The sequence below is a fragment of the Gallinula chloropus genome (genome assembly GCF_964237585.1).
Source record: "Gallinula chloropus genome assembly, chromosome: 19".
NCBI classification, from domain to species: Eukaryota; Metazoa; Chordata; class Aves; order Gruiformes; family Rallidae; genus Gallinula; species Gallinula chloropus.
In genome coordinates, this window is record NC_140104.1 from 6458909 (window position 1) to 6519856 (window position 60948).

The 60948-nt window shown below is 61.3% G+C and overlaps 6 protein-coding genes across 7 annotated transcripts; 3 read left to right on the top strand and 3 right to left on the bottom strand.

The window, feature by feature from the left end:
- Positions 1 to 32866: 32866 nt before the first annotated feature.
- Positions 32867 to 35470, top strand: METTL27 (methyltransferase like 27). The gene is made up of 5 exons (XM_084272955.1): positions 32867 to 33022; positions 33100 to 33228; positions 33305 to 33440; positions 33533 to 33625; positions 34071 to 35470. The coding sequence occupies exons 1-5, from the start codon at positions 32915 to 32917 to the stop codon at positions 34307 to 34309; spliced, it is 705 nt and encodes a 234-aa protein (XP_084129081.1). The 5' UTR covers positions 32867 to 32914; the 3' UTR covers positions 34310 to 35470.
- A 551-nt stretch (positions 35471 to 36021) lies between these two features.
- Positions 36022 to 36666, bottom strand: LOC311198908 (claudin-4-like; the record flags this gene model as incomplete). Its single annotated transcript, XM_084272933.1, has 1 exon — positions 36022 to 36666. One exon carries the CDS (start codon positions 36664 to 36666, stop codon positions 36022 to 36024), a length of 645 nt encoding a protein of 214 aa, XP_084129059.1.
- Positions 36667 to 39337: 2671 nt separating this feature from the next.
- LOC311198909 (claudin-4-like) lies at positions 39338 to 39967 on the bottom strand (the record flags this gene model as incomplete). Its single annotated transcript, XM_084272934.1, has 1 exon — positions 39338 to 39967. One exon carries the CDS (start codon positions 39965 to 39967, stop codon positions 39338 to 39340), a length of 630 nt encoding a protein of 209 aa, XP_084129060.1.
- A 6799-nt stretch (positions 39968 to 46766) lies between these two features.
- Positions 46767 to 47852, top strand: LOC311199104 (claudin-3-like). The gene has a single exon (XM_084273146.1). It carries the CDS (start codon positions 46842 to 46844, stop codon positions 47484 to 47486), a length of 645 nt encoding a protein of 214 aa, XP_084129272.1. The 5' UTR covers positions 46767 to 46841; the 3' UTR covers positions 47487 to 47852.
- A 1241-nt stretch (positions 47853 to 49093) lies between these two features.
- Positions 49094 to 51480, top strand: ABHD11 (abhydrolase domain containing 11). 2 transcript variants are annotated; one of them, XM_084273012.1, is made up of 6 exons: positions 49094 to 49176; positions 49281 to 49416; positions 49496 to 49669; positions 50077 to 50247; positions 50506 to 50687; positions 50985 to 51480. In XM_084273012.1, exons 1-6 carry the CDS (start codon positions 49109 to 49111, stop codon positions 51121 to 51123), a joined length of 870 nt encoding a protein of 289 aa, XP_084129138.1. In that variant the 5' UTR covers positions 49094 to 49108; the 3' UTR covers positions 51124 to 51480. The 2 variants fall into 2 exon arrangements, with proteins under 2 accessions (XP_084129138.1, XP_084129139.1); XM_084273013.1 differs by lacking the exon at positions 49281 to 49416 and having other exon boundaries at positions 49108 to 49171.
- A 482-nt stretch (positions 51481 to 51962) lies between these two features.
- On the bottom strand, positions 51963 to 56155 carry LOC311199031 (caspase-1-like; the record flags this gene model as incomplete). Its single annotated transcript, XM_084273076.1, has 9 exons — positions 51963 to 52372; positions 52598 to 52703; positions 53046 to 53155; positions 53792 to 53944; positions 54074 to 54308; positions 54504 to 54680; positions 54917 to 55053; positions 55361 to 55633; positions 56149 to 56155. The coding sequence occupies 8 exons, from the start codon at positions 56153 to 56155 to the stop codon at positions 52611 to 52613; spliced, it is 1185 nt and encodes a 394-aa protein (XP_084129202.1). The 3' UTR covers positions 51963 to 52372; positions 52598 to 52610.
- Between the last annotated feature and the right edge of the window lie 4793 nt (positions 56156 to 60948).

Sequence of the window (60948 nt, forward strand, 5' to 3'; positions counted from 1 at the left end):
AACCCTCACAAGGGAGAGGGGTAGAGGTGATGGGAAATGTTTGGAAGGACGAGCAGGACAAGGCTTCAGAGATAAATGTCTGTGGTATGACATGCAAAAAGCTTTTCACCCAACAGCACTGCAAGGGCAGGAAGGCCACCCCTCCTGGGAGCTCTGGGCAGATCCCAGTGCCCTGCAGGAAGTCCCAGCAAGGGAACTGGCCAAGCACTGGGGGCAGAGGAGGCTCCTGGGCCCTGGGAAGGACTCTGCATCTCTCCTTGGAGCAGAAAGCCCTGCGGGCTGGGGGCCGGGGGGGCACCTAAGCAGTTGTGCTTTGCTTTGCTCCCCCCGGGAGTGAACGGGACCATCTCAGGTCTACCCAGCTCCAGCAGTGACCGCTCCCTGGGAGGTGGCTGGGGGGGGTGGGGGGATTACCAACACATCCCAGGCGTGAGCGGCTGCGGGGTGAGCAGGGTGGGATCAGCAGGGCTCTGCCCTCGGGGAGCATCCTGACTCCGTGGCCGCTGCTCGGGGCGGGGGAGGGGGGGGGGGGAAGTTTGGAGGGGGGGGGAGGTGGAATGCCCCAAGGGGATGCTCAGCTGCCTGGAGGTGGATGGGTTCCCCCTCCTTGGGCGATGCTGGGACCTGCTGGAAGCCAGCTCATGGCACCGGTCCCCGAGGCCCCGCGGCTCCCAGGGGATGCGCGGGCTGCTGGCGGCCAGGGGAAGCAGACATGCGTGTGCAGGGAGGAATGTTTGCTCCGAGCAGGTCCAGCCCCTGCACTATTTCTGATCCCAGGAGGCCCCGAGGGAGGGCTGTTTATCAGGGATAGACTGTACCAGATTGACTTGGCATCTAAAAAAAAAAAAATTGAAAAAAAAGCTCATTTTTGTGGGTTTTTTTTTTAGAAAAGAGGCAATTATGAGGAAGGTTGGAGGAGAAGGAGGGTGACATGGGATCATCTGGGCTATAAAGGAGAGGACAGGCTTTGCTGGAGGGCCAGGTACAGTAACCAGCACATCTGATTTTTAGGTCCAGGTCATCAGCAGCCCTGATAAATGTGGTAAACGTGGTCAGGAGGCTTCAGGAGAGCACCAAACAGGTGACACTGAGAAATGGAGAAAAGAGGAACACTGTGATGCTGCAGGAAGGTTTTTCACCCAGAGCCATCCATGGGAGCTGTGTTCTAAGAGGTGATGTTTTCAGGTGGAAGCTCCTGAGGCAAAGTCAGGCTGCAGATGTCAACCCTGAGCCAGTAGTGTGAGCTGGCAGTGTTGAGGACCAAAGAGTCCTGGGGTCACTGGAGCTGGGATCAAGGAGATGGGATCCTGGGGGATGGGACCTGTTCACCATGTGGCCTTGTCCTCTCTCTGTCCTGGGATGCACAGAACTGTGCTGGAGCTGCACACGGGCCTCCATGCAGTTCCCTGAGGTCCTGAAGGTTGTCCATTGCCTCATGCCAACCTCCTGTCCAGTCACATGCTAGACTGGTTGCTGATGCTGGTGGTGAGGGGATCTGGACCACTCAGATGAGGGGACAGAAGTACTGCACGGTCTCGGCTCGCTGGAGGGACCTGATGGTTGGGGTTTCATCAGAGCTTCCAAGGGAACAAGACCTTGGCCACTGCCAAGGGATGGCTCAGATGGGGAATAGGAACCCTTCAAGGGTCCGTGTTGGACTGGAGGTGTCTCTGGCACATGGGATGGGGTCCTGCAGGATGCGCACTGGGCATCCCAAGCACGTGGTGAGGTCAAGGCAAGCTGAACTACTCCAAGGTGATGCAGAGCAGGAGACACTTGCCTTTATCCCACCCATAGGAAGGTTTGCGAGGACTCATCTTGTTGCTGAGAGCCAAAGAGGGTGCAGGGCATGAGAAGTTGCAGGGCTATGAGCTAAGGAGCATTATCAGATGCAGGATGTCCTGGCTGGCAGGTACCTGAGGCTGCGCCTGGGACAGTCTCCCAGCTGGGGAACGGGGCCAGCGGAGGCAGGAGGCTGGGGACGGGGACGGCAGTGACGGCAGTTCTTGGCCACACGTCTCCCAGGGCAAGGCCTGGGCACAAGGCCGGTTTCCTTTGGGAGGTGATCTTGTGGCAGAGATCATGGCACAAGCTGCCCACACCCCCCCTGGCCCACAGGAGTGAGCGGGGGGCACGTGGGGAGAGCAGCCACCCCCCGCCGGGGCAGCCCATGGCAGGGCAAGACCTGGCACAGGGCGACTCTTTTCAGGAAGGTTCACCCCTGCAGCTCTCCAGGACTCAGCCTCTGGCACCGGGAGCCAACTTCCAGGAACTCCTGGCTGCCTGGGAAAGCCTCGGCCGCCTGCGCGTCTCCAGCCTTTTAAGGACCTTGTCCTCAAGATCCGAACTCCCTCTGCCTTCCCCGAGCATCCCGGACGCACAGCTCAGGCACGTCCAGCTGCGCTCCATCACGCTCTGCACCGCCAAGCAGGCAACTCCTGCCTTGGGGACCAGCTGCCTGCACAGCCAGGAGCAGGCAGGATGAGCTGAGGAACCTGCAGCAGCTGGAAGGAGCCTGGGCAGGGATTTGAGGGCTCCCCGGACCTGAGCATGGGCGTGTTGAGGTGCATCAGCCTGATACCTCCACTGAGCACTGCAGAGTGCAGAGGCAGAGCACAGGGCTGCTAGGCTGGGGCTACACAGAGCATAGCAGGAGAGCATCCCTGGCTGCATGTATGCACAAACACACACACACACAGATGTGCAAACTGCTGCACCTCCCTCTCTGCACACATGCATGTGCATGGACATGGTCTTGCTGGTGTATGTTTGCTTGGGTGCTCTGGTGCCCAGCCCAGGTTTGTGTCTGTGTCCTGAGGCATGTGCACGACTCCTGTCTGTCTGTACAAGCATGGCCCCTGGCTCCTTGTGTCATGCTTGGGGTTGTGTGTGCAGTGGTCAGTGTGTGCCAGCAGGCAGAAGCGTGCAGATGTGGACGTGACGCTCTGTCCTTGCTTCATGCACCCACCCTTCCACCATGTCTGACCACCCCCCCCCCCCAGCAAGTGTGGGGGTCCGGGCAGGGGTCTGCATGTGGGGCAGGAGAAGGCACAGCTCCTGCCATGCTGGTTGAGACCTGCCAGTCCCCATGTGAAGTGTCACCCTCTGCCGACTCTCCCAGCAGCTGTCACTTCCAGAAGAAATCTCAGGGTCTGCTGAGGGACACGGCTTCCTCCAATTGTCCCCCGAGGAGCAGTGGGGCCAGGCTGGGCATGGAGCTGCAGTTAGCCCACGGCCTTGGCACCGGGGACACGAGGGCCAGCACTGTGCTAGGTGGGGCAGCACGATAAGGGACCCAGACGCAGATAACAGCAAAGCCAAGGCACCTTCCAGAGGGACGCCTTGTCCTTAACAGGGAGGTCATGGCCAGGGGACACCCCCCACCATGCCCTGGTGCTGCTGGAGACACAAGCAGGCCTTTCTGCCATGTCCAGAGAGGGCCATGGGCTGCAGACAGGGTCAGCGGGCAGCAGAGAAACAAGGAGAGACCATTGCTCTGCCTCCCACCTGTGGCACAGAGACCCCAGGCCATGGCCACCTCTCTCAGCTCCCTGTGGTAAGAGACCCAGGGTTACTGAGGTTTGAGTGAGTGCTTTGGAGTGGGGCAGGAGTTGTCCTGTGCTGCCTGGGGCTTGCAGAGGTGAGGTGAGGCTCCTGGCAGGAGCTCAGACCCCTCTGAGCACAGCACGGGCTGGCCGGCTCCACGCCATCCCAGCAGAGGATGAGACCTTGGGGGTGAGGCTTGGGCAGGGCAGCCCCCAAGGCCGAGCGGGGTGTGGAGGAGGGACAAGCACTGGGTGGGCTGAGTCCTCTCCAGGGATGGGAGCGAGGAAAATCCAGGTGCAGGGATCCCAGCCAGCACAGAGCACATCTTCCCTAGGGCCGTGCCTGCCTAGGGGCACATCTCATGGTAAAGGTAACCTCAGAGGGTCCAGGTTTAGTTCCTCACCACACCTCTTGAGCCATTTCTGAGGGTACTTTGGGTTGTGATCAGCAGATGGGGAAAATGCTACTGAATGGAAAACTGCTGCTTTCACATGTCTGGGTCCTCAGACTCACTGTGACTCTCTCCATCTGACAGCTGTTTGGTGGAAGTCACACCGAGCTCTCTCTCTCTCTGGTTCTCCTGCTGGGATTTTCCACTCTCAAGGGTGACATTTGGAGATACCCCTAGGGCAGAATCACAGAGTCACAGACTGGTGGAGTTGGCAGGGACCTCTGCAGATCATCTAGTCCAACCCCTGGCCAGAGCAGGGTCCCCTTGAGCAGACTGCACAGGGCAGCACCCAGCATTGTGGGGTTTGCATGTCCCCAGAGATGGAGACTCCCCAACCTCTCTGGGCAGCCTGGCCCAGGGCTCTGCCACCCTCCCAGCAAAGAAGTTCCTCCTCAGGGTTAGGTGGAACTTCCTCTGCTCCAGTTTGTGCCCATCACCTCTTGTCCTGTCCCTGGGCACCACTGGACACAGACTGACCCATCCTCCTGAGCCCACCCCTCAGGGATTTATCAGCATTGATAAGCTCTCCCCTCAGTCTTCTCCGGGCTCAACAGTCTCAACTCCCTCAGCCTCTCTTCATAAGAGACACTCTAGACCCTCTGCCTCTTTGCAGCTCTAAGCTGGGAAGAAAAGAGGTTAGGACTGTGCATGATGTCCCCTGCCCCCAGGAAAGCCCACACTAGGCTGGCTTTGCCCCTACTTGCATCTGCAAGGGGACACAGGCCCTGGCAGTGCTGGCTGGACCCCTGTGCTGAAAGCAGCCTGGCAGCACTGCCACAGCATTGCAGCAAGCCTGGGGAGTGCTCTGCAGCGCTCTCAGGCCCCTGGGAGAAGCTGTTTGAAGGCATTTCCCATGCTGTCCAAGCATGGCTGTGCATTGCCCAGCTGCCTGGCTCTCTCCCATGCCTGGGGCACCCATCCCTGGTGGGCTTGCACTCTGCTGGAGGAGCCGAGGTGGGCAGCAGGTTGCATCCCCACACGGTGAGCAGCCAGGATCTGGTGGTGCCCAAGCAGAGGGGGAAGGTGGGATGCAGGCAGCCTGCCATCTTCTCCATCCCAGTCTGAGCTGGCAGGAGGCCCAGGCGGGCAAGGGGGGAAGGCTGCAGGAACTTGATAAAGGGTGTGGAGGGTGGGGATGCTGGGCTGGCTGCCCAAGGAGAGCTGTGGGCACAGCCCTCAGGGGTACCCTCAGGGGTACTGAGGGGCACAAGGCGTCTGGCCTAGGGGGGGGTCAAAGTACCAGGGGATGAGGGATGGGAAGAGACACAAGCCTGCTGGCAGGGACCATGGTGTCCCCACCAAGCAAGGAAGGGGTCCCTGCAGCCTGGGCTGTCTCAGATGCCCCCGCCTTGCTCAACGATCCTGGGCAGCAGCAGCACCTGGGTCCCCTGAGCAGCCTGTGCATGAGAGCCATGAAGGTACCAGAGCAGAGCAGTCATGTTCTGCTCAGGCACCACCTGCACAGTTGTTCTGTCCTCCCTCCCCACCCACAGGAACCCTGTGTTTTGGAGCTGCAGAGGGGCTGGATCTCAGTGGTCCCCAGGCTGCCTAAGACACTGGAGTCCAAGGCTTCCTCCCAGGCTCCTCTGGACATGCCCCCAGGATCATCCTTACCTTGGTGCCACCTAGTCCACTGATAGCTGGGTGTGCTCAGCCTCTCACCCCACAGGCAAGGGGACAGTCTGGCACCAGAGTGCTGCTGCGTGCCTCAGTTTCCCCCACCATCCTAGACATAGGCAGATGGGCTTGAGTATGGCTTGTGTGGCCCAAGCAGAGCAGTGCTGGGTTAGAGAGGGTGTTGATCTGAGACCTTCAGTGTACTGCAATGAGACTGCAGCCAAGGTTGGAACCTGCTGCTGCTTGCCCCAGGGGCTTCCCAAAGCCACAGGTCAGGGAGCTGAGCGGAGCAGTGCCCTGCTGCTGGGCAGCTGGGCTCCTGCCTCTTTGCTCTCCATCCACTGGCCCAGCCACAGGCTGGTTTGCTCCTCCTGCCCTGTCCAGCACCCTGTGTTTCCTTGTAGCACATCCCAGAGGGATGCCCTCCCCGTGGCACCCTGGGGTCCTGCTCCCTGCTGCCAGACGGGGCTGCTCATGTCTCATCTTTCCTTCTGCAGCCGACACAGCCAGCACACTCGGAGCCTGCCCAGCCCCAGCCCCTTCTGTGACCCAGACAGGCCCTGCTGCAAGGGAACAGGGGGTCAAGGGCCACACAAACATCTGGAGGGAGGTGCAGCCCATCCTGCATGCATGAGGAGGGGCTCCCCGCAGACAGGCAGCACGTGGGGGTCAGGGGAGTCCTCAGGGGCTGTGCCCATAGCCCTCAGCAATGTCATCAGAGGGGGGACATGCTGGCAGCATCCCTGAGACTCAGCTGGTCTGAGGACTTGCAGCAGCAGTGCACAGCTGGCCTGCTCCACCAGCACATCTGGAGCTGCTCAGGCAGCTGCCCACGGACAGCAGCGAGGACACGGCTGGTGCTGCCACTGTGCCTTCCCATGGCAGGACAAGCTGCTTCCCTGTCCCCACAGGACCTCATCCCTCCTCCAGCACTGGAACAGCATGTGAGGACTGGGCCACAGGGACCAGCTGAACAGAGGAGCTGGGGCTCCTTACAGCTGCTGTGCCAGCCACCTTGTCCAGGATGCTCTGCCCATGCTGCCCAGGGTGTCTCCTGCAGGGATGGATGGGGTGGATGGGCAGGAACAAGGGGTATGAACTGCAGAGGGAGGATGGCAGCAAGGCATGGGCAAGTCTGGTTGGGGAGGGGCAGACAGAGCAGCCCAGCTGACCCTTGACTTGTTGTACCTGGGCCTTAGTATCAGCTGGCCCTATGGACCTTGGGGTCCTACTCCTGTGCAGCCTGACTCCTTTGCCTGGGATTCCTACATGCTCCAAAACAAGGAACCAGGGAGATCTCAAGAAGGCTTTTGAGCACCTCCTGGGCATGGTCAGGGAGCACATTGGTCAGTAGGGCCATCAGCACAAGGAAAACTTGTCCTAGACCCACTCCTACCCACCAACTCCACCAGCAACTCAGTGGAGAGCCCCAGCACAGGGGCCCCCTCCTTCCTCATCACCCCCCTTTCAGGAAACCACCTCTCCCTCCCAGCTTGTCAGGGTCCACTCATGCAGCCCCCAAGAGCAGAGGACACCTGGGTGCCCTCCCAGGGGCTGGAGCCTGGGTCTGTCAGCTCTTGTGGTTGGTGCCATGAGCATCACTTCTGTGTGAAATCCAACCTCTCTCCTGGCCTTGCTGCTGGGCAAGTCCAGATCATCCTGCTCTGCTTCCTGACCCATGCCTTGGTGTGTTCTACACATCTTCCTGCCAGACACTCCCAAGTGCTGGCCTGGTGCCACCAGTCCACCAGCACCATGCTGCTCACCACCAGTGCCCAGCTCTGGAGAACACCACCAGGAAGGGATGTTCTCCCCACCTCTCCAAAACACATCTGTCTGCTCTACAGCAACTTTCTCCATGCCAGTTTCGCCCATTTCTACCTGCCCACCTCTCTGCCTGTACACGTGGTGGAGTCTGTACTGCCTGTTGCAGCAGCTGGACCAACTCCAGAGCATCTGCTGAGCACCAGCCAGCGAGGACCCCCCACTGCCCACCACCACCAAGCTGGCAAGGACAGAGGGAGTGGTGTCCCAGCACTGAGCAGAAAACATCCTTAATGAAGGATGTAGAAAGCATCCTTAACGAAGCATCAGTAGCTCATGACAGGAAAGCAAGGCTGTTCTCAATTAGATCAGATCTAGATTAGGCAAGAGAGGTGAGTAACAGCATGGGCTGGACCTGTGTGAAGTTATTGGCTCAAATAGATCAAAAAATAAACTAAAAAAAAAAAAAAGGAGGGGGGGAGGTGGTGGAGAAGAAATACCACATTCAGGTCTGGTTTGTTTATTCAGAAATAGAGAAAATTAAAACATAAGTGCTGGGACAAAATATGCCAGCTCTAAATTCTGCCTGAGCTGATGATTTTATTAGCAAAGAATCTGGAGCTCGAGTTGTGTCTCAAAACAACACAAAACCAGATGCAAAGGTCAGTCCTCTCATGCCTCATAACAATGCTTTCAGTGACATCCTTCAGGAAGAGATGGACTCATCAGTACTGCTAGAGACTGCTCAAAAACACTTGGACAGCAAAGAGGACGGTGAGATTTCTCTCTCATAATCTGCAGTGTAAGTTGAGGCAGAGCACAATGAAAGCTCTGTTCCAAATGCAATCCCATGACATCACCAAGACTCAACAATTAACATCAGCTGCTTCCCAAGTAGGTTGAAAAAAATGGAGATAAAGTCATAACTCATTAGCTAAACTCATCCCATAAGAAAAATCAGTGGTATCCTGAAAAAAGAAGAGGGCTTGAAGGCTCAACCTAAAGCCATTTCCAAAGGGAGTAACAGCAAAACTAGTAGGAACTAAAGAGTGTGTGAAAGTCATAGGGAATCACAGAGCTGTAGGGGTTGGAAGGGACCTCCTGAGCTCAGTGGGTCCAACCCCCCTGCCAAAGCAGGGTCCCTGGGACAGGTCACACAGGGTGGTGTCCAGATGGGGCTGGAATCTCCCCAGAGATGGAGACTCCACACCCCCTGGGCAGCCTGTCCCAGGGCTCCCTCACCCTCACTGGAAAGAAGTTCTTACACATATTGGTGCAGAACTCCCTGTGCTCCAATTTGAGGCCATCACCCCTTAGCCTGTCCCCACAGACACTGAGAAGAGGCTGCCCATGTCCCCCTGTGTCCCACACTTGGGATATTTATAACCATTGGTCAGATCCCCTCTCAGTCTCTTTTCTCAAGGCTGAACAGCCCCATGTCACTCAGCCTCTCCTCATAGGGGAGATGCTCCAGGCTTGAAATGTGCACAGTAGACCTTAGGCAAATGTAAAAAGCAATAAAACCCTCGTGGCAGAACACAGTCCTGTGGGCAAAACATTCCACTGCCAACAGGATCCCTTCAAGGTCAGCAGGAGCAGACCCCAACTTTCCAGGTTTGGAAGAGTCTACCTGGTTTCAGAGAGTGATGTGGGTAGGACAACACTCTTGTCCACATGAAAAGATGACAATCAAGACCCAAACCCTAAAGATTATCAGAGAAATGGTTAAGAGATCCTGCAGCAAAAACGAGCACTGGGGGCACTGGGGGCACTGGGACCAGATGGCACCTGTCCATCTGGCCTAGCTTGAGCTCCCAGACTTCGAGTCTTGTTATATTAATTTCTCTGCTAAATAAAAGAGCTCCTGAGTGCTCACTCCATGTTTTGCTTTTCCAGGGAAACAAGCCTCCTGTAACCCTGCCTGTCCCTCACACCTGCAAATCCAGGAGGATGTGGTAGTTAGTGGCCTTAGGAGGTACCTCTCAGGGATGTTTTAAAGTCAGGCAAACACGTGGGAGAAGACAAGCTCTGATGGTTTCTCTCCCTCCCCATAAAATTCCCCCAGGGAAAGATGTGGGAAGAGCTTTTGTTGGTGGAAATGTCTGTACAGAGTTGGGGACCTGGGAGGGGATTCGTTACTCCGGCCTCCAGTATCCCACTTCAAACTGACCCACCTGGAGGCATCCCCTTGGAAACCCTGTGCCTGGAACAGGACACCCCCCCCCTGCCAGCTGCCCACCCCTCTGCTAACACCCTGGGGTCTCACACCCAGCCCAAACTCTGGCTGCTGGCTCCTGGTCCTTGGGCTGTGGGATCATGGGAGGCGCTCGCACCCCGGGGTGTCTGTCGGTGCCTGGGGATGGGCAGAGGCCTTGGAGACAGTCTGTCTGTCTGTCTGTCTGCCCTGCACTGGGATGCTCCCCTCCAGCTCTCGGCACGCATCGCTGGGCTTTGCAAAGGGGATTTTTCCAGGATAAACAGCTGAGATGAACTCATGGGAATGTGGGGCTTGGTAAACCCTGCTTAGGGCCCGCTGGCAGGAGCCTGGCCACTCCCAGGCCTCACAGGGGGGCTGCCAGGGTCAGGATTTTAGGGGAGAGCTGCCAGGCACGAGTGGGCTGTGCAGGTGAGGGTGGCTGTGGGGCTGTACGTCCCGTTCTCCAGCCTCTCAGCCCAGTTACCACCACCTCAGAGAATGAGGTCATCCCAACGGTCAGACAGTCTGGGAAAACACTTTCACAGCTCCAGGAGGATTTCCTTTTTCCTCTTTTCAATTGTTCCTCTGTGCTGCCTCCCTCCCCCCCCCAGCCTCCCCCCCCTTCCCACCCATGCCCTCAGGCCCCCTTTGCAGGGCAGAGTCTGGCTTCTGGGCACTGGGATCACACTGTTCCTTGGGGGATGCAGGAGGGGCACCCTCAGCCTGCAGAAGGGCTGCATGGGAGCTGCTGGAGACCCCTGTGGGATGGAGGTGGCTGCATAGTGGCTCCTGGCTGCCTCTAGTCAGCCCCAACAAGCACATACCACCCCTAGAAGTGATGAGGAGTGACAGGGCTGGCAGCTCTGTCCTTATCCTCATCTTGGTCACTTAGGATGGTGATGCCTGCCCAGTGTGACAGACAAGGAGGACTTCTCTACTTTGTCAACAAGAAAATGGGAGTCCTCAAAGACAGAAACCTTCAGAGCAAATATTTACCCAAAAACATACTGTTACCAGCATTTGCAGGATTGCAGCCAGGGTCCCTTTGCTTCCTCACTGCAGCTCTCAGATCTAGAGATGCAAAAGTCTGGAGGTGTTCCCCAAGGTCCATCTGTGGGTCCCTCTGAAGCTGTCCCTGTCTCCAGATATCCCGTGACTGCAGCTGCCGTTGCCCTCCAGGACCATGCTCAGGCCCCTCCAGCTCTCCACAGCCACTGATGATCCCCCTCTCCCGATGTCCCTCCCAGCTGCAGCACATGTTTGTACAGCTTTGAGTCCTCTCTGGTTCACCAGAGACTCCTTGCAGGACCCAAGTGTCACTCTGGTGTTTAATAGTGACCACCACATCCCCCATCCACAGGGTGCTGGGGGGGTGTGTGCAGGATGGGGCCCTGGCCTGTGCAAGTGATGGGAGACACAGGCAAGGGAAGTCCTTCCCAACCTGCTAAACTGGGCTGTGGGAAGGAAGGGGGGATGTGGGAAGTGGGGAGGGATGTGGGAAGGGGGGAGGAATGGGATGTGAGAGAGTGACTGAGTTGCACTGGTCAAGCTCTTGTGCAAGACAACAAGGATGCCCCAGGGCTCCCAAGGAAGGCTGGCTCAGCCCCAATAGTCCATGATTGGGCACTTGGAAAGGATCTGCCTGACCCCTGCCCCCCCCCCCAAATGCCATTAGCATGGAAATCTGCTTCCCATGCACAGATGTCAGGTCCCACCCATGGATCATTCAAGGTTGCTCCAAGGGAGGTGCCCCAACCACAGAGGATGCTGTGAGTCATCTCCCAGGCAGGCAGGGCAGGCAGTGCCTGTGCCAAGAGGGACCCTGCTCCCCTCCCCAGACACCCTGCAGCCAACCTCTGTGGTTGGAGCCCGTCCATGCCTGGGGGTGCAGAGCTCAGGAGTCACACTGGGTGCTGGTTTGACTCTATTGCCCACAGCTCTAAAAAGTCTGTGAGTTCACTGTCTTTCCCCTTTAATCACAACCCAGCATGACCCCAGCAGCTGCCTCCACATCACTTTGCTCCTCATTGCCTTGCCTACAAACTCATCCAACATGTAGGGCCATAAGCCCTCTGGAGAAGCAGGCAGAGTTTTGAGGGCACTAACAACAGTTGGGCAGTGCACTGGCTCAGACAGTGCATTTAACCATGCCAGAGCAGGGATCACCAATTCCCAGTGCTCCCCAGTATCCCCATTACCCCTGCCAGCTGCCCAGCTCACCATGCTGCCAACCTACATCCACTCCATTGCTCCTGGACATCCTAAGGTCTTGCATTGAAGGCAGTAGGAGAGGATGGGCAGCAGCTACTGCTGAATCACGTGTCGTTCATTCAGCAGCATCCCCCCCTCCAGCTGCTGATGCTTTGTCTTGTGCACCTTGCTCTGAACCCCTTGGCTTTGCACCCCAGGACCCTGGTCCCTGAGATGTTTGGGTGCTGTGTGGTCACTGTGGTACTTGAGGACTCAAGGAAATGAAGAAGTGGGGCATGACACAGGACCCATACTGCACTGGCTGGTTTGGGGGACACAAAGGATAGTGTGGGGAGAGCTCATATGCCTGTGGGTCTCTGAGGGTGCTTTGGGACCCCTCTTCTTTCAGACATTGAAAGGGAACATCCAATGTGGCCAAGACACCAAGAGGGACCCTCAGGACCAGGGGTCCTGGCATTTACATGTGGGCAGAGATGCTCCTGGGCCAGGCAGGCCTCAGGGCAGGGATGTGCCTGCAGAGCAGACTTTGCCCCACAGCCATCACCTGCCACCCCACCAAGCATCCAGGGAAAGGAGATCTGCCAGCTCACTTTTCCAGAGGAGCTGCCAGACTTGTCTGTGGCTCCACTACAGCCCCAGGGCTGTTGTGTTCACAAGTCACTGTGATGTTTACTCCCAGCAGTGCCAACCATCTCTCCTGGCCTCCAAAAGTGCTCCCATCTGTGGCATCGCTCCCCCTGCGAGCTCGCCACCTGCCCTCTGCTCTGGGAGAACATTCCAGAGGGAGCTTGCCAGGCTGCCACGAGACATGACCTCAGGCCAGTGTGCAACATGCTCCGACGGTGCCTGTTTCCCTCTGGGGAGAATCCCCAGAGCAGCTCAGATACAGGGATACACAAACCCTCTGATATGTTCAAAGAATTCCTGAGCATCTGCGAGGAGAGGGAAAGAAAAACAAACAGGCGGATGAAAGGATTCCTGGGATATGACAAAGAGGAAAGAAAAGGAGACAGGGAGGAATAAGGCCACCCAGAGAGGTCCCAGGCTTTGCTGGGACCCCAGCATCCCCTTGAGGTGAGGCACCTCACCACCTGCTCGGCAGCCAGCCTGTCACCACCTGCCTGTCCCCTCTGAAACACGCTCTCAGACCAGCCATCTGATGCTCCTTCAGCAGCAAAGTGTCCTCTCTGCAAAACAGGGACATTGCAATTCAACTCCTCGACCTCTGCCCTGACCACTTGAGACACTTATGGTGCTGAAGCTATTGAGTGTGCCTTATAGCTCATCCTGTCCCTTTGGAGTGTTCCTTATAGCTCATCCTGCCCCTTTGCATCCTCCCCCAGGAACTCTTCCTTGCTTTCTTCACATGAAACATGCAGCCCAGGACAGACTTTCCTTACTGCCTTTGCTCCACACATCCATCCCTCTTCCAGTCTCCCAGGGCTCAGTCCATTGACATTTAGAAGTCTCCTAGATGTTGTTTCACAGTTTTTTTTCCTGCCCCAGCATCAAGCACGTGGGTTTATCCATGACAAAGATAAAAGAAGTTAGGGCAAGCTCTGCTCCTCTGGAATACCCAGAGAAGCCACAGCACTGGCTGTCCCCAAGGAGACCACTGGAGGAGGATGCTGAGAGCTGTTCACATCTCTCAGGACTCATCTGCAAACTTCACGCTGCGGTGCTGTGAGCTTCACTTAGCAGTGCTGAGGTCCCAGGCAGGGGTGACCCTCCAGCTCCTGTGCTGTGGACACTCCCGTGGGCCCCAGCAAGGCACAGGGATGGGGCAGCAGATCTCTAGGAAAGCCACCTGAAGTCCTCCCTGTGCTGGGGGACCTAACATCTGCCTCTCTGCCTTTCTCCAGAGCCAGCCACTCACCACGGGGACAGAATCAGGTCCACATGCCCACAGCCAGGGCTGGCTTCATGGAGAGCAGCAGGGGATGGGCACAGTGCCCCCACCTGTGATGCACAGACCTCTTCCCCCCTTACAGCACTGTCCTTGCCCTAAGGACTACCTGCACTGAGCTGCACCCTGGAGCTGAACCATCAGGATGCTGGTTGCCATCACCACTGGCTTCACCCTCGGTGTGCAATGGAGTGAGGGGCAGGGGGGTGGGAAGCAGTGGGCGAACAGAGCTCTGCAGATGGGGAGGGAGACTGACTTCATTCATGGCTGTAGCCTTTGGACCACAGACCTTGCTGGCTCGTAAAGCAGATCAGAATGGGCTGAAGAGAGCTTTTGGTGCATGACCAGAGCTACCTGAGAGATCCCATGGGAGACTGGCTGATGGAATCACAGTGTCAGCATGGTGGAGAAGGAAAGCTGGGAAGGGAGAAGCACCAGTGGGACACTCCTCCCAGGAGCACATGGTGGACTCATGGGCAGTTCTCCACTGCCCTATGTGCAGCCCCAGGGATAATGCCAGGTCCAGGTCCTGCTGAATGCATGGCTGGACAGCAGGTGCCACCTAAAAAAAGGGGCACAAGGCAGAGCCTGCCCTCAGGGGCTGGCTAGCACAGAGATAGGAAGAGGCAGGGAACCTGTCCCCATTAATTTGGGCACACATCCTCTTTACAGGAACCTCTCAGGCACTCCCATCCCTACCCCACAGCTCCCAGGCCGACTGTGGGCATGTCCCCCGATGGTCAGCAGCAGCGAGCTGGTCTCCAGGTGATGCTGTGCAGCAGCACAGCCTTTCTGTGGCTGTTTTCATAGAATCACAGAATCATAGAATGTTCTGGGTTAGAAGGGACCCCAAGGGTCACAGAGCTCCAACCCCCCTGACACAGGCAGGGACACCAACCTCCAGGCCTGGAGCTACACAAGGTTGCCCAGGGCCCCAGCCAACCTGGCCTTGAACACCCCCAGGGATGGGGCTTTGTTTTGGTGGGTGCTGCCCTGTCCTGCCCTGGCAGGGATGGGGAGGAACCACGTCTGGCATGGTGTGAATGGCACAGGGCACCCTGAGTGTGCCAACTGGCGGGGACAGCGCCGGGCAGTGCTGGGTACAGCCAGTGAGGGACACAGGCTGAAGCTCAGCAGCTCTTTCTGCTCCACACAGAACTGTTTCCCCAAGGTCCCAGGCTGAGCTGTGGGGTCAGTGAGCGCCAAGCCCATTAATAGTGGGGTGACAGTGTTTAAACTGGAGCTGCCACTGCCTCAGACACAAGAACTCCTCCTGCCACAGGAACTGATTAGCAACAGCCCCCCAGGGGCTGCATTTCCCATCCCCTCCGCAGAGAGAGAGTGAGGGGTGGGGCTGGAGGGGAGGTTAGAGAGGGCACAACGCAGACCTTTGGGGTGCCCCCTGCCCCTGCCAGGCCTTTCCCCATCACTGTGCCCCACAGTCTCCCCCAGAGCCCCTTCTGCAGAGCTCCAGGGCCGCGCTGCGACTGATTGCCGAGTGTTTACTGTCATTGCCGGGGAGACATTAGTTCAGATTATGTCAAAACAAAGTTATTCCAAGCTCAATCCTAGAGAAAAATATTATTGTAAGCAGGGGATTGGCGAGGGGCGGCGTGTCCACCGCCAGCAATCCCAAAGCCCAGGGGGTAATGGAGGGGGGGGGGGGAGATAGTATCTTTGTTTTCAAGCCAGGCTCCCAGCCAAGAGCAGCCAAAGCTGAGGTAGAAGGGAGATTTTGTGAGGCAGCCAGCAATTCAGGTCAAAGCCTTGTCTTCTCCAGTAAAGGAAAAAAAAAAAAAAACCCCAAAACCCTCTTCTAAACTGTAAAGAGAAAGTCCTGTTCCAGCCCCAGCCCTGGCCAGAGGCCATGTGTGCCATATTATCCAGGAATTGAATGTAAGGAATCCAGATATGCCATGTTATCCAAGAACCACATGTAGGAAATCCAGGAGTGACTTGTTATCTAGGAATCACATGCTGGGAAGCCAGACACAGCATGTTAGACGGGGATTGTATGCAAGGAATCCAGATGTGGCACATCAGCTGGGGGGCTGGATGCAAGGAGTCCAGCTGTGCTGCCTTACCCCAGAGCTGCAGGGAAGGATGAGAAACAGGCATACACAGGCTGCACCTAGCCTGACAGTGCAGGTACCCAGCTGGCTCCAGCCTTAGCTCAGGAACAGATGCAGAGGGAAAAGCATCCTCAAGCCCAGGGGCTGGGGGTAGGGCTGGGCCAGGCATGCACTGGTAGCGTGTTGGGGCCAGCTTGCAGCAGGGCAGAGAGGAACTGGCTGTGAGTGGAGGCAGCTCTGTGCCTTCAGAGACCAGCCCTGGAGATGGGGGTCAGCAGGGAGAGGTGACAGATCCTCTCACCGGTGCTGGACAACGGCCCCAAGGCCACCAAAAGAGGTCCAGGAGCAAGAGGAGCCTCAAAGGGCAGCTGGCAGAGGGAAGGAGATGCACCAAGGAGGAGAGGAGACGTACAAGGGTATGAATGAGCCTAAAGAGGTGCAAATAAGGACAGCAAAATGCAGGCAAAGTCTCAGGAGAAATTCCCAGACAGTGAGATCGAGCAGGCAGTGGACACCTCTCCCCAGGGCTGGAAGGGGATGGGTGGGGGCTGTGGAGCTGGCTCCCCTGAGGAGGTCAAGGGGATGGGGCTGAGAACAGCCTGGCTGGGCAGGGTGTCCTGGGGAGCTGCACAGGGGTGTCTCAGCATGGTGGTCATTGAGACCACCCCAGGTCCCATCCCAAACCGAGCTCAGCAAGGGGACATGGACACCGTGGGAAGGCTGAGCCTGCACAGGTGAGCCGGTACGGATGCAACCACCACCCCAGCACCCCAGGGACCCCTTCATGACCCTGGGCAATGCTGGGAGAAAGGAGACCTTCCCCAACACCTCTCCCCTGGGACTGCCTCAAATTCAGCTGGAGAGGGACACCTCTGCAGAGTCACAATCTCCCTCCCAGACCTTCCCATGCTGCCAGAACATCCAGGAGCTGGCCAGAGCTTCAAGGCAGCCAGTACCATCCCCTGGCAGTCAAGGCTCACCTGGCTCCATCTCCAAGGGAGCCTGGCAATGGATCCCATCACCCCACTTCTGGGGTGACTGGGTGCCTGTCAACAACCCAATGCTGTGAGCTTCCCGTAGCAGTGCCCCACGGTGCCCTATACACCCCTCCCCCTGCTTCCAGGGTGTCACTTCCCATCTGCTTCTTCTCTCAGCATCTATTTTTGTCGCTCCTTCCCGCCGTTGAACGAGTGCCACAGGAATAGAGCACTCTGGGGACTGGCCCAAGCACGAGCAGTGCAAATGGCATCGGGCAGGACGCCCGGTATTATTCTGGCACTGGAACAGGCTCTTCAGGGACTGGCCAGAGCCCTCCCCTTCCCCAGAGCTCCTGGAGGAAGGGGCACACACAAGGTGGAGGTAAATGGTACCCCGGTGACAGAGTTGCAGGGACTCAGTAAATTCCTCCCCTGCTTATAAGGTTGGGGTGTAGGATGGAGGGGAAGAGGATGGAGCGGGCAGGGGTGGGGCAGGAAGGATGCCCCCCAGCAGATGGGCAACAGGCAGTGAGCATCCAAGCATATCAGCGGTGTCCTGGGGAAAGAATAGCCCCCAGAGTGTAATCCTGCCCATGCCATCTTCTGGTCTCACCCATGCTGTCTTCTGGGCTGCTCTGCTGGGGGATGATGCTTCTCAGAGGAAGACAGCTCCTTCTGCAGACACGGGGGTGGGCATGAGGGCTGGCTGCACCTCTGCCCCAGCACTGCTGCTGCTTCTCTGTGTTACCATGTTTCACGGGTTGTATCTCCATCCCATGGCACTCTCCATCCCTCCACGCTGGGCACATCTCCTACATAATTTGCAATGCCCACCACCATCCTGGTTTCAGGGTCCTCTGCGGGTGGCCTGTGGCTGGGGCAGCTCTTTGTTGCTGGGTCTAGACGTGGACCCACTCCCCTGCAAACACTCTGACCCTCTGCTTAGCTAGATTCCCCCTTTTTCCCCCATTAAAACCATTCCCCCTGTCCTCACCAGGAAGGAGGGGGACATGAGCAGGCACCTGCTCCTGCTCCGGGATTCTCCTTCACACACGGTCTTTGCTGGTTCTGTTGGATAGCCTGGAGTGGCTCTTGGGAAGGTGGTGGTGCTGGGGCTTGTGGGCAGACACCATGCCTCCCTCTCCTCTGCAGCTGGTGGCCTTGCCACTGAGTCCTGCCCCAGGTTCATTTCCCAACCCATAAGACAAGGTGTCTGTGAGTGGACACCACGTCTGGCTTCACGTCCCCCTCCCTGGGCTCCTGGCAGGTCTCCAAGCCCTAGTAGTAGACTAGGTCAGTGTCAGCCCTTCAGGGACTCTTCCAGCAGCTCACTCTTGACTCGAGGGTGTTTGTTAGCCAGGCCTGTTAGAGGCCTGCAGCCACAGAGCCTCCTCTGTGGCAGATGTCATTCCTGAACCCATTCCAGGGCTGAACGTGGTTCCATGCTTGGACCCCAGCACAGGCTGGAGTTTGAACACTTATGGGTCTGTGTGTCACAATGAGATTGCCTTTGGTTTCTGCAGGCCTGGGACTGGGGTTGGTGGATTGGACTGGCCTAAATGTGTATTTTCAAAGGCTCCTCACTGCCCCTCGTCAGCAACAGCTTGTTGGTTTCTCCGGCTTCCCCTTCAGTCACTGCAGCCCTCCCTGGGGGCTCCACCTCCTCCAGCCCATGGGCTGGACCTCGGGTTTTTGGCACATCCCAGGCTCTTCAGCCAGAAGCCATGTAGGAGGAGGTGTCTCCTGCCTGCTCTGCGCAAGAGCCGGCGGGACAGACAGGAGCATCCCGTGGGCCAGACGAAATCCTAACCACCCCTACAACCTTCTCCCTGTCTGTCCACAGCCAACCTCCCAGAGCCCTTCCCCAGGGGGCCAGGAGGCTGGTTGCTCTGCTGGGTTGGGCAGACCCTTTCTGAAGTGTTCCCCAGCTGCCACCATCCCACAGTCCCAGGAGATGCCACCAATCTCCATTTTCTCATCTGATGGCCACTCTGCTCCACACCACCACCAGCCTCCCCATCACCTGACTCTGCCTGCTTAGCCTGAGTCACTCCTTCAAAACACACGGTTGACACAGCAGGAGGAGGATGAGGAAGAGGGGAAGGCACGCTGCTCTCTCCAAGGCAGTGAAACAAACACTTCAGCCTTCTCTCAACTTCCTTCCCCCTACCCCAGATGCAGCCAGGCTCTCTCCTGCATCCACCTGCTGCATCCCTCAGGCCAGAGTGGTTCTCCCCGCTCCAGCTGCCGGCCACCACGCTTCATGTCCAAACAGTGACAGTTTCTTCTATTCTGGTCTCAGAAATCATGGCTCTTGTGGCACTGCTGGGATGTCCTTGAACGAGCCCCAGCTTTTCCTAACACCTCCCACTCCAAATTTACAGCCCCAGCCAGTCACGCCAGCAGCTGCTTCGCCTTTGAGCGAGTTGACCTTTGCTGTGTCCCAATAAACACTCTCTCCATTGATGGCCAAGGCGAGCGCAGCCACCCCCCTCCCCGGTGCCTACAGACCCCCCCACACACACACCCAAGCCCAGCAATTAGCCTGTCATTAGGAGAGCAGAGCCAGCTTACTTCTTACCCTGACAGTGTCCAGAGCTCCCTGCAGTGACCGGCTTTATCTCTGATGCTTTAGAAACTCCCGAGAAGTTACGTCGCTGGCGGCGTAGCACATCCGCTGAGCCCCTACCCGGAATCTCCAGGGAAAGAGCTCTTTCCCTTCATGAGCCTTTCCTGTAAGCAGCAATCACCTTTCCCCTAAACGACCCCGTCTCTAATTAAAGCAGCTCGGCTGTCTGCAGGGCTGCAGGCAGATGCCAGCGCTGCTGGTGAGGGTGTCAGTCCCTCTCCGCGCCTGGGTTGCGTTAGTGCCTCTCCCAGGGTCACCACGCTCGTTCCAGGGAGAGGAACAGCCCCTCCTGTTCCATTCATTCCTCATCCCAGTTTCCCTCCCTTGTGAGGCAACACCACACTGTTACCTGTTGGGGTTTTTTTTGTCATTATTTGCTGGGCAGCTCCACACCCCCCCCCCCCCCGAATTCCCACCCCTCTTCGGCATTCCCAGGGAACGAGCCCATCCCAGCTGCCATCGCTCCGAAGAGCTGGATGGTTTGCCATGACTCACACTATTTCTGGCCATAGTTTTGCTGGCTGCTGCCATGTTCACATCGTTTGTTGGGCAATAACACGAGGAGTTATCGAGTTTCCAGTGTAGCAATGCCATGGATCCAGCCACGGGCACACACTGACCTCTGGGAGACTCCTCCGCCCTGTCCCACCTTTTGGGGCATGCTCTGACACCTCTGTCCCAAGCCTGTGCCAAAGGGCTCATCAGCACAGGTCACTGATGATGGAGACCACCCAGCAGCAGCCAGCTGGAGGTGCTGTGCCCATCAGCCTCCCCCTTCAGACGTACAGTCCAGATCAAGATCTCATGGGTCTCCTTGATCACCCAGGTGATGGTAACACTTGTAGGAGGGGAGTTGGCAAGGTTTGGATGCCAGGTTTATTAGGTCTTCCTGTGTGGTTGGGCATTGGGCACGCTTTTCTAGGCATTAGAGGTGGTGTGGGTAGTGCTTGCTTGTTGGTCACACCAAGAACTGCTGCTTCAGGAGGTGCCCACCCATCGCTGCCACTGCCTCCCACCCCCATGTAACCCAACGTGTGGGGTTACCAATGTGACTGATCCATCAGTGGTGGTGCCAACGCTGTGTGGACCATCCCCACCCAACGTACCTCCTGTGGTGTCCGGATGCTTCCATGGGGATCAGCCACAGCGGGTTCCCACAGGTAGAAGGACAGAGGCCATAACATCCCTTGGATCTCCTCCTCACCCAGGTAGAGGGGATGGCAAAGGCTACTGACTCCCACACAACAAACACCTGTCTCCTCTGGGACAGCCTCTGCCCCATGGGACAGACCCTTCAACCCTGGGCATCTGCAGCATCTCGTGCAGTCAGATTTGGAAGCCCCATGTCCAGAGGACGAGGTGACAAGGGGTGTCCAGGCTGCTGCTGGGACACCAGTGCCCACCTGAGCTCCCTGAGGGTATGGAGTAGCTCTGCTCCAGGTGTCTAAGGTGCATCCAACACGGAGCAGCCCCCAGGCCGCCGCGCGGGTTTCGGAGGTGCCGTCAGCGTCGGGCGCAGGCGTCGGTGACTCATGGAGTGAGAACAGGCAGTTCTGCAGGACAGGGGGGGAGCCCGGGGAGACAACAACAGTCTGAGATTTATTCCACAAAGCAGCCTGAAAACAAACCCCAGGAATGTTTATTATTTTTCCTCTGTGGCAGGGAAATAAAGGCCGATTGTCTCTCGCCTGGAAACGCTGGCACCCCCCCTCACACACACACACACACACACACACACACACACGGCTCCTCCACTGAGATAGCAGCCGCAGCTGGACACTCCCAGCCTTGAGTCAGGGCTGCCTCTCCGTGGCCTGCACTGCTGAGGAAGGGAGATTTATGGAGTGGCTGAATCCCTGGGATGGAGCCCACTGGGAAAGGTCACCCTGAGCTGCAGGAGCACCTGCCGCAAACGCGGCTGCGTAGGTTTTCTTACCCTCCAGCACAGCCTCTGAGCTGAGAGTGATGGAGATGCAGGCAGGAGGAACACAGTCACCCAGTCCCAGGGAGTTCTTTCTCCCCTGACCACAGGAATGGCCTGGGACCTGCTCTGAGGCTGCTGCATCAGGATGCTCACGTTGAGTCCACACCTTGTACGCTGGCTGCACCCTTCCTCAGCATCCTCCCAGCCCCTCTCTGCTTCCTCTGCCAAGTCCTCCACAGCCCTCATGGCTCCAGGAGAGGCCAAACAAGGTAACACTTGGAACATAATCAGTTAAACAGCACCCACCCCAGCCCAGATCTTCCACAATGACAAGCCAGCAATGCTGGGGTCGCTGGGCAGGATGTTAGAGACTACGAAGCCTACCCAGCACTAGCACCCAGACACCTCTCAGACAGCACAGAGTCACCCCAAAACCCAGCTGGCCTCACCCTCTGCCACATCCCATCCAGATGCTCTCCAGATGCTAACACACCTCTTCCAGGGGATACAAGCCTTTGCATCCTCCCTGGGGTGCCAGTCCCCAATGGTACTAGTGCTGCACCCTCCTGGGGTGCCCTTCCCCAAAGCTGCACCCTCCCTTTCCCAGGATGAGGACTAGCAGCGCTGAGACTGGCAATGAACAGGGGAGGGGGAAAGTGAGGATGGGATGGAACCACAGAGGAGGAACAGACTGGAGCCATAACGGTCCCAGGTGAGGGAACAGAGGACCATCAGCCTACCAACAGCACAGCTGTATAAATGGTTGCCAGAGGTGGGCAAAGATGGAGAGAGGAAAGACAGCTCAGGCTTTCCCCTCGAGAGGCCAGGCTGCCGCCAGCCCGGGGCCTTCTCTGCCATGTGCTCAAGTTTTTCCAGCTTTGACCTCAGTCCCCCTGCAGCCTCAGCAGGCTTGGGAGGGCTGGAGCCAGGCCCGCTCCCTGCCCTGTCTCACAGGACCCTTTACAAATCAGGAATGTTTATTTAAAATAGCTCGAAACAAACAAAAGAAAACCCCACCAAACAAAAAAAAAAAAAACCCCAACGAAAAAAAAACCCTCACATAGAGTTAGGGAAGCCCTGAGACAACAAACCAACATGAGTGTGATACTGAGCTTCAAAAGGGCAGGCAGAACCAGCCTGTGCCTCATAAAATAATGAGGGAGTATTAGGAAAAGATCCTTAAATACCACGGATATAAAAAGCAAAAGCATCTGGCAGGGGCTGTTTGCACAGAACATCTCTTGCCTGAGAAACTTAATTGTTTTGTCAGGAAGAATTACTGGACGAGGCAAATTAGAGCTGGATTTTGTCTCAGTGCCTGGTCTGATGGCCCCGAAGATTGGCACCCACAGACATCTCAGTGTCCCCAGCACTGTCACAGCAGCTCTGGCACAGCGGATGGAGCAATGCCTGGGAACTGCCAGAGGGGCACCGGGATGTGTCCCGGTTTACTTGGCAACCAGCCACCCTAGAAGGGGGTGCAGGACGCATTTTGGAGTCCCAGGGACATTGGGACTGGAAGAGCTGGACTGCTGTTGCACAGAGAGATGTGAGAGCAGCGAAAAAAAGCCCTTGAACCCAGAGATCCCAACCCTGGTCCATGGGGGACATCGTCTGAAGGGTCTAGGAGGCTGAACTGTGGGAATTGGCTCTGGGAGCTGGAGAGGACAGTGAGGAAAGATGAGTTTGCACCATGATGGGGCAGCAGGAATGTCCCCAGGGTGCAGGCTCATGTTCAGGGTCACCATGTCCAGGAGAAGCCCATCACGACCTGCTCTGGCACCTGGGAGGGGCCATGACATGCAGCTCCATCAGCAGAACAATGCTGTCAGGTCAGGACCATCCTGCTGTCAGGTCGGATGCTGGAGCCAGGAGGAGGGTCACATCCCAAACAAGTGTGCTGGGAAATCAGCTTTAACCAGAGCCTGAGAGGAACAGACCAGGGCTCAGTAACAAGGGGCCCAGATCACACTCAGGGATGTGCCCCATCCTGCACCTTCTGCAAACCTCCTCCATGGTGTGACCCTCAGCAGCCCCCAGGGATGCCATCTCTCAGTGCCTTCCCCCCCTCAGGAATGACCGTCACCTGGATGGGGCAGTGTCCCTGTCAGCTATCAGTAAATGGTTGGGTTGCTGGGGTTGGAAGGGTCCTGGGGGCATCTGGTCCAGCCCTGCTCCCCCACCACAGCAGGTCCCATGTGCTGAGGTTGGGTGGGGCTGTGTCCAGTGAAGTCTTCAACATCTCCACGAGCAGACATCCCACCACCTCTCTGGGTTCTCATTCCCATGTGTGATCACTCCCAGGGGTGGGAAAAAACATTTCCATCAAGAAAAAGTCTACTGGTGACTGCCCACATTGCAGACAGTCCCCATCCATCAGCCCTGTCCTGCTGCACCCAGATCATAGAATCACACAATCCCAGACTGGTCTGGGTTGGAAGGGACCCCAAGGATCACAGAGCTCCAACCCCCCTGCCACAGGCAGGGCCACCAACCTCCAGGCCTGGAGCTACACAAGGTTGCCCAGGGCTCCATCCAACCTGGCCTTGAACACCCCCAGGGATGGGGCATCCACCCCCTCTCTGGGCAGCCTGTTCCAGCCCCTCACCACTCTCTCTGGAAAGAACTTCCCCCTAATATCTCATCTAAACCTTCCCTCCTCCAGCTTCACTCCATCCCCACAGATCATGTGGGGCAGGGAACAGTGCAGCCCCCAGTGTGCCTTCACTGCTCCTCCCCTCCTCCTCCTCACCCCATGGTCCTACTACATCACCCTGGACAGTCTCCTGGCCAAAACAGCCCTGTGCCCTGCTGAGGGGAGAGGCCAAGTCCCAGTTTGCAGGTGCCATGTCCCCAGGAGCTCTGCCCTGCCTGTGGTGCAGGGGCTTCCTTTGGGATCAGGGCTCCAGGTCATGGAGAGGTCTGTGAGGGTGGTGTGGGAAGTGGAAAAGGGCAGAGGCAGGGAAAGCTTTGGAACAGCCCTGGCTAACGGAGACATCCATTCAGAGCAGACAGCCACCCAAAGCATGAGTGAAACCAGACGGTGGCAGAGAGATAACAGCATAATTACAGTGAAACTGGAATTCCAACCATGGCTTTGCCTGCCCTGAGCCCGGGAAAGAGCAGACAGAACAACAAAAGGTCTACCACACACACCAGTCGCTGCCTGCCCCAGAGAGCTCGCCCTCAGCAAGGGCCAGGGCAGAGGGTCGTGCCCATGGATGGGGCTGGTGGCATGTGGGGATGCTGCCACGGGGCTCCCTATGGTACCCAGCCCCAGCAGAGCACCACCAGCCTGGGGGCCAGGTGAGCATCCCACCCCCACCCCACCCTGGGCAGGGAAAAGAGGGGTCTGAAGTGCCAGGGGGCAGCACCGGTCTGTATCCCCCACCCTTTGGATGCACAGACCCAGGGGATGCAGGCAGAGCTGGGCAGGGTGCAGGCAGGAGCCTGGGGAAGATGCTTCCCTGGCATTGCCCCTCAGAAGGTGCCCAGGACCTCGCTCATTTAATTAATGGCAGTCAAGGGGTCTGAGCTCTGGCAAGACACATCCCTGGTGCTTCACAGCTCTGGCTGTTAGAGGTGACCCGAGGCCATTCCCTCTTCCAGGTTGCACCCATAACTGTAAAAATCACTGCTCCTCCTCCTGCACAACCAGGATGAGAGAGAGCCAGGGCACTGAGACCCTGTCAGCAGGGAGCAAGCAGGAGCAGGGGGTGAGCAGTCAGGGGCTGATGGGGTGCAAGCTGGAGGAGAGACCCAGTCCTTCACCCTGACCTCAACCTCAATGCACCCAGAGACCTTGAGCTAGAGCCTCTCTTGACCTTCCTGTTGCCTGAAGCTGGCACAGGTGTCTGACAAGGCCATGGGGTGTTAAACAGGCTGCTCCTGCCCAACACTACCTCAGAGAGCTCAACACAGCACCAAGCCCGGTGGCCATCAGGTCTCCAGGTCTTGCTCCCCACCACAGTCCTGCTCCTGTGTCCCATAACAAACCCGTTCCCCCTCCCAGTATCCATCACCCTTGCAGAGGGCAATCAGGGACAGCAAATGGGTGACTGCTGCAGGAGGAGCAGAGCATCAGTGTGGGCACAGGGCCCTGGGCTGGAGGACACTGGCACTTGGAGGCTCTTACCAAGGACATGGCTCAGGGCCACACATCCATGGCCCCCAGCCCTGCACCCCAGCACAGCACCCACATAGCAAAGGCCCTGGAGCAGTGCAGACCCTGGCACAACTGTCACCCCATCCCAGAGGTGACAGACCCCTGTGGAGAGCTGTACAGCTGTGGTAGGTTCCCTGCCCAGGCTGGGAAGCACCCATCGCACCAGCCTGGGGATTTGGGTTTATGGGGTGTAATCCTTGCATATCAGGCCCCTGGCACTCTCAGCATGGGAAAACATAAGCTAGTCCCTAGGGTGATATAGTGAGGAGGGGGACAGGGGGGTCCCTCGCCACCCCTGACTCCCCAGGACAGGAGGCTGCTCCCCTCTGCCTATCAGCCCCTGCGAGGGGACGGGGCAGCTCAGTGAGGCACCCTCAGCCTTCAGCTCCCCTCTCCGCTCCACGAAGTGCACCGACCCAGGATGTGCTTGTCAGCAGGAGGAAAGCAGGCTGTAAATCTCTCCAGCTGCCATGGAGCTGGGTCTGGGCCATGACCGTGGCAGCCCCCCCTACCCCCCACCCCCCAAGCTCCCCTTGCCAAAGGGAACAAGCAGGGCACAGGGGTGCTGGCTGGGAGGCTGCACCACGCAATCCGTCTGCAATGCTGCTTGTCCAGCCAGGGGGCTGGGCAGCTGCAGTCTGTATTTCTATCAAACAGGGAGAAGAGGGGTGTATTATTTCATTTATAATTTTAATTCCTCTATTTTTTTTTCCCTGCAGTACAGCAGGAAATAGCTGGGATAGTTACATACCTGGCGAGATGGCTGAGGAACCGGGGGCCAAGAAACATAGGAGATCTGGCATCCCCCAAAGCATCTGTGCTGCACACAGCTTGCAAGCATCCGGGCCTGTGTCTGCATCTGCAAACCTGGCAGGGGGGGCAGCAGGTCACAGTGAGGAGCCTGATGTATGGCCAACGCTTCAGGAACTGGCAGTGAGCAGGGGTGGCTGGAGGTGAGGTGCTGAGCTCCATCCACCCAGCAGTGAAGCACGGCTCTCCAGCCACCGGCGCGCAAGCATGAAGAGCCCAAACCCTTCCCACCTCAGGGCTGGGTTCTCACACCCCCACACACATCCCCATTACCTGGTTTATCTGCTGAGCCACAGCCCAGGAAGGGACCAGGCCCCTCTGCACCCTGAAAGAACCACAGGAGAGGTGCAGGGCAGGAGTCACAGAGCCCTTACGCATCCTCCTGCCCAAGCCAGGAGCTGGGATGCTGACATGGAGAAGTTCCTGCTGCCCACAGCCCACCAAGCCCTGTGTTGGCAGTAGTAGAGGTTAGGATGAGGACCTCCTGAGGTCTCTTCCACCCAGCTCTGCTGTTGTTTGTCTGAGAGACAAGGCACATGAAGTTCTGCCACCCATCCAAGACCAGACATCTTCCACCAAAGCCCACCGTGCTGGCTTGCAGACTAGACCTGGGGAAGGTCAGGGGGCTGTAGCACCAAGGGGTGACCTCCCTGCCTCAGTCTTGTCAGGGCAGCTCCAGTGGAGATTGGACATGAGTGTGGCTCAGTCTGGAAGAGGAAGGCTGTCTTTGGCTTAGCCAAGCAAGTGATGTCAAGTGGGCTGCAAGAGACAAACCTTCAAAAGTAGGGATGGGCTGAACCCAGAGAGAAACTTTGGGCACAGAAGTATCCTCCCTTGCTGGAAAGGATCAGACCAGGTCCCTCCTTACCCTCCTCTCCAGCCCCTATGATGCTCCTCCAGTCCCTCTCCTTTCCAGCATGGTCAGCCTGACCACATCCTAATGCCTGAGAGTTTCCTTTTAGAGCATCTCCCTTCATGAGGTGGGGTTGTGTTTTGGGGTGTTTTTTGTAAGATAATTTCTTCAGCACATCAGAATTATTCTGACCTCTGATTTGGTCCTTCAGGGCTTCTCACAGGCATGTGGAGTGTTCATCTTGGTGTTGAGGATCAGGAGCCACACCAGTCCCAGTGATTGTCACCTCATGGTGACAAGGCATCCAACACCCTCCTGCAGTCAAGGACCGGACACGTGTCCTTTGCTTGCTGCAGAAGGAGGGTCACTGAAAGGTGGGTGCAGTGCCCCAGGGCACCAGGCATCACCCCACATCGCTGCCAGCATGGAGCTGAACTGCAGGGACACGGGACTGGCGCGGGGTGACACATCCTCAGGGACTTTCCCAGCTCACAGCAGTTTGTGGGTGGCTCAGGAGCAGAACCACAGCTTTCTGTGTGATAATCCCAGGGGGATTTTTTTTTTTTCTTCCCTGAACTTGAGCTGAACCCACCCTTGGCACCCACGTGAGCTCCTGCTTGGCTTGCTCTCCAAGAGAACCCAGAGGTGAGGTTGCTCCAGCCGCTGTTCGAAGCACCGTGAGGCACAAGCTCATCGCCAGGCTGTTGAGAACACGGGGTCTACCCAGACCTCCAGCCCACCCCTGCCAGGAGGTGGCCACCAGCCATCCATCCATCCATCCCAGAGCTGCCCAGGACCACTGGGATGGTCAGTGACCACCTTTGCCTCCCCTGTAGACCGTGGGAACCAGGTCGGCTGTCCCAGCAGGTTGGGCTGCATCTGCCCGTGCCTCGTGCTACCCTGGCTCCAGTGATTTAGTGCTGTTTCCGCTGTCTGGGCTGTTCCTCCTCCTTCCTGGGATAACAGGAGATCTCAGTTTTGCCAGACCCCTGGCCTCTCACTGAACTTACTCCCTTCAAGCTGCTTCTGAAGGACCAGGCAGCTGTCCTGCCGTGTCCTCCCTCGCATGAGCTTCCCAGGAGTTATGATGTAGCAGTTCTCAGTCTGCAGCCTTCACTCTGCTGCTCTCCCTCCTTCCTTCTCCAAGAAGTTACTTGTACAGCCTCTTCCAGCTGCAACTGTGAGTTAGGATGGACCCACCACCAGACTTCCTAACCAGGTCATTTGGATCAGCACGGGCTGGAGAGCATTCAGACACACAGCTCAAGCCAGGGAATCCAAAGATGCAGAACTCCAGTAAAAGCCTCCAGAGCTGAAATCCTCCAGCACAGGCAGGGCAAGACTCAACAGCTGGGAGAGCTGGGTTGACATCATTTCAACCACAAGACATGTCCTCAAGCTCTGCAACAGGCTAACTGACAGTATATGGTCACCACAACCCAAACCACTGTCACCTCAAGCCCATTTCTCTCCACTGGTCAAGCCAGACCCAACCTTCCACACACGCCTTCCCTGAACGTGTTGCATGGTCCATGGCTGGTGATTCAGTCCCAGTCAGAACTGGCAAAGCCCAGCTCAGGTTTAGATCATTTCAAAGAAAAAAACAATACCAGTTTGACCTATTTGGCTCCACACCCCAAGGGAACCCACAGTCCTCGTCTGTAGGATGGGCAGGGGGTGAAGCAGCTGAGGGATCCTCCATCCCTCCTACCAAAAGCGAGCTGGTGGCTCCCAGCAGAGCTGAGATTCACAGATGCCCCTAAGAAAGGAAGGTCTGGGGTCCAGGAGGAGCCTGGGGATAAAATTAATAGGGGCAGTTTGGTGCAACAGGCTGTCCTCCTTTATGAATGTCTTTTGGGTTGGGTGCTGGTGGGGGGAATTCCAACTTGCTTTTTAAGGTTCAGGTCCCTGAATGCCACATAGGTCCTCGTGCAGGCAGGGTTGAGATGGCTTGGCCTCATCAAACCTCCAGAAGTGCTTGGGGATCATCAAAATGGACCCCAACAGATAAGGTCCAGACTACCTGGGGTTTTCTATGCTACACCCAGCCCTACTGAAAACACCGTGTCATCTTTTATGAGCCAGAGGAAACCCTTTGCTTGGTTATGGCCACTGATCCACTCACCAGCTCCTGCTCCAGTGAAAGTTTGTGCCTTATTAATGATCTGAACTTAATTATTGATTCCAGCTTCCACCTCCCTGATCACACCCAGCCCATCCCTGCTGCTTCCCAGGAGGTGGCAGTGGCTTCCCCAGACCCAGGGGCAAACCAGGGGTCTCTAGGATGAGCCCATGGAGCTGGGCTGAGCCTCGCAGGGGCAAACTGGGCAGCCAGGCTGGTGGCAGGGGAGGTGGCCAAGGGAAATCCCACCCAGCCATGGGGATGTGAGCAGCCCTTCCCAGGCACCCAGCCACACAGCAGGATTCACCCGGGATGTGATCAGCGAGTCACAGGGCATCTCGGGGCAGGGACGGGGACAGGGAGCTCCCGGGGTGTGCCTGGGGACGGGCGCCAAGTCACGAGGGTGCTGCCCCACGAGAGACAAGGGACACTGAGTCACGGGGCTGAGCTCTGCAGGGTGTTCAGATGCCAAGGCACTGCCCACGGGCGTGGGAGCAGGGAGGTGCAGCGTGGGGTGCCGGGCCGTGGGAAGGGCTGCCAGGGTGGGAAAGGGGTACAGGACGTGCTGGGGTGTGACAGAGCAGGCAGGGGTTAGTGGTGTGAAAGTCCAGGATCAGGGGAAGAGAGGAGATGGCAGTGGGGACAAGGAGAGGGAGCAAGGGGGAAGGGGATGGTGCAGCTGGGGCAGACAGGGGAGCGAGGTTCATGGGCTGGGGGTGTGGAGATAAGACTGTATGGGGCTGCTCATGCTGGAAAAGGCTGAGCAGGGCCCTGGGGTGAGAGCTCCAGAGGGAAGGCACGCTGCAGCAGAGCTGCTGGTGTTTGGGATGGGGACAGTGATGAATGGGGAGCACCATGCTCGGTGATGTACTGACCTGGGACTGCTGTGCAGGCTGTAGGGGGGTGGAAGCACCACACACTGGGGGCACAGGGGGCTGGGGGCACCATAGGTTTGGGATATGGGAGAAGATGGAGCCACTGGTGCAGGAGATGGGGTCACCCTGCACTGGGGGTGCAGGAGGGATGGGAGCACCATACATCGGGCACGCAGGAAGGGAGGGAGCACCATGCACTGGGCAAGCAGGAGGGTGGGATGTGGGTGGCAGAGGTACAAGGGCTGGGGCTGATGTGGGAGCACCGTGTCCCAGGGATGCTCTCAGCACAGCAGGGACACCCTGCTGCACCCTGACCCCAGGGGAGTGGCTGTGGTCAGAGGGGACACACACACACACACCCTGTGGGGTGGCAGGCGACAGCCAGGGGATACATCGGGTACCCAAGGCTGTGTGTGGCACAGGCTGTGCAGGTCACTGGCGGGAGGACAGCCTGTCCCAGCCAGGGGAGCTGAATCAGCTGCTCCTCCCACCTGTCTGTTCCTCCTGTCTGATCTCCAGCCAGCTCCGTGCTGGGCCACGCTGGTTCAGGTCTCAGCCTCTTCTTGCTACCAGGTCACAAGCCACATGGGTGTCAGGAGCTGATGGAGTGGCACCATCCCTGCCCACCATCAATCCCAGCAAGGCCTGGATTCACTAACTGAGAAGCTGGGCAGGAGCCCAGTGATCCAGGGGGGCTCGTGGTGCCGAGTGGTGTGTGGTAGGGATGAAATCCACTTGTCCCTGGATACCAGAGGGATGGGGTTTGTGGGGACAGTTCTGGGGCTGTGTCCTCTGAGCACACAAGCACAGAGACAGCCTGTCTCACCACGGCTGAGGCAGCACGGGATGGATGGGGTGGGTGGTGGGGGGCTGCACAGTGCAGCCTGACCTGTCCTGACCTGTCCCCTCCCCAGTTCTGGGGCTGCACAGTGCAGCCCCCCACCATCCACCCCATCCCTCCCGTGCCACCTCAGCTGCTGTGAGATGCACTCTCCTGCCCTTGCCTCGCTAGAGGACCCTCCGGGTCCAACTGGCTGGTACCCCATGGGATGCTCCTGCCCTGTTCCTAGCCCAACTCTGCACCTTATGGAGTGCTCCCCTTGGCAGGGCAGGTCCTGCACTTTGTGGGGCTCAGGTAGGTGCCCCAAGGAAGGGATGGCTGTCCTTTCCCCCTCCCCCCCCACCCACCCACCCCCGGGCTCGGGATGTGCGCTGGGAGAGGAGGCGCGGGGCTGGGGAGGGCGACGACAGGATCGGGCCCGTGCCAGCAGCTGCGGAGGGGACAGAGTTCTCGTGTGCGGCGGTAGGAGCTGTCGCAGGGCCGCAGCCCCCGGTGCAGGAGCCGTCCGTGTGTCCGTGGCTTCAGTCAGTCCTGCTCCCGTGGGTCCGACCCCTCGCAGCCCGGCCCGGCCCGGCCCGGCCCCTCTGCTGCCCTCCGGGGGATGCTCGCCGGGGGTGCCGGGGGGGGGGGGTCGGGCGGGGCCGAGCGCGGGCGGAGGGCTCCCTCTCGAGGCCCCCGACCCGCACTGCCCGGCCGAGGGGCACAGCCAGTCCCCACGTGTGACCGCGGGCAGGTTCCGGGCCCCGGCCGGCCGGATGCAGGCGAAGCTGGATGGCCACGGGGCAGCGGAGGGGCATCATCCAGCCGCCAGTCCTGGCGCAGAGCGGGGCAGAGGGTGCTGAGAGCCCCCAGCGTCCTCGGGGCGCTCCCTCCTGTCCTCTCCATCATTAATTAGTGGCTGGATTTGCTCGCTCCGCTCCTGGAAGGAGCCAGAAGGCGAGTGATGGGTCCCACGCGTGGGGGGTGGTCCCACAAGCCGGGGCTTGTCCCACGTCCTGCCCCACCAACTCGAAGGTGGGTCGGTCCGGCGGGAGGCGAGAGCCTGTCCCGGCACAGCGGGGACTCACCGGGCGCCGTGCGTGGGGCCTCCCGGGGGAGCACCTCGGGTGGGGGCCCGTCCATCCGCCCCCTCCCGCCCCTCAGCCCGGGCCGGGGTCCCGGATGGAGGGAGAAGGCGTCTCACCACCCCCTCACGCGGCGGCGGGTCCTGTCCCGCTCCCCGTGCCCAAACCCAACCCCCATTTCGCCGAGATGCTCGTTCCTCCTTCCCGTGCTCCCGCCTGCCGCTGCCCCTCTCACCGCGGGCGAGGGACCCCGTGGGGCGGGTGGGCAGGTGGAGGTGGGGAGGGGACAGGTCAGGACCAGCCCCGCAGGGGGGGAGTCCGCTTCGCTGGGGCGGGGGGGGAGGGATGCGCAGGGTGAGGGGTCACCCCGACACGCGTGGGGCCGGGATGGGCTCGCGTGGCGGCGGAGCAGCCTGCCCGCCGCTCGCTCGTCCCTGCGCCGGTGGGGCCCGGGACAGGCCGAGCGGCTGGGCGGGGAGGCGACCCGGCCGGGGAGCGGAGGCGGCACCATCCCCGGGGCGCCCGGTCACCCCTCGGGGCAGCGCTGCCCCCGCCCCCCCCCCCCCCCCCCCCGAGCACTCGGACACCCCCAGCCGCTTGGTCACGCCCGACGCGCTCGGTCCTTCCCACCCCCCCCCCGCCTCCCCCCCAGAGCACTTGGTCGCGCCCGGGTCGCCGTTTCCCATAACAGAGGCCGTGACGGCCAATGGGGTTTTGGGGGCGTTTCTGGGGGGGGCGGGTGTAGAGAGCCAATAGAGAGCGGGGGCGTGGCCAAGACGGGTGCAGGGAGCCAATAGAGAGTGGGGGGCGTGCCCGAGGGGGCGGGTGCACGGAGCCGGCGGCGCGCCGGGACCGGGACCGGGAGCAGGACCGTGGCCGTGGCCGGGGGGATGCGGGTGCCGGCGGCGGTGCTGGAGCGGGTGGCGGCCGTGCACTGCGGCTCGGCGCTGCCCGAGCGGCTGCGGCTGTACGACGGCTGGGCCGCTCGCTACGAGCAGGTAACCGGGAGGAGCCGCGGGGCCCGGGGCCGCCCCGCTCCTCTCCCCGGCGCCGCTGACCGCCCGTGTCCCCGCAGGATGTGGCGGCTCTGGAGTACCGGGCACCGCACTTGGCCGCCGCTTCGCTCGCCTTCGCCTTCCCCGCGCCGCCCGCCGGGGCGCGGCTGCTGGACGTGGCCTGCGGCACCGGGCTCGTAGCGCGGGAGGTACCGGGCGGAACGGGGCGGGGCCGGGGCCGGGGAGGGGCGCGGAGCTAACGGTACCGGCCGGCTGTCCCCGCAGCTTCACCGCCGCGGCTTCCGCTGCCTGCACGGCGTGGACGGCAGCGCCGGGATGCTGGAGCGGGCGCGGAGCACCGGCCTCTACCGGCAGCTGCGGTGCTGTGTCCTGGGCCAGGAGCCGCTCCCCGCCCCCGCAGGTAACGGGCGGGCACCGGGCGGGGGGGCTGCCCCGGAGGGGGTGTCCCCCCCCCCCTTCCACACCCCGGTGATGCCAGGCGTGTCCCCGCAGAGCACTACGACGCCGTGACGGTGGTGGGGGCTCTGGGTGAGGGGCAGGTGCCCAGCACGGCCGTGCCGGAGCTGCTCCGTGTCACCAAGCCAGGTGAGGGGTTCCCCCCCACCCCCCCGGCCCCCGCTGTGTGTCCTGTCCCTGTCCCCCCCCCTCACCGGGCCCCGGGGTGGCAGGATGAGGACACGGGTCCCAGTGGATGTAGGTCTGTGGGTAGGGGCCATCCTGGTGTCACAGCCGGGACGTGGCCTTGTCCCTGCTGCCAGGTAGGGGCAGGGATGTGCAGTGGCCCCCGGCCCCCGGCCCTGCTGCCAGCGGGGTTGGGCAGGGGGACATGGCAGGAGGTGGCAGTGGCATTCCTGTCCTGCCTCCTGGCTGGCCAGTCCATGCCCATCCCTGCTCATCCTTCCTCCTGGCCTGCCCATCCCTGCCCGCCAGCACCGGATGATGCCCATTGGGGTGCCCCTGCCCTTCCAAGGGACACCATCCCCATGGGGAGACACCTGGTGTCGGTGTCACCTGTCCCCTCTTGCCACAGGAGGATTCCTCTGCCTGACCACCAGGAGCAACCCCTCCAACCTGCGGTACAAAGCGGAGCTGGAGGCTGCACTGCAGAGCCTGGAGCGGCAGGGAGCCTGGCAGAGGGTCCTGGTCCAGGAGGTGGAGCGCTGGGAGAGGGCCACCTCTGAGGAGGAGAGCACCCAGGGCACTGGCTACATCTCTGGGGTGGTCTACATCTATCAGAAATGCCCTGTGACCCCCCTCCAGGAGAGCTGAGAGACTACCTGGCTCTGGGGAGGGGAGGCTGAGCGTTTAGCCCCTTGTAGACCCCAGCCCAGCCACCCCCTTCTAGAGCAAGGCAGCTGTGGGGGGGTGACGAGGTTTGTGGGGAGCAGTCAGAGCCAAAACATCCCCTTCCCTTCCCCACTCCTCGAGGTCTGGGCTGTGGGACACTGTCTGCTCAGCAGCATGGGGAGGGTCTCCTGGTTTCACCATGACATCTCGCAGGCCCACCTGGCTCTTCACAGCCATCCCCTGGCCAGGATGTCCTCCCTGCCATGCCCACCTCAGCCAAAGATCCGGATCCTTCTTCACCCTCCCCACCCCACAGTCTTTACCTGGACAACCATTGGAGCTGGGTCCTCATCACTGTGTCCCGTGGACCACCTCCTTCTCCTCCTCAGGAGCCCTCCCACATCCATGGTCAAAATCTAGTTCCTCCTTCATCTTCCCCACCCCAGAGTCTTGTGGCCTTTACCTGGGACTGTCAGAGGTGGGTCCCCATCGCTGTGTTCCCCCCCACCCCAGGAGCTAACCCAATGCACTCTGAGGTCTGGGATTCCTCCACATCCAACAGGGACCAGCCGTGCCCTGGTGACACCCAGCTGGAGCAGCTTCCGGAGCACCACCTCTGCCTTTCATCCCACAGCATCCACTTACACCCCATTTTCCTGCAGCTTTGTAGTTCCTGGTCTGGGTGGGAGAGGAGGGTGGCCAGACATGGGAACCCACAGCTGCTCCCTGCATTGCTGGCCCAGCCTGTTCCTCCAGCCCCTTGCCCAGCTGCCTCCCCGCTTCCGCTGCTGCTCCCCTGGGAACTGGTTTACCCAAATCTTGTGGGGCCATTTCCCCTTTTCCTTTCCTCTTCCTGCAGAGCTGGTCCTGCCTGTCCCGTTCCCACTGCCCTGGGGAACAGGGTCCCTCCTTTGCCTCCGGAGCTCTTCCCAGCTCCGTGTCCCATTTCTCCCACACTCACCCTCCCCGTGGCTCTTCTCACCCTTCCACGTTGCCTGGCCCTCCCACCTTCCCCCTGGTTTTGGGGTCTGTTGTGGGTAGCTGCCCTGCGCCTGTCCTCCCCCCATCTGAACCCAGCACTGTCCCCTGTGTCACCAGGGGCTGAGGCTGTCCCCTTGCCTGTTGAATAAACCCTCCACCTCTGCTGCCTGCCTTGTGTTGTTCCTGGAGCAGTGGGGCTGCTGCAGACCCTTTGGTGGGGGGTGGTGGTGGCCAGAAGCCAGGGAGGAGGGATTTGTTTTTTCTCTGGGGTCCCCTCCCAGTCCCTGAGGGCTCAAAGTACCCAACTCCAGGAGCCTGGTGTCGCTCCGTGCCCTTCTTGGCTCAGCACCCCCTCCCTGCCTCAGTTTCCCCACTGGCAGCCTCCTGGTTGGTTAAGGCTGCACCCTCATGGGGACACGGGGACGTGCCAGGGTGGCAGCCCCTGAGCTGTCAGGGCACGACACCCTTGGGACATGTCCCAGTCCTCCCCCCCAACCCGAACCATTCACAAGGAGCCCAGGCAGCCTCAGTGGCACCAAGATGTTTATAGCCCATCGCCAGCACAGCCCCAGCACGCCAGGGAAGGACATGGGCAGGATGGTGCTGGGGGTGCAGCCGCCGCGGGGCCGCGCTGGGGGCAGGGGGGTGGCAGCAGGGAGGCAGAATTGGGGACAGAGGGGCTGGCCCTTGGGCCGGCCCCCAGGCACGGTGACTCACACGTAGTCCTTCATGGGGTAGCCCATCGGGCTGCAGGATTTCACCCCTCTGTACTTCTTGGGGTAGGGGTCTTGCTGGGATGAGGGTCCCGAGCAGCACAGGATGCCCCCGCCAAAGAGCTGGAGGGCGCTGGAGGCCCACCCGATGTAGAGGGCAGCCCCCAGCTCTCTCTTGAGGGCCTGGGGCACCATGGGGTTGTAGAAGTTGCTGACGATGCTGTTGGCAGACCAGGAGACGGGGATGAGCAGCATGATGCTGGAGAGGATGAAGATGGCACCTGAGACGACGGCCATCCTGCTCTTGGTGCTTGCGTCGTCCACGCAGCGGGTGCAATCGGCGCCCGAGAAGGCGGTGAGGAAGGCGAAGAAGGCGGCGAAGATGGAGGTGATCACCAAGGCACGGGCAGCTTGCAGGTCGGAGGTGAGCTCCAGCAGGGAGTCGTAGGCCTTGCACTGCATCTGCCCCGTGCTTTCGTACACGCAGTTCATCCACAGCCCTTCCCAGAAGACCTGGGCCACCACGATGTTGGAGCCGATGAAGGCCGTCACCTTCCACATGGGCAGGGCGCAGGTGAGGATGGAGCCCAGCCAGCCCAGCATGGCCAGCGTCAGCCCGCCCAGCTGCATCGTCATCGTCGCCATCCACAGCACCTGCAGGGACAGGACACAGCGGCCGCCACACGGCCCTCAGCCGGGTGGGCTTCTGGGCAGCAGGGCCTTCGCGGGCACGCGGGGCACCGCTGCAGGACATGGGGACAGGTGGGGACACGCTAGGGACACGCATGGAGCACCCAGGCCTCAAGGCGCAGGAGCTCCCGCCTGGCACGTTTTCCCCTCAGACAGGACTGTCCTCTGCCATCGCCCCGTCCCAGCTGGGCCTCGCACAGGGTGACTGCCAGGGAGAGTCTGGATTTAGGGAGAGTCTGGATTTTGGGGAGCTGTGCCCAATCCCAGCTCACCCCAAAGCACAGATCCTACCTCCCTTGCCCCCCCCCTCACGCTCCCGTCCTGCCGTGGCAGCCACCCCATGCCCTGCCCCATGGTTGGTCCTTCAGCCTTCCCAGCTGCAGGGAAGAGGGGACAGCCCCTGCCCTCCCTGCAGCCCCAGCTGCTCCCGGAGCAGGGACAGGCTTGGCTTTGCCTTCAGCAGCGCCCTTTGCACCCAGTTTCCTCTCTGGAGCACCGGGAATGGGTCAGAGCTCAGGTCTGCCTCCGACACGGCCATGTCGGGCACACGCAGCCATCCCCACTCTGCCGGGAGTGCAGACCCCCAGCCAGGAGCCGTGGAGCCCAGTGTCACCCCCCCCCCCGTAACCCTGGGAGTGTGGGGTGGCCAGTACAGGGGGAAAGGCACCAGTGACTCCATACTGGGCACGTGTGTGAGTTTTTATGGGCCCTGAGCGGCAGCGTGGTTTCGGCTGTGCCGGCACACCCTGCGGCGCTGCCGGGAGGTTTCGCTGGGGTTTCTCTGGTCCCGGTTTCGGTTTCTCTGGCCTTTCCTCCCACCTGGCTTCCTGCTCCTTCCCCAGCACCTCAGCATCCCAACAGAGACCCGGTGCCTCCCTGGTCTGTGAAAGCTCCTTTGAGCCAAAGCCAAAGTTCCCACCCCCCAGTGAAAGAGGAGGTCAGGCGGCCAGGACAGTGGGAAGCCACCCCAGCAGCCTTCCCTGGAGCATGGGAGACACCCAAAACAGGGCCCACAGCTGCCCACAGCGGGGGTGAGCAGTGGTCCCGTAGATCCCGCTGAGGATGCTCAGCAGAGCATCCTGCTCACATTCCCACCCAGCCACCAGCACCATGGGGCTCTGGGAGTGTTTTCCATTATTGTGATTCCCAGTGTGGGGACAGGGGGGAGCTGGGAGTCCTCGAGCCCCTAGACCCACATGGAATACTCAGGACTCGGCAGCTGCCACCACCCATCATCCTCATGCACCATGCGAGGCACACGGGAAGGACCTTCCCAAGCCAGGGGAGTGCCGGCAGTGCCAGTGTGCCAGGCAGGAAGCACGATAGGCAAAACAGGTGGCATTGCCCACACCAGCCCCAGGGTGCTCCCAGCCAGGAATGCCCTGGGGCCAGCACGCCCCATCCGCCCTGACTGGTGCCCATCACCTTCTTCCTGCTCAGGGGAGACTGCGCCGGGACAGGCGTGGGGCTGTGTCCCGCACCCCAAGGCGTTGTGCCATGGAGGCATCTACTGTCACCCCCTCTGCTGGGGAGGAGAGCGATGGGTGATGCTGGGGCAGGGGCAGGGTTGGCTGGGATCCCAGGGAGCTCCGGTCTGGGGGATCCCATGGGGACTGGGGTCCGGCAGTACTGGGGTGTCCAACCCCCTGTGCCAGTGCTGGAGGGGGCTAAAGAAAACAAAGCACGGCGGGGGCTGAGCAGCTGCTATTTAATGTGGGAAGGCGGCGGTGCGGAGACTGACGGCGGCACAGCCCGGGGGGAGCAGCACGAGCCACCGCCTCCTGCCCTCAGCTCGGGCACCCCACTTGGGTGATTCTGAGGGGAGCCATAGGGCTGGGTTTATCCCCATAGGACAGGGTCGGGTCCTGGGAGTCGCCCCCCCCCCCGCCCCCCCATGTGGGTGCACAGCCCCACTCCTCTCCTGCCTCCCCGACCGGTTCTCCCAGCCCAGCTGCTGCCTTCCCACTCCCAGGATAATGATGCCCCCGCCCTGGGGAGCTGCCACAAGAAAATCTCCCATCTCTGCAGCTGCTCCGAGCCCAGAAAGTAGGTCAGAGTCAAAATTTAGGGTACAGGCAGACGAGAGCCCCCACTGCCCCTCAAGCCCCCGCTGGGGTTGGCAGAGCCACCCGGTCCCAGTGACCACACGGGACAGGTTTGCCATCCCCACCAGCACTGCCATGCGCCCCGAGGGACACGTATTGGGGGGCTTCGCCCCACGAGAGCCCTGTGCCACCCGTGGGATGTGCCGTGGCGAGCTGTGTCACCGCACGGCACACCCCGATACCGGGATGCTCCGGGGGGGGGGGGATCAGGTGGCGTCTGAGAAGATGCCATGACTGGCTGGGTGCTCCAGGGGGAGCGGGACCCCCGCACCACAGCAGCCAGGACAGGACCTTCCCTGTCCCCACTGAGATCAAAGCACCAGCTCCAATCCCCCGGTGAACAAAGGCAGCTCTGTCTGTGCTCCCTCACACCGCCCCAGCATCCAGCCCCCCGCCCCCACCCCGTCCTGGCTCCCAGTCCAGCTAGGGGGGGGCAGGTCCACAAGCCAGGGGCACCCCAGGAGGTCCCGGCTCCCCAAAGCAGCTGGGGGTAGGGGGTGTCCAGGCGGGTGCAGCGGCTTCTACACGTAGTTGCTGGCTGGCAACGGGCGAGCGGCTGTGAACTTGGCAGAGTAGGGCTTCTCACCCCGGGGGGGGCAGGAGCAGCAGAGGATCACCCCCCCCAGCAGCAGGAGCGTGGAGGCCGCCCAGCCCACGTAGAGGGACGAGCCCAGGTCCCGCTTCTGGGAGTCGGTGACCAGCGGGTTGTAGAAGTCCCGGATGATGGCGTTGGCCGTCCAGGAGATGGGGATGAGGATGAGGATGCCAGCGATGATGAAGATGACGCCAGAGAGGATCACGACCTTGGCTTTGGCGGTGTCGTCCTCCACGCAGTTGGTGCACTTGCCCCCAGCGACGGCGAGCAGGGTGCCCAGGATGGCCAAGACGATGGCCACCACCACCATGGCGCGGGCGGCTTGCAGGTCCTGCGGCAGGGCCAGCATGGAGTCGTAGACCTTGCACTGCATCTGCCCCGTGCTCTGCACCACGCAGTCCATCCACAGCCCTTCCCAGATGATCTGGGCCACCACGATGTTGTTCCCCACGAAGGCCGTCTCCCTCCACATGGGCAGGGCGCAGCAGAGGATGGAGGCCAGCCAGCCGATGACGGAGAGGGCGATGCCCAGCACCTGCAGCCCCATGGAGGCCATCGCTCGCTGCCGGCACCCCTGTCTGCCTCCCGCAGCGCAGTGCCAGCCGCCGGGACCATGGCGGGCGTTATATGCCTTCGCTGAGGGAGGAGCACGCCACAGCCGCCGCCGTCCTGCCGCCAGCACAGGATGGAGGGGTAAAACCAGTTTCCCAGGATTCCTCCGCTCGCATTTCTCCCCGCAGCGATGACACTTAATATCCCCGGCTGCTCCCACTGAGGACGATGGAGGGGACTGGGATCAGGCCACCCAGGCGCAGGACCACATCCCACCATTGCCCCTGGGCAGGCTGAAGGGCAGCTGCTGGGGCTCAGCCTGGCATCCTGAAGGGCAAGAGTTGGTGTCTGGGCATCAGGATGTCTGTGCTGCGGCTGCCAGCACCTCTTGCTCCATCAACCAGACAGGGTCCCTCCGTGCTTTTGTGTCTCAGTTTCCCCCCAGGTGGTGGGGTGGTTGGTCCAGCAGCAGTTCAGGCTCCAGCCCACCCAGCCCTGTGCTGGGGAGCAGCATGCTGTCCCTGCCTAGTGCTGGGCTCGCTGCCCAGCAGGACACAAGCGGCTCTTGTTTGTTCCCTGGCATCTGCCTGTTCCAGTGCTTCCCAGCCCTCCATCAGCCCTGGGGCGAGAGGTGTCACCGCCCAGACCCACAAACCGGTTGGAGCAGCTCCCACGGAGGAGAGACGGCACTGCCTGGGGCAAAGAGGGGGCAGACCCCAAAACCCACCCCACCTTGTGTGCCAAGCCCAGCCGGTGTTCACACGGCAGCCCTTGGTCCCACTGCCTGTACTGCCAGCCCAGTTTGGTGGGTCAGGAGCGCAAGGGTCAGAGGAGCCCCAAGGTGCCCCATGGCAGGGGGCAGGCGCAGGCAAGGCAGTGTTTTGGCACAACCAGCTGTATCCAGGCTGTGCCGACACCAACGCTGATGCCAACGCTGATGCCGATGCTTTGGGCGGTGCCTGCCCTCTCCTCCTTTAATCCACAAGCCCCCACACATCCATCTCCTCCCACCCCCTCCAAAGTCCCTCCAGCATCTGTGCAGGTGCAGCACAAGACCAGACCGACCAGGACAGACAGACGGACATCGCACCGTACCCCCACTCCAGCTTAACCCAGTGCCTTGGGAAAGATACCCAGCCCTGAGTGATGGTGGCTCTGCTGAGCACCAGGGTTACCAACAGCACCCGGCTGCTTGCACCAGTCCCTGGGTGTGATGGGCTCTGGAGCTGCCACCGCCCGCACCGGGATGTCCCCAGGCAGAGGGATGAGCCAGGTGGTGGGCGCACCGCGGTGCTGTGAGGATGCCAACACCACCTGGGCTGGGCTCGTGGTGCCTGGTGCAGCAGCAGTGGGCAGGGCAGAACCCAGGCATGGGGATGGTGAGGGTCTCACTGCAGACCCTGACCTGCAGGACCAGCCAGGGAGGAGCCGCCCAACCTGGGACATCATTGTCTGTCCGTCTGTCCTGCTGGAGCGCCCACATTGCTCGCATACCAGCGTGCCCACCCCAGGCCGAGCCTTGCGGTCGAGGGCTCCCTTTAATCTGCACTCTGGAGCATCCCTAGGCCAGACCCTGCCCGGGGCTGAGCGTGGCTTCCAGGGCGCTGGGGTGGGAGGGAGGCACCGTGCGTGTGGCCTCACACGGGCCGTGTCCCCGCAGGCACGTGGGGATGTGCCGCTGGCTGGGGACAGACAGCGAGGTGGGGACAGGGACTGTGCCAGGAGCATCGCACGCCCCAGCCGCTCACATTCCCCTCGGAGCCAGCACCGGCCAATTACTGTGATTAAAGCTGGAATGTGACATATATTCCAACTGGTGGCTGCCACCCCAAAACAGCCCCCATGTCCCTCCCCATATCCCCCAGTGACACACATCAGTGGGACAGATGGACGCAGGCTCGGTGGGGAGCAGAGAAGCACCAGGCAACCCTCAGGGTAGCACCCTGTCCCCAGTGCCCACCGAGCCAGAGGGTACTGGTGCTGCACAGGGGGACCCCAGCACCACCCAGCACCCCAGCACACACCGTTGGGACTGGCACCACACCAACACCACCCCCAGTACACAGTGCCCAGTGCACCTTGCAGGACCTTGGCCCCAGCCCCATCTCCCAGTGCCACCTGCAAGGAGACACAGTGCAGGTACACATCTTGATGGGACCACAGCCCATCTGCTCAGCAGAGCCCCCCCCCCCCCACCCCAAAAAGGCACACTCGCCCCCTCCTGAGCCTTTGCCACCCAGCACGGTGCAGGTGCTCAGCCCCAAATCCAGCCTGGGGGGCCCTGAGCTCTGTCCCTGCTGCACCACAGGCTGATGGAGCCGGTGATGGCAGAGCTCCCATCCCAGCACAGTCGCCCTTGGCAGCTCAGGAGATGCCATCGGCAGCTCAGCCCTGCTTCTGCCAGACGGGAACACAGGCCATTCCCAGGGAGGGAGGCAGGATGAAACCCGGTGTCACCGCACACCACGGGGTACACAGCGTAGGCGGTGCCACCCTGACCTCGCTCAGGGCAGGGGACACCCTTCAGGGCGAGGGCTCAGGGCACAAATCCTCTGCCAAAGGGCTTGGGGACATCCCCAGCCCGGGCACGGGTAACGCTGCCACCTCCTACACACGTGGCACCGGCTCAGCCCCGAGCTGAGAGCCCCTTGTCCCCCACGCGTGACCCTGACACCCTGGCTACCTCAAGGTCCTGAGAAGGCAGGTGAGAGCGAGCAGTGAGCTGGGATCCGCCGGGATCTCCAGCTCCACATCCACGGAGCGAGGCACAGCCGGCACCAACCCCCCCGCACCCTGCTCAGCACGGAGCTGGGCAGCCTCCCCCAGCCAGGGATTAGTTACCGGCAGCACGGAGACTGAATGTTCCCAAAAAAAGAAGTCCTTGCCCAACATAAACCCCCCCGACCGGCTCAAATATGCAGAGTCAGGTTCATTCCGGCTCTGGGGAAGCAAAGTTTAAGCGGCTGGGCAGGAGGGGAGCCTGGAGTGCCGGGAGCAGAGGGGTCCCTGGGGGAACACGGCCGCGGGGCAGCGACGGGTGCTACAAGGGAACGGGACCTTTGGCCCGAAGCTGCTCCAAAAATCAAAGCCCTGCCCCATTCTCTGAGCAAAAAGCGACCTGAAATGGGGAAATCACACCTGAGGGCTGCTGGCAGCTGTCAAGGGATGGGGGAGACGACAGCCCTGGCTTGGGATGGGGGGGGGGGTGCAAGTGGTGCAAGGGGGGGTCCCCACGCAGGCAGTGCTGGGGAGAAAGGGATGCTGCACAAGCTCATTCAAAGCCGTCAGGGTGGGAATGCCCCAGGTATGCTGAGATTTTGGGCAGCCTGGCATCCCCCGGGGGCCAGCTGCCAGCCCCCTGCCGGGTCCTGAGGGCCCATGGCCCCTGCTGCCCCCCAGCCCCCCGTGTGCCGGCAGCTCCATCCCCGCCCCGCCGGCAGACAGAGCTGCCATTGATGCTCCAAGCTGCCTCACCTGCTCTCCGTCGTCGCCGAAGGGGCTCCAACAATGGGCTGCCTGTGTGCCCTGGCCGGGGCAGAGCCAGCACCCCCGCGCCTGAAATATAAGCAGCGGCGGCAGCATTTACCGCCCCGGCCCAGCTCCCCCGGGGGGGGAAACACGCCGTCACTCCCGAGACCGCAGGGGTGGGGGAACACCCCAAACTTTGGGCCGGCTGCTGGGTGCACGTGAGCGGGACGCGGCCCCGCAGCACCTGGGGCAGTTTCTGCTGTCACCTCCTGCTCACCCCCGGGGCTGGGGGTGCTGGGGTCATGGTGGGGGGAGGTAGGGGGATGGCCGTGTGTGGTGTCCCGGTGTGGGATGGGGAGATGCCCATGGGGGGGGGGTGTCCCTCCACTCCCTCCCATGGCACGGGGCACCAAAACAGCGATGCTCCCTCAACCTCTGAGTCTGACCTTTGTCCAGGTCACCACATCACTGGGGGCTGGGGGGGGGGGGGGGGCAGCGGACCCATCCCTGTGTCACCAGTAGGTCTGTGCAGCCACCCCACCTTGTCCCCATCCCAGGGGGCAAAGGTCCCCCTGTGCCTTCCCAGTTGTGGGGGGAGGGGAGAGGAGCTTCACTGGGCTGGGGGATGCAGCAGTGAGAGGGATGGATGTACTCCTAGGACCCCCACAGCCCCACTCAGCTTTGTTGGTAAACACCAGCAGACCAGTTTGCTGGCCACAAGAATGCATCCCAGAGCCCGCAGAGGCAGTCGGCACCCCGAAACCCCAGTGATTTGCCCCTTCCTCCCCCGTGAGTCAGGCGGCTGCTGCCCCAGGCCGGCGCGGCACCGCGCACGCAGCCTGTACTTTGGGCAATTTGGGCTGACAAAGTGGGGACGCGGCACATGGGGCTCTGATTGCAGGGTCGGGGGCTGTGGTGCTTCGCCTGCCCCAGCTCACCCCATCCCTGCCCCAGTTGCCCCTGCCCCAGGGGTGCGCAGAGGGCACCTGGGTATCCCCCCCTTCCCCTGCCCCACATCCCTACCCAGGGGTATCCCCTCCCGCTCACAGCCCTGCAAGGGGTATCCCCCTTGCCCCACACACTGTCTGTGTTAGCTCCCTGGCCCTACCCCTGCCCCACAGCCCTGCCTGAGGTCCCCCCTGCCCCACAGCCCTGCCTGAGGTCCTCCCTGCCTCACAGCACTGCCTGAGGTCCCCCCTGCCCCACAGTGTTGCCTGAGGTCTCCCCTGACCCACAGCGCTGCCGGGGGTCCCCCCTGCCCCAGAGCATTGCCTGAGGTCTCCCCTGACCCACAGCCCTGCCTGGGGTCCCCCCCTGCCCCACAGCCCTGCCTGGGGTCCCCCCTGCCCCACAGCCTCTGCAGCCGTGTCCACCTCTACGTCCATGGGTGCACACGCGGGTGTAGCCGCAGCCATGGGTGTGCACCCCTACCACCGTCGTGTGCCTGTTCGCCTCTGCCTGTGCACGTCCGTGCGTCTGTCTGCGTGTGCAGCTGCGTGTCCGTGTGTCCCAGCCGGCAGAGGGGGTGTGCAGTCGCGTGCCTGTGTGCGCCTGTGCACGGCTGCACCCCGGGGCGCCGGCACAGCCCTGCGCACCGTGCGTGCTGCCAGCACCCCGCCTGCAGACGCAGGGGCTGCCAGCCCAACCCCGCTCTGTTTGGGGGTGCCAGCAGGACCACAGCCACCAGCCAGCAGCACCACAGGAACCCCGATGCATCCCCAAGGGCTGGGACCCCCAGCAGCACCCCGCAACAGGGGCACAAGGCCCTGGGGTGCTGTTTGCACCCTGGCATAAACCCCACAGCCACTCATCCTGGCCAGCTCGGAGGAACTTGGTGGGGGTATCAGGGTACAGTGAAGTGGCAGAAGCCCACCTAAGATACAGGGAGTTTTGGGGTGCCACAGGGTGGCAGGAGGCCCCCCTGGCCAGATACAGGGGGCTTTGGGATGCCATGGGTTGGCAGAGAGTCACCTGGCTGCATATGGGGTATTAGGGTGTCACAGGGTGGTGGAGGTCAGACACGGAGCTCTGCGAGGGGCCAGAGGCCAAGCCAGGTGGTATGGGGTGCTGGGGTGACATGGGGTGACAAGAGCTGACCCAGCCAGCTGTGGGGTGTCAGGGTGCTGCGAGGAGGCAGAGGCTGACCCAGCCAGATATGAGACTTCAAGGTGCTGCGGGGGACATCCAAAGCCAACCCCCCTCCTCTAGCTATGGGCTGTTGGGGTGCTGTGGGAGTACAGCCAGGCAGACACAGGGCTCCCCCCATCGCAGACCTTGGGTGCCCGAGCAGCTAGCGCTCCCTCCCCGGCACCAGCTGCCAGCATCCCGCCGTGCTCTCCAGCAAGTTAATAAGTTGTAGAAGAGATTTTGGCGCAGGTAAGGAACAGGCAGGAGTGAGCCTGGGGCTGCAGGGGCCAGCTGCCACATTCCTGGGAGGCCAGGGGGTGGTGGGGATGCAAGACTGAGGGGGGGGGCAGCAGATGGGGGACACACGTGCACCCCACGCTGCTGCACCTGAGCAGGACTGTGGGCAGCCTGCCTGCACTGCCTGGCTGGGGTGTTTTCTCATTTGCCTGTTGGGGTTGGCCGGGTGACACTTCCCAGGCGGTTGCGTGTAGTGTTTGCTTCCTCCAAGGCCGGATTATTTCAGCAGGATGACTAAAGGCATTTATCATCCAGCCGGGGGATTCCCGCTGGCGCTGCCCAGCCTGTCAGGGTGGGAGCAGGAGGAGCGACCCCTGGGAATGATCACTGGACAGGTGACCCCTCACTCAGCCCCCTCCTGCTCCCACCCAGCCAGGCAGGGCAGGGAGCAAGCACCCATGGGTCCCTCCTGGGATGCTGATGCCAGAGTCACAAGCATCCCATCACAGGGCCGCAAAGGTGCCTGATGCTCACCAGACCCCGGTTAAACATGAGGACTGATAAGACACCCCCAAAATAAACTCAGCCCTGACCCACTGGCACCTCTGGGGGTGGGGAAAGGTGAAGCCGAGGGATTTCTACGTCTCTGAGGGGGTTCAGCGCGTCCAAATAAGCATCAAGGACGTGCTTCCTGGTGCCTATCACCCCGAAACCAAGGGGATGGCCGTGGCAGGTGGCGTTTCTCCCCCTCCCGCCCTTCGCAGAAACCAGCGCCATCTCTGCAAACAAAGGGGAGGGTGTGGGAGCAGGTGACTGACGGTGACGGAGACGGAGGAGCGGAGAGGAGAGGAGAGGAGCGTCCAGCAGTGAAACCCCACCCCGGGCGGGCGCTGGGGCTGGCCACGCCAGCACCTTATAAGTACAGGTGCACCCAGGTGAAAGCTGATCCCCCGAGGGCTGCGGAGCGGTGAAGGGCGACGGGCGAGGGTTTCGGTCCGTGGATTCTTCTCCGCCATCGCCCGGAGTGCAGCAGCGAACCAGCCGCCATGTCGATGGGCTTGGAGATCGGCGGGGTGACTTTGTCGGTGCTGGGTTGGTTGTGCAGCATCATCTGCTGCGCGCTGCCCATGTGGAGGGTGACGGCCTTCATCGGCAACAACATCGTGACGGCCCAGATCATCTGGGAAGGGCTCTGGATGAACTGCGTGGTGCAGAGCACGGGGCAGATGCAGTGCAAGGTCTACGACTCCATGCTGGCCCTGCCGCAGGACCTGCAAGCCGCCCGCGCCCTCCTGGTCGTGGCCATCGTCTTGGCCGTCCTGGGTTTACTGGTGGCCATTATGGGTGCCCAGTGCACCAACTGCGTGGAGGACGAGAGCACCAAAGCCAAGATCACCATCGTCTCCGGCGTCATCTTCCTCCTCTCCGGCGTCATGAACCTCATCCCCGTCTCCTGGTCGGCCAACACCATCATCCGTGACTTCTACAACCCCATGGTGATCGACGCGCAGAAGCGGGAGCTGGGCACCTCGCTCTACGTGGGCTGGGCGGCCTCCGCGCTCCTGCTGATAGGGGGGGCCCTGCTCTGCTGCTCCTGCCCCCCCAAAGACAACAGGTACCCCGCTGGCAAGGTGGCCTACTCCGCCCCACGCTCCGCCGTCACCAGCTACGACAAGAGGAACTATGTCTGAGCCGCCCTGGGACCCCTCCACCCCCTGGCACCCCCCCTAGACATCCTACCCTACCCCACCCACCCCTCAACTCCGGGACCCTCATCACGGCCCCTCGGTGGGGACCGGGGATGGCGGCAGCGGGGCGGGCGGGGGCGCGAAGGAAGGGCCGGGATGGCCGTGGGGTCAGGGCCGGGCTGTGTAAATAGAGATGGTTTCGGTTAAACAAGAGGCGGTTTCGGGTCGGCGGGAGAAGCGGCGCCCGGCGTGGCCCCTGCCCGTGCTGGTGGGACCGGGGCCGGGCCCCCGGGTGCCCCCCCGCCACCTGCCCCTGTTACGCGGGTCTGTATCGGTTACATGTGTCAATAAACGTGTCCTGTTTTCGTAGCCAGAGCGTCCTCGGAGCCTGTGTGCGGGACCGCGGCTGCACCGGCACCGGGAGCCGCCCGTGCCCCCTGCCCCCAGCGGCACCGGGGCCGCGGGCAAGGGCACCCCCCGCCCCCTCCCCCCCCCCCCCACCCGGCTCGGGGGTGTCTCTGCTCGGGGAGGAACGATCGCTCCCCCCCCCCCCCCCACTCCCCGCCAGCCCCGGGCACTCCCTGCGCGCCGGTCCAAAGTCTGTCTCGGCGGAGGGGAACGCGGGGCGCTCCCCCCTCCACACACACACACACACCCCGCAGCGGCGGCCGGGGCGAGGCCGCGTTGCACAACCGCTCCCGCCGCAGGCCCGGCCGCCGCCCGCCCCGCCACGCTCCAGCGGGCAGGGACAAAGGGGGACGGGGCCGCGCGGGTGGCCGGCCGGCTTCCCCCGCTGCCGGTGTCCTGTCCCGGGGCCGTCGTGTCCGTCCCCCCCCCGCCCCAACCCCGCCGCGGCACCGAGCGGCCCCTCGGAAAACGCCAAGGGCAGGAACGAGCCGCCCTCGGCCGCAGCTGCGGGACGGAGCGGGCAGCCGGAGCCGCGTCCCAGGGGAGCCCCCGCCGCGCTGCCCGGCTCCAATTCCGCTGCCCGACACGGCCGGTGGCTGCGATAACGATCGGCATGGCGGCGCGGCCCGGCCCTGCCCGGGGCTCCGCCTGTACCGGGCTCTGACCTGCCCGGGACTCTCCCCGCACCAGCGCTCTGCCGGCACCGGGCTCTGTCCTGCCCGGGGCTCTGCCGGCACCGGGGCTCTGCCGGCACCGGGCTCTGTCCTGCCCGGGGCTCTGCCGGCACCGGGGCTCTGCCTCCACCGGGCTCTGTCCTGCCCGGGGCTCTCCCAGCACCGGGCTCTGTCCTGCCCGGGGCTCTGCTTGCACCGGGGTCTGTCCTGCCCGGGGCTCTTCCCGCATCGGGCTCTGTCCTGCCCGGGGCTCTCCCCGCACCGGCGCTCTGCCTGCACCGGGCTATGACCTGCCCGGGGCCGTGCCCGCACCGGGGCTCTCCCCTGCCTGGGCTCTCCCCGCACCGCTCTCTCTCTCTCTTCCCCCCCCCTCCCCGCCCGGTCCCCGCAGCGCACAGCAGCCTGTGACCTCCCCGCTGCTCTCCGCCGCCCCACGGCCTCCCGCCGCTAAGGGGCGCCCGCCGCCGGTAACGGGTCGGGGCGGAGCCTTCCGCGCTCACCCCGCGTCACGGCCCGCGCGCCCCCGCCGCCGCCGCCGCCGTGATGCTCCGCCGGCTGCCGCGCGCCCCCGCCCTGCCCCTCCGCCCGCCCGCCGCCCGCTCCGCGGTGACGTAAGGGCCCGGCCGGGGCAGCGGGGTGGGGGGTGGGGGGGGCTCGGGAGCGGGGCTCGGTGTCCCGGCTGACCCCGGCCCTGGCCGCGTCGCTGTCCCCGCAGGGCGGTGCCGCTGTCCCACGCCGAGGTGGCGGGTCGCGGGGACCGGCCGCCCCTGGTGCTGCTCCACGGGCTCTTCGGCAGCCACGGCAACTTCCGAGCCGTGGCCAAGGCGCTGGCGCGGGGCGGCAGCGGCACGGTGAGGCCCCGGGACGGGACGGGACGGGGGGATAAGGCCGGACCGGGGGTGGTGACACGCGGTACCGCTGCCCGCGCAGGTGCTGGCACTGGACGCCCGGAACCACGGCGGGAGCCCCCACAGCCCGCACATGACGTATGAAGCCATGAGCCTGGATGTGCAGCACCTCCTGGAGCGCCTGGGCATCGCCAAGTGCATCCTCCTGGGACACAGCATGGGGGGCAAGACCGCCATGACGCTGGCCTTGAGGCGGGTCGGTGGGCACGGGGCTACCTGGGGCCGGGGGAGGTGGTGAGGGGGGCGAGGGGCTCCCGGGGACAGGGACGAGGGAGGGGGTGGACGGGCACGGGGCTTCCGGGGTGGGAGGGGGATAGGAAGCAGGGTGATGCTTGTGGGGCTGGTAGCACTGCCCACACCCCTCTGGGAAGGGAGGGGGCTTTCCTGGGTTGGGGTCCCACTCAGACCCATAAGCAGGCCGGCCCGCCCCTCCGGCACCAGTTGCGAGCGAGCCGGGAGATGCCCCGTGTTCACACGCAGGGAAAGGGGAGCCTGGGGAAGAGCACAAGGCAGCTAAAGACATCCAGGGGGGCTGGGTGGGAGCAGAGCTCCATGCTGGGCACATCTCAGCTGGCATCTGTCTGCCCTGCTGCCCGTCCCCAGCCGGATCTGGTGGAGCGCCTCATCTCCGTGGACATCAGTCCCGTCTCAACGGCGCCTGTGTCGGAATTCGCTGCCTACATCTCGGCCATGAAGTCGGTGAGGATCCCGGATGGTCTGTCCCGCTCTGCTGCCCGCCAGCTGGCAGATGATCAGCTGCGGCCCGTGGTCCAGGTAGGAAATCCTGCTCCTTGGATGGGCTTTCTTGCTCCCTGGATGTCCCTGGGACTAGAGCACAGGTCCCAGCAGGACTCTTTGCCACCCCTGCTCACCTGCTGCTGGAGTATTATCTCACCAGGACTGCGGAGGCGATGGGGACTGTGACCCAGTGGGAGATGGGTGGAAAGGAGTGGAGGGGAGGATGGAGGGTGCCAGGACATCTCGAGGGCTTGTTGCTCTCACAGAGGAGCGTACGATCCCCTTCTGTGACAGCTCCCACAGCTGAGACAGTTCCTCCTCACCAACCTGGTGGAAGTGGAGGGCCGCTACACCTGGCGGGTGAACCTGGAGGCTATTTCCCACCACTTGGCAGATATCATGAACTTCCCTGTCTTCCATGAGTCGTATCCTGGCCCAGCCCTCTTCTTGGGAGGATCCAACTCGCCATACATCAGGTAGGACTGGAGAGAAGCAGTTCAAAGTCTGGGGTTGGACCCCTTGTGCTCTTCTGTGGCTGCCCATGGTGGGAGGAAACCCCAGGATGGGGAAGGTCACAGAGGGAGCTCTGTGCCTCCAGTGACACCAATGGACTGGAGAGCAGGGGGGAACCTGAGGGCAGCCCTGGGTTTTCCGAGCAGGGAAGGATACGTGGTCAGATCTGGGATCCTCCTCTGCTTGGGGAGGGTGAGGGAAGGCATCTGGATGGACCCCTGACCACCACACTTCCCATGGGGCATTCCCTTGTCCTTCAGCTCCAAAGACTACTCGGAGATCCAGCGCCTCTTCCCCAAGGCGGATGTCCAGCACATTGAAGGTGCAGGACACATCGTCCATCAGGATAAATTTGAAGAGTTCATCTCTGCTGTCCTCAAATTCCTGCCACCACCGTAGCGCTGGGGACCAGGGTTCCTGCACGCACCGCGTGGGACCCGAGGAGCTCCAGGCAGTGATGTGAAGCTCTGTGAGAAGGGGCTCGGCTTGGATCACCTGCCCACTTTGGGGTCCTATCCTGCCTGAAGACCTTCTCCCACTCAGGGTCGCCTGGAGCTGGAGCAGCGAGGCACCTCCACCCTGCTGAGCTCTCCTGCCTCCACGCAGGGTGGCACCAGCCCGGGACACTGCCCGTCCTGCGCAGCCGGGCCTGCCTGTGTTGGGGGGTCTCAGATGCTGCTGCTGGACCACCGGCTTCTGGATCTGTCTGTGACTTTGCAGAATGTGCAATAAAGCTGAATCCATGCCAAGGCAGAACACGGTTTGGATGTGGCTGTGGAGGGCAGTGGCAGGGGTGCTGGTGGGAGGTGACAGCCGGGCTGGGCCTGCCACAGGCCGAGCTGGGGGAGCAGTGCCCATAAGCAGCAGGTTTGAGGGTCTTTCTTGGCTTCCCAAGGGGGAAGTCGCGTCCTTCCTCCACCTCGGGGAAGCGTGAGGATCTGAGAGTGGGGGAAGCTGCCTCCTAAACAAGGGGCTGCTGTGAGCCTGCAAGGGGGAGGCATGGAAACCCCCCCAGAGCACATCTGCCCAGCCTGCCCCAAAAGCGGGTATCCCACCCCTCCCGAGCTCCCTCCGATCTCTCACCTCCCACCTACCCAGTGTCCTCCCCACCGAAAAGGCAACGTAGCAGCAGCTACAGACAGCTATAATGCCCCACTGGCCATAATGCCCCCCTGGCCGTAACACCCCCCCCACCCCACCCACCGCAGGCTGAAGACAGAGGGGCAGCGCTGTCTGCTGTGGGAGGCCCTTTATTGGGGGACGGGTAAAGCCAGAGGTGGGGTGGAAGTGGCTCTGGGTGGGGGATGGATCCTGGGCAGGGGCTCTGGGGACAGTGGGGAGAGACACTGACCAGCTTTGTGCCTGAAGCTCCAGAGGCAGGTGTCTGCTGCTCCCTGGGGAGGGGTTGCTCAGTTTGGGGTGTTTTGGAGGCCATGGGTGGACAGGAGACCAAGGACAGGGATGTCTGCCAGGCAATGACAGAGGGAGCAGAAGCAGCTGGCTCAGAGATGTGTTTCTGCAGAGCTGCTCTGGGCTTTTCCTCTTGCCCTTTCCGACGTTCATTCCCAGAGAGCAGGGCTGCACTTGCCTCGAGCTTTCTGTTACCACAGATTCAAACCCTTTTGCTGTCAGTGTGTTATTTTCTCACCTGTGAAGAACACCAGACAAAGAGGTTCCTGAGACACAGGCTACTGAGCCAGCTGGGCAATGGGGACGGAGTTGGTCCACTGCCCGGCCCTGGCTACCGGCACACAAACCCTTTTGATGCCCCAGGGTGATGGGGAGTTTGTATCCAGGCCTACCCCCGGGGTGGGTACTGGGTTTGGGGCACAGAGAAAAGGCAGCTGCAGAGGTGTGAGGTGAAGAAACTCACCATAGGCAGGAGATCAGAGACCTGGGAAGAGGTAGAACTTCCTGAGCATTGTAGTTCGTTCCACTGACGGCAGCTGCTGGGGGAACTTTTCAAAGGAATATTGGATCTGGGGTGAGAGAGGCAGTGAGAAGAAATGAGAGCAGGTCCATCCCCAGCATGGGAAGGGTGCAGGGAGTCAAGAGGCATCGCCAGGCATCTGTCTGGTGACACAAGGGATGCTACAGGCTCTGCCAACACGCTGGGCTCCCGCATGGTCACCACGCAGCATGGTGCTGATGCCTCCAGAGATCCAGCTGACTTCCCAGGCCAAACCAGTCCCCTTTTTGGCAGAGCCTGCTCCCAGGGGGCCTGCTGAGAAACAGCCTGCCCCGGATCAAGCTCTGCTCTGAGCCTTCCTTCTCAGAGCAGAGAGAAATGGCTGTGTCTGCCAGCACACCCCAAGCCTCACCTTGCGGAAGATCTCCTGTAAGTCGCTGTCGCAGGCGTGGACTCGAAACTGCTCTATCAGGCGCTGGATGAAAACGGAGCCTGTGTCTGGGTGTCTCCAAGAGACAGTATCTGGGGAGATGGAAGATGCAAAGTGTGATTTCACTGGTGTCCCTTGCTGCAGCAGTGATTAACGCTGCGTGCTGGAGCTGGAGACTGGGGCACTTTCTCGGAGATCCCTGTATTTGGACATCCAACCCCCAGCGTGGTAAAGGGACAGGGTATCCCAGGGAAGACAGAAGTGACATGAAAATTCTCTTCAAGCCCCTCTGCTCTCCCATGCTCCCAGCCACGCCAGCTGCCAGGCTGGCAGGGCCTGGAGCCATCTGTCACACAGCAGGAGAAGACAATTTTCCCCAGCCAGACACCGCAATGAGGTAAATCAGTTGGGGAAGGAGTGCCAGCCGAGCTGGTGGGGAGGACTGGAGCCAGGGCAGGGAAAGGCAGGAACACCACAAAGCTCTGGCCCTGGTGCCACTAAGAAAGATCTGTGGGTGTCCTGGAGCAGCCTTGTACCCTGGCCTTGGGTGACACTGCCTTCTCCAGAGGCTGCTGGAGCAATGCCCGAGTGGTCACCAGATGGAGGGGACCCCTAGCAACCCACCCTGAGGAAGAGAAGGTGTGGAGGAGACCCATGACATCAGGAATGGGAGTCCTGTCGCCTTTGCCTGCTCTCAGGCAGGGCAACTGTCTCCAGAAACTGCTTACCAGGCGTGGAGGAATGTAAAGCAGCAAAATCACTCTCCAGGTGGACTTTAAAGACTGCATCATCTTCCAGCCCTGCAGTGGCTGCCTGAGCAGAGCTGGGAGTGGGCAAGGCAGGGCCCAGGGAGTCATTCACCATCACGGACCCTACAGTGCCTAGGAAGGCAGGGCCAGCCATCAGTATCAATGGTGTGTCCTGTCCTCACCCTCTGCTGGGGGCTCACGTGCCCTGGGAGAGCCTGGCTGGCTCACCCACCTTGCAGGCACCTCATAGCAGGGACTCACCTCCACGGCAGGACTGGATAATGATCACCTTGGGTTTGCCCCGCAGTCCCTGGCAGCACTTGTTGTTGAATCTCTCAAAGATGGTGTCGATGGAAAGGATGTCTGTGGTCCCATCTCTGCTCTTGGTCCCGCAGAGCCCAGCCCTGACCCCGTGGGACATGAAGACCAGGAAGGTGCTGTCAGAGGTCTGGTGCTCTTTGCGATCTGCAAAACCCTCCATGACCTTAACCATCTCCTACAAACCAGCACAAAGAAGGAACATCAGCCTTGTGTGACCAGCTGGATGGAGACCCAGCCACCAGCAGTAGGCAGGAGCCACTGGGGACAGAGGTGTCCCTGCAGTGCCTGAGCCTCCCATCACCCCCACGCACACAGAGGGTCTTTGCACCACTCCTGGAGCCAGCGGCAGCTGCTCTGTGCAGTCCTTTACCTCAGAAGTTAAGTTGAGATGGATGTCCACTGTGTAGCCCAGCCCTTCCAGCAGCTCTGTCATCCCCTGCACATCCCTTTTAGCCCCATCCCGCCGGCGCAAGTGCTCAAACTCAATGTTGCAGATGAGCAGGGCCCTACGGGTCCGCTTTTCCCGTGGCAGATGTATGGGATAGACCTGTGAGGAGGGAGGGAGGCAGCACTCAGAGCTGGGTGGGGGGCAAGGGGGCTTTTTTTTAGTGAGGCTGCTAATAGCAGAGAAGGCCCCACGGGTGCAGCAACTGCATTTCCCTGTCCCTGGGGCATCTCCACTCATCTCCTGCCCTGTTCCTTGGGTCAGCCGGGACTGTGGCTCCCCTTGAGAAGGTCCTGGCAGGGCTCCAGCCCTCCTCTTGTCTCCTCTGCTCACAGCACCTGGTCTCCCTCTGTGTCCCTGATGTGCTGGTACTCGCTCAGGGAGCGCTGCCGGATCCACTGCTGGCCCTGGATGTCAACGGGGGCCCCAGGGGGGGCCTTAGTTTCGCCGGAGGCCGGCTGTGCACTGGGGGGTCCTGCAAGCAGAAAGCCCTGCAGTTACACTGGGAAGCACTGGTTACACTGGCAACCTGCAGCAAGAGGGGGCTGGCATGGTGCGAGCAGAGCCAGGCTCTGCTCTTTGGGGGTCCCTCTTCAGCCCCACAGGGAACAGCCACCCTGAGAGCCTTGTTGTTGCTGCACGGCAAGGGGGAGTCAATACCACAGAGCAGTGACACCGGGGATGCACAAGTGCCTCTTGCCTTCTGGCCTCAGGCACCTGCCAGGGCCAGGCCCCCCCTCTAACACCCCAGCAGAGGAGCCAGGACCCCCAGCAACTCTCACCCGACTTGGTGGCCAGATCCAGCTGCTCCCACAAGGTGCCATCGCGCTTCTGGAGGCTGTCGATGAAGATCTGGCTGGCCCTGGGGCCCTTGAGGCGCACGGTGTCGATGAGGCAGCGGGCTTTGTCGGCACGCACCGTGTACCTATCCTGTACCTCGTCCACCTCCTCCAGGCTGAACACCCTTTGGTCCAGCAGCTCGTCCAGCAGCCCAGAGATCAGCGGCTTGCTGGCGCGTTCCACGAAGGCTGTCCGCACGTTCAGGAGCAGCTTGTCTGCAGGGCAGCCCCGTCAGCGCCCAGAGACCCCACACCACCGCTGTGCTACTGCTGCCCCACCACCCACACCTGGTACTTCCTCTTCTCCATTGCCTTCCCCAGGTATTGGTCCCTTCCCCATCATCCCTCTAACTGCTGCCTCTTCCTCACTGCACTCCTCCCTATTCTGACCCGATGCCCCCCCACCACCACTCCCCTGCCCTCATCCCATCCCGTCTTGTCCCCGCAGATGCTGATCCCTCCTCCACACTTTGGGTGCTCCCCCTCCCCCACTGCCAGCCCAGGGTGCTGCTCCTTCCCTCATTACCCGTCCTGGGAGCAGCTTGCCCTGCCACTTCTCCACTCCCCTCGTCCCACACACCCAGCGGATGCAGGGCCCCAGCAGCTGGGGGGTACAGCATGTGAGGCCCCAGCCACCGTGCTGCACCGTGTCTCCATGCATCAGGTGAGCAGGACCCGAGCAGGACGTGGGCAGGGCCCTGTCCCACCTCAGCACTGCTGGCTGTACTCACCGGCCATTGTCCGTCAGGCCTGGCCTGCGGAAGCAGCGAGGAGGCCAGGGGGAAAGCAAAAGCGAAAGCAAGGGCACAGCTTCCTTCCGTTTCTGCGCTTGACCCTGTACCGTCGGGTTGTTGCCATACCCCACCCAAGCCCCATAGTCACTGTTGGGTTCTTGCCATACCCCACCCAAGCCCCATGGTCACCGTAGCTCAACTTGGACCAGCGAACCCACCGGGCGCAGTGCCAGAGGACTGTGGCACTGGGGGCGTAGGGACCTCCACCCCTTGCACCCACGCTGGGGTTTCCTCCCAGGGGTACTCCACATGTCCCTGTGACACTGCGGAACCAGGAACAAGCCCCAGTGCTGCAACACCCAGCAGCCATGGGGGTATTGAAGAGGCTTCCAGCCTCCCTGCACCCCTCAGAGCCAGGCACAGGGCAGCGCAGGCAGCCTGGCTGCCAGGGACCAACAGACCTGGCTCTCCTCTGCCAAGGCCCAACGCCGCTCTGGTCAGAGAGACTCAAACCCTTCAGAGCTGTGCAGGGCTGAGGTCGGCTCGTCCCTTCCCCACAGCTCAACCCTGGCACGGGCGGGGAGACACGGCCTCGGGCCTCGGGCTGCGGCATCCTCACAGGCTGTTTGGGAACCAAAGCTCGCTGCCCAAGCTGGGCTGCCTCACGGTGGCACCGGCCAGGAACGGCAGAAGCATCGTCAGCTGCCGGGCAGGGGCTCAGCGGCCCCGGGGGCCGAGGCCAGCAGCGGGGCAGGGGCTCAGCTGCCCCGGGGACCGAGGCCAGCGACGGGGCAGGGGCTCAGCCGGCCCCGGGGGTCATGGCCGGCAGCGGGCAGGGGCTCTGCCGGCCCCGGGGGCCGAGGCTGCGCAGGGTGAAGGGGCGGGGAGGCGCCGCGTGCTGGAGACGGACCAGGGCTCCCCGGTGCCGCCCGCACCGAGGGCCTCAACAGGCCTGTGCAGGACGCCGCCGCACCCCGAGGGGCCGCGGGGAGCCTCTGCCTCCGGCCCCGGCCCGATCCCGCCCCCGCGGCCGGTGCCCCGGTGCCCCGCGGGCAGCCGAGGGGCCCGGCCAGCGGCCGGTCACGTGACGGGCCGCGCCCCCACCCGCGGTTACTTTCGCCCGCCGCCGATTGGCTGCGATGGGACGCGCTGTGATTTCTGATTGGGCAGGAATCCGGCTGGGTGCCGGATCCCGCCCTGTGCCGCGCGCGGCGCCGGGTCACGGGATAGGCTTGCGGGAGAAGAGAAGGGCGTGCTCCGGCGGCCGGTAGCGCTGGGCGGGGACGCGTTCGCTGCGTTCATTGGTCGGCGGTGCCGGTGGCGCCGGGCTCTGATTGGCTGCGTCGTACGGGTCGGTGCGGGGAGGGGGGGGAGGCAGGGCGGGGAGCTGCACGCGGCAGAGGCGGGAGCGGCGCGGACGGAGCCAGGTGAGACCCCTCCGGGCCCCCTCCTCATTTCCCGGGCCCGGCTCCTGCCTCCGGCCCCTCCCGGCGCTCCTCAGGCTTCCTCCCGTTCGGCCCGGCCCCGCTCCTCCCCCTCGTCGCCGCCCGGTGAGCGGCGCCTCCCGGGGCCCGTCTGCGAGGGGCGGCTGCCGGCCCGATGGCGGCAGCTCTGAGGCGGCGGCCCGGTCGCGGTGGGCCGGGCCGGGCCGGGCCGTGGCGGTGGGCCCTGGCCGTTCGGCGCTGCTGCCCGCCGGTGCCTGCGGGGGCCGGGCCCGAGGTGCCGCCCCGGGGTGCGGGGGGTGTGTGTGTGCGCGCAGCCCGGTTCGCGCTAAGGAGGAGGAACGAGGCGCTCGGCTTCCGCCGGGTCAAGGCCGAGGCGGAGGCGGCCAGGCCACTGCCGGCCCTGCCGCACGGCCCAGCGGCTCTGCGGAGCCTCCGCCCCGCCGTACCGGCAGCGGCAGCCCTTCCCCGGCTCCGCGGGGCGAGTCGGGCCCGCCGGCGGGAGGCCTCGCCTGCGGATCGGAGGCTGCGGGCCCGGCTGGCCTTCCCCGACCCCGCCAGGGGAGCTGCCCTCCTGCCCGGCAGGAGCCGAGCAGGCCGTGGAGGTCCCACCTGGAAGCATCTCACGAGTGGGGGGTTCATGTGCCAGGCCGGCAGCGGCACAGAGCGGGTTACTCTGCCAGGCTTCTCTTGCCTGCATCCTGCAGGGTGGCCCCATGCACGTCCCTGGTTTTGGGGAAGGCTGTCCCCTCCCCGCCTCATGGGTGGAAGCCAGCATAACGTTTTGTGCTGGTTGGAAGCTGTCGGTGGCTGGAGTTGGGTGGCTTGGTGTGGAGATGATGTTATTGCAGGTTTGATGCTTATTGAACTGCCCCCCCGGCCCTCTAACAGCTGTGTGTCATAAATGCAAGATTCCCTAAACCACTATGCATGTGGGTTTTCCTGCTGAATTAATGGAAGGGTGATGAGCTCAACATAATCTGTGTTCAATTGGCGGGTGCCAGAACGTTACTGGGGGGGAGAATGTGATGTTAATGGTGTCTCAAGGATCCTCCTGCTGACTTTTGTCAGTGACCTGAAGAAAGTTTGCAGCTGAAAGCTGATGAAGCACATGAGTGCAGGGCAGAAAATAAGAGGTGAGACTGACCAGTTCAGCACCGTGCTTTTGGTGTGGCCACACATCTGCTGCCAGAGAATGCAGGCTGCTCATCACTAGAGGCTGTCATGCTGACAGAGAAGCAAGGAAGGAGCGAGACCTGTTCTCTAGAGCGGTACTTTTTGCATGGCTTCATGTCTCCTGAGGCAGGAGACAGGCAGGCAGAGGTGGTCTTCTCACTGTGGAGAAGAAGAGGGGCGTGTTGGCTCAGCTAACCCTGGTGTTAGTGCTTCCATGCTGCTGCATCCCAGTGTGGTGCCTTGTGTGTGGTGTGGAGGCTGGTGGAAAGCTGTGCAGAGACAATGTATGAGGGTGGGATTAAGGTGGAAAAGGCTGCCATGCAGCGGTGAGGACTCTGGCTGCTTCATCCAACAAGAAGTTGAGAGAAGAGGAGGACCTCAGTTGAGCTGTGGGAGTTGGGTTTGGCTCGTGGGGGTGTGTGTATGGAAAGGAAAGTGTATATTTTTAAGCAGCAGAGATTCAAGCGTGAGGACAAACTTCCCAGTCAGTGATGACTTTGCATTTGATGGCAATTTTTACATCAGGTCTCAATACTGTGTTTAATAAATGCAGCAGCTCAGCTGACAGCCTGGAAAGTCCTGTGGTCTGCTCTGCTTGGGAGTTGGTGAGGTGGCTGTAGTGTCTTTCTGGCTGTTGGCCAGAAGACCCGAGTAAACTGGGATGAAGACTGGAACAGAAATGTGAAAGTTTTCCTCATTGATTTCTAGGAACATCTGGTTTCCCCTTTGCTGTGTTCGCAGGAATCTGTTTACAGTGGCAGCGACGGTGATTTGATTTGTCTGAGGGAGCCTGAGCAGGGAAATCTTCTCAGATGCATCACTGCTGATAGTCCCACGGCAGCAGCCTTCCAGCCCTTCTGTATTCCTGACAGGGTCACTTGAAACCAAACCGCCCCAAAATCCAGCAAAGCTTAAGTGCTGGACCCTGCCACAGCACAGAGGCTTTGGGGGAACGCTGCTGTGCCAGCTTTTATTATCTCCATCTGCCAAAATATGTGCTGGCTTGCTTTTGGGTTTTGTTCACTTGGAGCTTTTCAAAGTCACCCTTGTCCCGGCTCTGGTGGGAGCTGAGGGGATGATGTGTGCAGCCGTTCCCCTCCTGGTGCTCTGCCACCTGAAGGGTGGCCCTTGTCCACCCCGCTTGTGAGGGTTGCTCAGGGAGCTGGGCCTTCTCCTCCAGCAGATGTTGCTTTACTCTGTGCTGCCTCTGCTCCTGTTCTGCACCCTCAGCTCACGTTTAGAGGCTGCTGTTACCCGAGTTGTATTTGGTAATAGTTTGATAAGTGAATTCAAAAGGCAGCTAGAGAGAAAATGAGGTTGTTTGGGGGGATGGGGGGGGTGTGTGGTTGCATTGGAAATGCTGAGCATTTTTTTTCACCAGAAAATCAAGTGGTATAATCTGACCTGTATTATTTCTATCAGAGAGAGATGTGAATGGGAGAAGGAAAAAGAAAAACCAGTCAGTGCTGCATCCTTGCACATCATGCTCAGCATTCCAGGACGGGAATGTTCCCCCAGGAACTAATAACTTTCAAGCAATTATGGAAGTTCATACCTTCCTCCTCTCTCCTTGCTTGCTCAAGGTAGCTCCAGCTGGTCACAGTTTCCTGGTTCTTGGTGTGTTTCTGGATTTGGATGCAGGCTCCTATTGCAAAACCCTCCTCTATCACTGCTTGCAGGAAAACATCAGCATTTGCAGGACTAGATCAGAGCCCTTTTTAGATAATGATGAATGGAGAAGAGAGCTATTTAAAAAATTACTTTGCTCTTAGCAAATTAGCGTAACACATTAATCCCTGCTCATAATCCCTGGCTCATTCTCCAGGAGGATTCCTGCAGAGTTACAGAGCAGGGAGGAATTTTGTCTGGGCACTCTGAGTCCTCTCCTCACTGATATAATTGCTTCCCTTCTGTTCCTCCTTAGCAGTCCTGCGGAGGCTGTGCAGTTACACGCACTCTGGACAGCCCGAAAGGATAGGATTTCCCTTAGGAGGGATCAGATGATTAGCTTATAAATAGTAAATGCCTGTCCAGGCCTACTTTGCAGTGCCTGTTGTTTGGTCGTGGTCTTGCTCTCTGCCTTTGCAACAAGTACAGCTGCATCTGCACCTCGTGGCCCAGAACCCAACCTAAGGAAACCAGGCGTACGCTCTGTCGGAGGAGATGAGCTTCTGTGAGG

Bases quoted from the DNA above. Each gene is read 5' to 3' on its own strand.
- METTL27 (XM_084272955.1), top strand. From the start codon at position 32,915: ATGCGGGTGCCGGCGGCGGTGCTGGAGCGGGTGGCGGCCGTGCACTGC. The intron at 33,023-33,099 runs GTAACCGGGAGG...GTGTCCCCGCAG, and splicing joins GGGCCGCTCGCTACGAGCAG to GATGTGGCGGCTCTGGAGTA. The intron at 33,229-33,304 runs GTACCGGGCGGA...CTGTCCCCGCAG, and splicing joins CCGGGCTCGTAGCGCGGGAG to CTTCACCGCCGCGGCTTCCG.
- LOC311199104 (XM_084273146.1), top strand. From the start codon at position 46,842: ATGTCGATGGGCTTGGAGATCGGCGGGGTGACTTTGTCGGTGCTGGGT.
- ABHD11 (XM_084273012.1), top strand. From the start codon at position 49,109: ATGCTCCGCCGGCTGCCGCGCGCCCCCGCCCTGCCCCTCCGCCCGCCC. The intron at 49,177-49,280 runs GTAAGGGCCCGG...CTGTCCCCGCAG, and splicing joins GCCGCCCGCTCCGCGGTGAC to GGCGGTGCCGCTGTCCCACG. The intron at 50,688-50,984 runs GTAGGACTGGAG...CTTGTCCTTCAG, and splicing joins TCCAACTCGCCATACATCAG to CTCCAAAGACTACTCGGAGA.